Below are 72,089 nucleotides of genomic sequence, written 5' to 3'. Positions count from 1 at the left end.
AGTTACATGAAGAAGTTGCTCAAATGCCTATGGTTTCTACTCCTGTTACAATGCCATCTGCTGCCAAGCATGCACCTATAGCCTCATGGGGTGTTCCCTATGATCAACTGACCGAAGAGGAGAAGACTAGAGCCTGGTTTACTGATGGCTCTGCACGTTATGCAGGTACCACCCAGAAATGGACAGCTGCAGCATTACAACCCCTTTCTGGGACAACCTTGAAAGACACAGGTGAAGGGAAATCTTCACAGTGGGCAGAACTTCGGGCAGTACACATGGTATTACAGTTTGTTTGTAAGAAGAAGTGGCCAGATGTACGATTATTCACTGACTCATGGGCTGTAGCCAATGGATTGGCTGGATGGTCAGGGACTTGGAAAGATCACAATTGGAAAATTGGTGAGAAAGACATCTGGGGAAGAAGTATGTGGATAGATCTCTCCAAATGGGCAAAGGATGTGAAGATATTTGTGTCCCATGTAAATGCTCACCAAAAGGTGACTTCAGCCGAGGAGGAGTTCAATAATCAAGTGGATAAGATGACCCGTTCTGTGGACAGTCAGCCTCTCTCCCCAGCCATCCCTGTCATTGCTCAATGGGCACATGAACAAAGTGGTCATGGTGGTCGAGATGGAGGTTATGCTTGGGCTCAGCAACACGGGCTTCCACTCACCAAAGCTGACCTGGCTACTGCTGCTGCTGATTGCCAGATCTGCCAACAGCAGAAACCAACACTGAGCCCCAGATATGGCACCATTCCTCGAGGTGACCAGCCAGCAACCTGGTGGCAGGTTGACTACATTGGACCACTTCCTTCGTGGAAAGGACAGCGTTTTGTTCTTACTGGAGTAGATACTTATTCTGGTTATGGATTTGCCTTTCCTGCACGTAATGCCTCTGCTAAAACCACCATTCACGGACTGACAGAATGCCTCATCTATCGTCATGGTATTCCACACAGTATTGCTTCTGACCAAGGAACTCATTTCACAGCCAGAGAAGTACGACAGTGGGCTCACGATCATGGAATTCACTGGTCTTACCACATTCCCCATCATCCTGAAGCAGCTGGGCTGATAGAAAGATGGAATGGCCTTTTGAAGACGCAGTTACAGCACCAATTAGGTGGTAACAGCTTGGAAGGCTGGGGCAGAGTTCTTCAGAAGGCAGTATATGCTTTGAATCAGCGCTCGATATATGGTACAGTTTCACCCATAGCCAGGATTCATGGGTCCAGGAATCAAGGGGTGGAAAACGGAATAGTTCCACTTACTATCACTCCTAGTGACCCTCTAGGAAAATTTTTGCTTCCCGTCCCCATAACTCTAGGTTCTGCTGGCTTAGAAGTTTTGGCTCCAGAGAGGGGAGTGCTCCTACCAGGAGCTACAACAAACATTTCATTGAACTGGAAGCTCAGACTTCCCCCTGGTCATTTTGGGCTTCTAATGCCCTTAAACCAACAGGCTAAAAAAGGAATAACAGTGTTAGGAGGGGTGATAGATCCAGATTACCATGGGGAAATTGGATTACCTCTTCACAATGGTGGTAAGCAAGATTATGTCTGGAGTGTAGGAGATCCCTTAGGGCGCCTCTTAGTACTACCATGTCCTGTGATTAAAGTCAATGGGAAACTACAACAGCCTAATCCAAGCAGGATGACAAAGAACGCAGATCCATCAGGAATGAAGGTATGGGTCAATCCTCCAGGAAAAGAGCCAAGACCTGGTGAGGTGCTGGCTGAAGGAGAAGGAAATACAGAATGGGTAGTAGAGGAAGGTAGTTATAAATACCAATTAAGGCCACGTAACCAGTTGCAGAAACGAGGATTATAAAGTAATATGAATGCCCATTGTAAATTTACTAATGCGTTTGCGATTGTACGAGGGATAGTTATATCATGTTAGGCGTATTTACAACCTTGTTATTGTTTCATGTGAACATGAGATATTATTTGTGTCAAGTTGACAAGGGGTGGATTGTAGTGGCTATTCCTGGTTGTCAACTTGACAATATTTGGAATGAACTACAATTCGGAATTGGAAGGCTCACCAGTGACCCTTATCTGGAGGCTTGGAGATCCTTATCTGGATCTTGGTTTGAAGATCTTGAGCCATAGTGGCTATGGATTCCAGAAGATTGAATCTCCGAGTTAAGGAACACACCTTTAATCTGGGCTATGCCTTTCATCTGGGTTTAAAGGTGTGGTGGAACACACCTTTAATCTGGGCTACACCTTTTGCTGGAGACAATATAAGGACATTGGAAGAAGGGAGTCTAGCTCTTGCTCTTGCTCCTGCTCCTTCGCCTGCTTGCTGCGTGAGACTGAGTAACTGCTAGATCCTTGGACTTCCATTCACAGCTGTGACTGAACGATTGTTGGGAATTGAGCTGCCGACTGTAAGTCATCAATAAATTCCTTTATTATCTAGAGACTATCCATAAGTTCTGTGACTCTAGAGAACCCTGACTAATACAGTTAGTATTATTGTATTGAAATCCATATTGTAGAAAAAGTAGTTAAGGGGTGTCTGTAAGACAAAAGGAGTGGAGTCATGCCTTTGAGACCTGGTAAAAGTTATATAGGTTTGGGTTAAAAGGCACGGAACATTCTTTTCTTACTCCAGAGAGATAGATATACAGACTGGACAGAGATTTTTTTCATATGATGTGATGCACCTTTAAGTTTCTATTCAGAAGACAACCAGAAGGAGTTTAAAGTTTTGAGCTCATGACTGAATTGCAAGCAGCTTGTGCTCTGTTAACTTGTCAAACCTCCACTGATTAACTTTAAAATAACAATAACAAGGGGGGAGAAATAGAAAACATTTTTCATTTTTTATGTATCTTAAATTATGTTTTTACACCTCGACAAGTTGCATTTATATGCCTTAAGCCATTTCTTTGACTTTCCAATCTTAAACATCTACTTAGACACTCCAACATTTATAACTTGCATTTGTCAACTTTAAACATGTTTAATCTAAATCAGTTTTTATTTTTAAATCATTTTCTTTCACCATCCAAGGTTTTATATCCTCTAACCTTTATCACTTGCATCTATCAATCTTAAAATTTCTCTAGGCTCACAAACATTTTTTAGATCCTCAGACCTTAAATAAACTTTAAATTTTTACATTTTTTCCATCTAGTTATTTACCATGAGACACAGACAGTTGACTATTGAAAGCAATCATTTAATATGAAGCCTGTGAGAAAGGCAAACCAGTTTGTCCTTTTAAATAAGAGAACAAGTAGTTTTAACTAACGAACTGAATAATGAACACAGTGGTGGATTACCTTGAGGTCAGGAGCTTCAAGGCCTGTTGTCTTTCAGCTATTAAGCTGCCATTAGCTTAGCTTAGCCGTCAGCATGATCAGAGACTTGAGAAGGATAAATTGTAATTGAAATGGACATGCATCAATTAAAATGGCAACGACTAGTGTAAGTACTAGACAGTTGTACCAGGTTCCTGCAGTCTCTGTGGGCAGAGACAGTCTTTAGCTGTCAGGCCCAGAAGATAAAGAGGCTTTTTCTATGGAGGAGGATCATGGGAATGATTGTACTCACCTTGTCTTAAGTAATGTATAGCAATCAATTCTCCAGTTGTCCTCTATTTATCCACAGATCAGGCCAAGCCCTGGCACCAGGTAAGGCATTGGGGCAGTTATGCTCAGTGGTTATCATGCCACAATCCTGGTGGAGTCCTTTGTCATTGTGCCCATATCATCATCATCATCTTCTTCTTCTCCTTCTCCTTCTCCTTCTCCTTCTCCTTCTCCTTCTCCTTCTCCTTCTCCTTCTCCTTCTCCTTCTCCTTCTCCTTCTCCTTCTCCTTCTCCTTCTCCTTCTCCTTCTCCTTCTCCTTCTCCTTCTCCTTCTCCTTCTCCTTCTCCTTCTCCTTCTCCTTCTTCTTCTTCTTCTTCTTCTTCTTCTTCTTCTTCTTCTTCTTCTTTCCCACCAGAAGTTCTTTTATTGTTGAGAATAGTTTTCACTATTCTGGGCCTTTTTTAAAAAATTAGGTATTTATTTCATTTACATTTCCAATGCTATCCCAAAAGTCTCCCACCCGCTCCCCCACCCACTCACCCTTACCTTCTTGGAGACCTTGGAGGATCATTGTTAGGATTTGGGAGTCTCTGTCTGTCACTGTAAGTTAAAACATATTAAATGCCATACTCAGCAGATCTCTAACTGGTTCCAGGGCTAGTACCAGCCTAACATAGCTGAGCTAAACAACCTTTGTTTTTAGCCATTTCCTCTAAGCTGTACCTTACAAACATAAAACAGGAGACTAAATAAATCTTAATCCTATAATTAACTACATCACTACTTAGAGTGACTTCAAATATATTTCTGAACACATTAAAGGATTTGATTATTTTTAAAGTTACTATCACTTCCTGTTAGGTTTGAGCCTTAAAAATCAGTTTTAAATTGAAGCTCTTCTAATCTCAAAATAAAACATTTAAAACCCATAAACATAAAGAGACCAGGAACTTTTCTGACCTTTATATGGTATATCATCATAGAACATAACAGCTTCCCATATGATTAGGTTTAAAGTGAAGCCAGTATCAGGACAGCAAAAGGTTAACAAGTTGGGAAAATGGCAGGGAACTCTTATCTGCTTAGCAATTTCGGCTGACAGGAGGGGCACTGCTGGAGCTTTACTGGAGCTCAGGCAAACTGAAAGTGTTGGGGAGGAGATTTCAAGAGCCAATGATTCTTATCCTTTTTACTATTGAAAGCCTCTAAAAATTATTTAATTAAAAATTTCTCAAATTTTACTCCTAGTACCATTACCATAATTTACAGGTTTACCTGTAATTTACATAAATTACCTGGTGTAATGAAAAGAAAAAGGAAAGGACAAAGCTACAACAGATTAAAAAAACCTCAGTAATATATATCTAATTGACATATTAATCAATAGCTACATTTTAAAATGAAAACTTTGTTACCATACTTATTCATCATCAGGCCCATAACTTTCCTAATGGAATTTCCTGAACTCTTTTTTATCATAACTGTCCCCTTTCATAGGCTCAGAATGTGATTGCTGTTGTCCATTATGGTTTCTAAAGTCATTATAGTTTCCATCCTCATTATTATAGTTATTTTAATTAGAAATTTACCCCGCATTGTAACCATCATATATTAAAAGAAACATAATAAAACATTTAATACATTTTAAAATGTCCCATAGCTTTATATATGTAAATACTTTTTAATGCTGTTTTTGCAACATCAAAATAAAGCATCTTTTTTAAAAGAATGAGGTCATATTTTCACCTGTAACTGAGCTAATAGCAGGGCAATGTTTAACATCCGTACTTGTCTGGGGATTCTTGGTAATGGTGATTGTGTTATAAATAAAATGTCTATTAAAAAAAAGAATGAGGTCATAGAGCATAACCATAATACTTGGAAGAAAAAAATCCAAGTTCTAACAGTGTAACCATAATTTTTAGAAGACAAAGTTTAAACAAGTTGATGTTTCTAAAATCAATATCAAGTGCATTGCTTTGTTGTTATAAAGTTTGGCTGCCAGAAAGAAAAGTTCTTATATATGAGCACATGAAGGTGCAGCTTTAAAACCTCAGTAAAGAAACATTGCTTTAAATCTTATCTTTTAATAAGTCTGATTTTTGGACAGTAGTTGCATAAAATATTATCCCAATTTAAAAGTACCTTTAGAGACTTGTTTCTTTGGGTTGGCTGATGCTGTAATGTGCCCAAAATGACTCTGACCCTGAGTTACTAGGTTTTTAAAAATTGGATATTTTAATTATTTACATTTCAAATGTTATCCCCTTTCCAGGTTTTCCCTCCAACAACCTCCATCCCCTCTCCCTCCCCTCCCCCTGCTTCTGTGAGGGTGTTCCTCTACCCACCCACACCTCACCACCCTAGCATTCCCCTACTCTGAGGAATCGAGCCTTCACAGGACTAAGGGCCATTGATGTCCGACAAGGCCATCCTCTGCTACATATGCCGCTGGAGCCATGGGTCCCTCCATGTGTACACTTTGGTTGGTGGTTTAGTCCCTGAGAGCTGGGGGGGGGGTAGTTCTGGTTGGTTGATATTGTTGTTCTTCATAGGAAATCCCTTCAGCTCCTTCAGTCCTTCCCCTAACTCACTGGGGTCCCTGTGCTCAGTCTAATGGCAGGCTGGAAGCAAACATCTGCATCTGTATTGAGCAGGGTCTGACAGAACTTCTCAGGAGATAGCTGTATCAGGCTCCTGTCAGTAAACACTTCTTGGCATCCACAATAGTATCTGGATTTGGTGTCTACATGTGGGATGGATCCCCAGGTGGGGCAGTCTCTGGATGACCTTTCCTTCAGCCTCTGTTCCACTCTTTGTCCCTGTATTTCCTTTAGACAGGGGCAATTCCGGGTTAAAATTTTTGAATCCCACCCCACCCAGTCCTGGGTACCCCAACACACCCGAAAAGATAGACCCGGATTTAAAAGCATATCTCATGATGATGGTAGAGGACATCAAGAAGGACTTTAATAACTCACTTAAAGAAATACAGGAGAAAACTGATAAACAGGTAGAAGACCTTAAAGAGGAAGCACAAAAATCCCTTAAAGAATTGCAGGAAAACACGACCAAACAGGTGATGGAATTGAATAAAACCATTCAAGATCTAAAAAGGGAAGTAGACTCAATAAAGAAAACCCAAAGTGAGGCAACGCTGGAGATAGAAACCCTAGGAAAGAAATCTGGAACCATAGATGTGAGCATCAGCAACAGAATACAAGAGATGAAAGAGAGAATCTCAGGTGCAGAAGATTCCATAGAGAACATCGGCACAACAATCAAAGAAAATATAAAATGCAAAAAGATCCTAACTCAAACCATCCAGGAAATCCAGAATACAATGAGAAGACCAAACCTACAGATAATAGGAGTAGATGAGAATGAAGATTTTCAACTTAAAGGGCCAGCAAATATCTTCAACAAAATTATAGAAGAAAACTTCCCAAACCTAAAGAAAGAGATGCCCATGAACATACAAGAAGCCTACAGAACTCCAAATAGACTGGACCAGAATAGAAATTCCTCCCGACACATAATAATCAGAACAACAAATGCACTAAATAAAGATAGAATATTAAAAGCAGTAAGGGAAAAATGTCAAGTAACATATAAAGGCAGGCCTATCAGAATTACACCAGACTTTTCACCAGAGACTATGAAAGCCAGAAGAGCCTGGACAGATGTTATACAGACACTAAGAGAACACAAATGCCAGTCCAGGCAAACTCTCAATTACCATAGATGGAGAAACCAAAGTATTCCACGACAAAACCAAATTCACACATTATCTTTCCAAGAATCCAGCCCTTCAAAGGATAATAACAGAAAAAAAAAATACAAGGATGGAAACCACGCCCTAGAAAAAGCAACAAAGTAATCCTTCAACAAACCAAAAAGAAGACAGCCATAAGAACAGAATGCCAAATCTAACAACAAAAAAATAATAGGAAGCAACGATTACTTTTCCTTCATATCTCTTAATATCAATGGACTCAATTCCCCAATATAAAGACATAGACAAACAGACTGGCTACACAAACAAGACCCAACATTCTGCTGCTTACAGGAAACCCATCTTAGGGAAAAAGACAGACACTACCTCAAAGTGAAAGGCTGGAAAACAATTTTCCAAGCAAATGGTCTGAAGAAACAAGCTGAAGTAGCCATTCTAATATTGAATAAAGTCGACTTCCAACTCAAAGTTATCAAAAAAGACAAGGAGGGACACTTCATACTCATCAAAGTTAAAATCCTCCAAGAGGAACTCTCAATTCTGAATATCTATGCTCCAAATGCAAGGGCAGCCACATTCATTAAAGAAACTTTAGTAAAGCTCAAAGCACACATTGCACCTCACACAATAATAGTGTGAGACTTCAACACACCACTTTCATCAATGGACAGATCGTGGAAACAGAAACTAAACAGGGACACAGTGAAACTAACAGAAGTTATGAAACAAATGGACTTATCTATAGATATCTATAGAACATTTTATCCTAAAACAAAAGGATATACCTTCTTCTCAGCACCTCATGGTACCTTCTCAAAATTGACCATATAGTTTGTCACAAAACAGGCCTCAACAGATACAAAAATACTGAAATTGTCCCATGCATCCTATCAGACCACCATGGACTAAGGCTGATCTTCAATAACAACATAAATAATAGAAAGCCAACATTCATGTGGAAACTGAACAACACTCTTCTCAATGATACCTTGGTCAAGGAAGGAATAAAGAAAGAAATTAAAGACTTTTTAGAGTTTAATGACAATGAAGCCACAACATACCCAAACTTATGGGACACAATGAAAGCATTTCTAAGCAGGAAACTCATAGCTCTGAGTGCCTCCAAATAGAAACTAGAGAGAGCACATACTAGCAGCTTGACAACACACCTAAAAGCTCTAGAAAAAAGGAAGCAAGTCCACCCAAGAGGAGTAGAAGGCAGGAAATAATCAAACTCAGGGGCGAAATCAACCAAGTGGAAACAAGAAAAACTATTCAAAGAATCAACCAAACGAGGAGTTGGTTCTTTGAGAAAATCAACAAGATAGATAAACCCTTAGCCAGACTCACTAGAGGGCACAGGGACAGCATCCTAAATAACAAAATCAGAAATGAAAAGAGAGACATAACAACAGATCCTGAAGAAATCCAAAACACCATCAGATCCTTCTACAAAAGGATATAATCAACAAAACTGGAAAACCTGGACGAAATGGACAAATTTCTAGACAGATACCAGGTACCAAAGTTAAATCAGGATCAAGTTAACGATCTAAACAGTCCCATATCCCCTAAAGAAATAGAAGCAGTCATTAATAGTTTCCCAACCAAAAAAAGCCCAGGACCAGGTGGGTTTAGTGCAGAGTTCTATCAGACCTTCAAAGAAGATCTAATTCCAGTTCTGCACAAACTATTACACAAAATAGAAGTAGAAGGTACTCTACCCAACTCATTCTGTGAAACCACAATTACTCTGATACCTAAACCACAGAAAGATCCAACAAAGATAGAGAACTTCAGACCAATTTCCCTTATGAATATCGATGCAAAAATACTCAATAAAATTCTCGCTAACCGAATCCAAGAACACATCAAAACAATCATCCATCCTGACCAAGTAGGTTTTATTCCAGGGATGCAGGGATGGTTTAATATACGGAAATCCATCAACGTAATCCAGTATGTAAACAAATTCAAAGACAAAGACCACATGATCATCTCCTTAGACGAGGAGAAAGCATTTGACAAAATCCAACACCCATTCAGGATAAAAGTCTTGGAAAGATCAGGAATTCAAGGCCCATATCTAAACATGATAAAAGCAATCTACAGCAAACCAGTAGCCAACATCAAAGTAAATGGTGAGAAGCTTGAAGCAATTCCACTAAAATCAGGGACTAGACAAGGCTGCCCACTTTCTCCCTACCTATTCAACATAGTACTTGAAGTCCTAGCCAGAGCAATTCGACAACAAAAGGAGATCAAGGGGATCCAAATTGGAAAGGAAGAAGTCAAAATATCACTTTTTGTAGATGATATGATAGTATATATAAGTGACCCTAAAAATTCCACCAGAGAACTCCTAAACCTGATAAGCAGCTTCGGTAAAGTAGCTGGATATAAAATTAATTCAAACAAGTCACTGGCCTTTCTCTACACAAAGGATAAACAGGCTGAGAAAGAAATTAAGGAAACAACACCCTTCTCAATAGTCACAAATAATATAAAATACCTTGGCGTGACTCTAACTAAGGAAGTGAAAGGTCTGTATGATAAGAACTTCAAGTCTCTGAAGAAAGAAATTAAAGAAGATCTCAGAAGATGGAAAGATATCCCATGCTCACGGATTGGCAGGATAAACATTGTAAAAATGGCTATCTTGCCAAAAGCAATTTACAGATTCAATGCAATCCCCATCAAAATTCCAACTCAATTCTTCAACGAATTAGAAAGAGTAATCTGCAAATTCATCTGGAATAACAAAAAACCTAAGATAGCAAAAACTCTTCTCAAGGATAAAAGAACCTCTGGTGGAATCACCATGCCTGACCTAAAGCTGTACTACAGAGCAATTGTGATAAAAAACTGCAAGGTACTGGTATAGCGACAGACAAGCAGACCGATGGAATAGAATTGAAGACCCAGAAATGAACCCACACACCTATGGTCACTTGATCTTTGACAAGGGAGCTAAAACAATCCATTGGAAAAAAGACAGCATTTTCAACAAATGGTTCTGGCACAACTGGTGGTTATCATGTAGATGAATGCGAATTGATCCATTCCTATCTCCTTGTACTAAGGTCAAATCTAAGTGGATCAAGGAACTCCACATAAAACCAGAGACACTGAAACTTATAGAGGAGAAAGTGGGGGAAAGACTCGAAGATATGGGTACAGGGGAAAAATTCCTGAATAGAACAGCAATGGCTTGAGCTGTAAGATCGAGAATTGACAAATGGGACCTCATAAAACTGCAAAGCTTCTGTAAGGCGAAAGACACCATCAATAAGACAAAAAGGCCACCAACAGATTGGGAAAGGATCTTTACCTATCCTACATCAGATAGGGGACTAATATCCAATATATATAAAGAACTCAAGAAGGTGGACTCCAGAAAATCAAATAACCCCATTAAAAATGGGGCTCAGAGCTAAACAAAGAACTCTCACCCAAGGAATACCGAATGGCTGAGAAGCACCTGAAAAAATGTTCAGCATCCTTAATCATCAGGGAAATGCATATCAAAACAACCCTGAGATTCCATCTCACACCAGTCAGCATGGCTAAGATCAAAAATTCAGGTGACAGCAGATGCTGGTGAAGATGTGGAGAAAGAGGAATACTCCTCCATTGTTGGTGGGATTGCAAGCTTGTACAACCACTCTGGAAATCAGTCTGGCGGTTCCTCAGAAAATTGGGCATAGTACTACCGGAGGATCCCGCAATACCTCTCCTGGGCATATATCCAGAAGATGCTCCAACCGGTAAGAAGGACACATGCTCCGCTATGTTCATAGCAGCCTTATTTATAATAGCCAGAAGCTGGAAAGAACCCAGATGCCCTCAACAGAGGAATGGATACAAAGAAATGTGGTACATTTACACAATGGAGTACTACTCAGTTATTAAAAAGAATGAATTTATGAAATTCCTAGGCAAATGGTTGGACCTGGAGGGCATCATCCTGAGTGAGGTAACACAATCACAAAAGAACTCAAATGGTATGTACTCACTGATAAGTGGATATTAGCCCAGCAACTTAGAATACCCAAGATATAATAAGTTATATGCGAAACACATGAAACTCAAGAAGAATGAAGACCAAAGTGTGGACACTTTGCCCCTTCTTCGAATTGGGAAAAAACACCCATGGAAGGAGTTACAGAGACAAAGTTTGGAGCTGAGACAAAAGGATGGACCATCTAGAGACTGCCATATCCATGGATCCATCCCATAATCAGCCTCCAAACGCTGACACCATTGCATATACTAGCAAGATTTTGCTGAAAGGACCCTGATATAGCTGACTCTTGTGAGATGATGCCGGGGCCTAGCAAACACAGTAGTGGATGCTCACAATCAGCTATTGGATAGATCACAGGGCCCCCAATGGAGGAGCTAGAGAAAGTACCCAAGGAGCCAAAGGGATCTTTAACCCTATAGGTGGAACAAAAATATGAACTAACCAGTATCCCAGAGCTCTTGTCTCTAGCTGCATATGTATCAAAAGATGGCCTAGTAGGCCATCACTGGAAAGAGAGGCCCATTGATCATGCAAACTTTATATGCCCCAGTAAAGGGGAACGCCAGGGCCAAAAAGAGGGAGTGGGTGGGTAGGGGTGTGGGGGGGGAGGGTATGGGGGACTTTTGGGATAGCATTGGAAATGTAAATGAGGAAAATACCTAATAAAAAATATTTTAAAAAATTTGAAATGGTGGTTGGCACCATCCCTCAACCAGGGGCTGTGCCTATCCTCTGGATATGGTCTCTACAGGTTCTCTTTCCCTTTTGTTGGGTATTTCAACTAATGTCATCCCTGTGGGGTCCTGGGAGCATCTTGCTTTCCTAGGACTTGCTTCTGGGACTTTCTGTTGATTATCCCCAGTCTCCCCTTCCCAATTGCTACATACCTCTGTTCAATTTCCTGACCCTTTGTACTTCTTCTCCCCTGTCTCCTCCCATACCTGATCCTGCCTCCCTTTTTATCCCCTCCCCCCTCTCTTCATGCCAATTCCCTCTCACCCTCTACCTCTCATTTTGTTCCTCCTTCTAAGTAGGACTGAAGCATCCACACGATGGTCTTACTTCTTCTCGAGCTTCATGTGGTCCGTGAGTTGTATTGTGGTTATTCTGAGCTTTTTGCCTAATATCCACTTATCAGAGAGCACATACCATGTGTGTTCTTCTGTGATTGGGTTACCTCACTCAGGACGATATTTTCTATTTGCCTGCGAATTTCATGAAGCCATTGTTTTCAGTAGCTGACTAGTACTTCATTGTGTAAATGTATCACATTTTCTGTATCCATTCCTCTGTTGAGGGGCATCTGGCTTGTTTCCACCTTCTGGCTATTATAAATAAGGCTGCTATGAACATAGTGTAGCTTGTGTCCTTGTTATATGTTGGAGCATCTTCTGGGTATATATCCAGGAGTGATGTAACTGGGTCCTCAGATAGTACTATGTCCAGTTTTCTGAGGAACCGCCAGAGTGATTTCCAGAGTGGTTGTACTAGCTTGCAATCTCACCAGCAATGGTGGAGTGTTCCTCTTTCTCCACATCCTGGCCAGCATCTGCTGTCACCTGAATTTTTTATCTTAACCATTCTGACCAGTGTGAGGTGGAATCTCAGGGTCGTTTTGATTTGCATTTCCCTGATGACTAAGGTTGTTGAACATTTCTTTAGCTAGTTCTCTGCCACTCGAGATTCCTCAGTTGAGAATTCTCTGTTTAGCTCTGTATCCCATTTTTAAATAGGGTTATTTGAGATGGCTCAGAGGTTAAGAGCACTGACCGCTCTTCCAGAGGTCCTGAGTTCAATTCCCAGCAACCACAGCGTTTGAGTTAACATTTTTTTTACTGATGTTACAGATTTTTAACCATACCCAATAACTTATAAATCAATAATCTATAAGCAAGACATGCAGAACATAGTAAACTTATATATTTAAGACCAGTCTGAAACAAAGATGTAGTGTCCACATACACTTATACACTTAGAACAGACAGACAGAATTTTTCTTATTCTTTTTATGTGCAATTTCAAGGGAAGCACACCTTGCCACCTGCTGAGTTTAATTCTCACGGGTACAGAGGTTTTGTAGCAGGACTATCCACCTGCTTTTTTACCAGAGAACTCAAGAAGCTGCTGGTCCCGTCTAAGCATGGCTTGTGCAGCTCAAGCTGCCCTTGGCAGGGCTTCTCCAGCAGTGCTAGACTCTAGCTGCAGACACAGGACTCAAAGGACCGTTAGTTTATCAGTTTTTGTGGTTCCCATTCAGCTGCCCCCCCCCGGCCCCAATCCTTGAAGTGAGTTAAAGCTAAGTCAAGGGACAAGCAGCCAGCAGATGAAGTTTTAACCATTTTTCCTCTGAATATGAAACACAGAGCAACAATCAATCAACTAAATGAAACTACAGACATAAACTGGCAGATATGGACAGACTGATGTGCCAAGGACTCACTAAAGTTGAGGAGGAAAGGGAAGGGACCCAAATGTCCCACCAAAGGGACCCAGATAGTCCATAATGCAGGAGTTAGAGATAGAGGAGAGAGATGCCAAAACAAAACAAAACAAAAATGAAAGAAACAAAACCAGGTTTTAAAGCTAGCACTTCATGTCGAAGCTCAGTGCCAAGAGTTGGATTGTACCCCAACTCCCTAGCCATGAGGAAAATCAGAGCATCCTCTGTTCCCTGACTCAAGAGCATTACTAGGTCCAGCTGCCTTCCCTTGAGTCACCAAAAGGTACCAGAAACAAGACCAAACCAAGAAAAACCAAAGCCGGGTGTGGTGGCTCATGTCTTTAATCCTAGCACTGGGGAGGCAGAGGCAGGCGGATTTCTGAGTTCGAGGCCAGCCTGGTCTACAGAGTGAGTTCCAGGACAGCCAGGGCTATACAGAGAAACCCTGTCTCAAAAAACCAGAAAACAAAACAAAACAAAACAAAACAAAACAAAAAAACAAGACTAAACCAAGAAAATAAACTCGCAGGCATAAAAAAACCTTGCCTCCTCATGGAGGATCCAGCTGCTTGGTGGCATTCTCTGTCAGTAACTGAGGGGTGTTTGAGAATAGGGGGCTTCCTGGCCAATGCACCAAATTTTGGGGTTTCAGAGTCACTCCACAAATCACACGAATACTGAACTCAGACAGGAATGGTTTATTAAACTCACCCAAAGACTGATTGATGGGTGCTGTAGCTCAGAATCTGGGGGATGAGTCTATGGACCCAGGCAGTTCTATGTCAGGTTCTAAAGGATAAAACAGCAAAATCCACAATGAGCTCATATGCAAGTGCTGGAAGTGCTGCCCAGTGGTTGGCCCTGACTTGAGCCATTTAAACATAATGGCTCTTACTGACCTTTAATTTGATGGATCCTACTTGAAGGTTATAGTTGTGGAATTTCCTAAGATTAACAAACCTCATAGCAAAACAGGGTATGTGGTCAGCATGACCCTGCTCTGAGTCAAGTTATTTTTCTGTGTCAACGACTGGCAGGCATATTACAGCAGCAATATGAGATAGCTGGTGGGCATGGAAGAAAATGGCTATAGCTACTGCTGGGGAGGGGGTAGACTGCAACAAGAATTAACACAGCTGCTGGCATTAAAGAGTGAATATATGTATATATTCAGGAAATACAGGTGGTGATAGATGCAAAAAGATGGGATAGTGGCTTGGGTTAAATGAAAGAATAAAACTAAGAATGTCTTGGGCCAGGCTGCAGAGTGCTTACCTAGCATGTCTAAAAGTTTGGTTCCCATCACTGCATAAACAGGGGGTGGGTGGCTCCCATCTGTAATCCCCAAAAGTCAGGTAGAAGTTGAGTGGGAAGGATCTGGTGTTCAATCATCATCCCTCTTGGCAAGTTCAAAGCCAGTCTGGCATCAAAAGACCCCATGTAAAAAAACAGAACAGAAATCCATAACTCCTTAGTCATTTGCCTGAGGAGCTGACAGTAGTTATTGAGATAGGTCAGAAGGACAAATTTTACAAAAGAAAAAAAAAAGCTTTCTTCAACTTTCAGGGCAATTTTAAATGATTTGATTTGACAGCAGGCAAATGGACTTGCTAGAAACTTAAATGAGAAAGTTTTTACTGTTAGATTAGATGTCTTAGTATAAGTTTTGATTTTTTTTGTCGAACAAAATAATTATTTAAGATATTTTTCATTGTTTTGCCTTCCTTTTCATTTCTGATTTTATTATTTTGGATATTGTGTCTGTGCCCTCTGATTAGTCTGGCTAAGGGTTTATCTATCTTGTTGATTACCTCAAAGAACCAGCTTCTGGTTTTCTTGATTCTTTGTATAGTTCTTTTTGTTTCCATTTGGTTGATTTCAGCCCTGAGTTTGACTATTTCCTGCTGTCTACTCCTCTTGGGGGTGGGTATTTGCTCCTTTTTGTTCTAGGGCTTTCAGGTTTGCTGTCAAGCTGCTAGTGTAAGCTCTCTCCAGTTTCTTTTTTGGAGGCACTTAGAGCTATGAGATTTCCTCTTAGTACTTCTTTCATTGTGTCCCACAAGTTTTGGTATGATGTGTCTTCATTTTCATTAAACCTTAAAAAGCCTTTTCTTTCTTTCTTTCTTTCTTTCTTTATTTCTTCCTTGACCGAGTTATCATTGAATAGAACATTGTTCAGCTTCCTTGTATATGTGTGTTTTCTTTTTTGTTTGTTTGTTTGTTTTTTCGAGACAGGGTTTCTCTGTGTAGCCCTGGCTGTCCTAGAACTCACTCTGTAGACTAAGCTGGCCTCGAACTCAGAAATCCGCCTGCCTCTGCCTCCCAAGTGCTGGGATTAAAGGTGTGCGCCACCACGCCCGGCATATGTGTGCTTTCTGTTGTTTTTGTTAGTATTTAAAACCAGCCTTAGTCGTGGTGATCTGATAGGGTGCATGGGATTTTTTTTCAATCTTGTATCTGTTGAGGCTTGTTTTGTGACCAGTTATATGATCAATTTTGGAGAAGGCACAGTGAGGTGCTGAAAAGACGTTATATTCTTTTGCTTTAGGATGAAATGTTCTATAAATATCTGTTAGATCCATTCCATTTGGTTCATAACTTGTGTTAATTTCATTGTATCTCTATTTAGTTTATGTTTCCATGATCTGTCCATTGCTGAGAGCGGGTTGTTGAAGTCTCCCACTATTATTATGTGGGGTGCAATGTGTGCTTTGAGCTTTAGTAAAGTGTCTTTTATGAATGTGGGTGCCCTTGCATTTGGAGCATAGATGTTCAGAATTGAGAGTTCATCTTGGTAGATTTTTTCTTCAAATAGTATGAAGTGTCCTTCCTTATCTTTTAAAATAACTTTTGGTTGAAAGTTGAATTTATTTGATATTAGAATATCAAATATCTCCAGCTTGTTTCTTGGGACCATTTTCTTGGAAAATTGTTTTCCAACCTTTTACTCTGAGGTAAATTTCATTGAGGTGTATTTCCTGTATGCAGCAAGATGCTGGGTCTTGTTTATGTATCCAGTCTGCTAGTCTATGTCTTTTTATTGGGGAATTGAATCCATTGATATTAAGAGATATTAGGAAAAGTGATTGTGTCTTTCTGTTATTTTTGTTGTTAGAGGTGGAACTATGTTTGTGTGGCTATCTTCTTTTGGGTTTGTTGAAAGATTACTTCCTTGCTTTTTCTAGGGTGTAGTTTCCCTCCTTGTGTTGGTGTTTTCCATCTATTATCCTTTGTACGGCTGGCTCTATGGAAATGTATTGTGTAAATTTGGTTTTGTTATGGAATATTTTGGTTTTTCCATCTATGATAATTGAAAGTTTTGTTTTCATAGCCTGAGCTGGCATTTGTGTTCTCTTAGTGTCTGTATGACATCTGCCTAGGATCTTCTGGCTTTCATAGTCTCTGGTGAGAAGTCTGGTGTAATTCTGATAGGTCTACCTTTATGTTACTTGGCCTTTTTCCCTTACTGCTCTTAATATTCTTTCTTTGTTTTGTGCATCTGGTGTTTTGATTATTATGTGATCAGAGGAATGTCTTTTCTGGTCCAGTCTATTTGGAGTTCTGCAGGCTTCTTGTATGTTATGGGCATCTCTTTCTTTAGATTAGGGAAATTTTCATCTATAATTTTGTTGAAGATAGTTACTGGCCCTTTAATTTGGGAATCTTCTCTCTCTTCTATACCTATTATCCTTAGGTTTGGTCTTCTCACTGTGTCCTGGATTTCCTGGATGTTTTGAGTTAGGAGCTTTTTGCATTTTCTTTGACTGTTGTGTCGATGTTTTCTATGGTATCTTCTGCACATGAGATTCTCTTTTCCATCTCTTGTATTCTGTTGGTGATGCTTGTGTCTATGACTCCTGATCTCTTTCCTAGGTTTTCTAACTCCAGGGTTGTCTCCCTTTGTGATTTCTTTATTGTTTCAATTTCCATTTTTAGTCTTGGATGGTTTTGTTCATTTCCTTCACCAGTTTGATTGTGTTTTCCTGTAATTCTTTAAGGGAGTTATTTATGTCCTTCTTAAAATCCTCTATCACCTTCATGAGAAGTGATTTTATATGCAAATCTTGCTTTTCCGGTGTGATGGTGTATCCATCACACTGGAGCCTGTCCTTCTTGTGATCCTGGTTGTGTCAGAACTCCTCAGAGTTCAGCTGTCTCTGTGGTCCTGAGATCCTGGGTGTGTCAGAGCTCCTGGGAGTCAAGCAGCTTTTGGGACACTGAGATCCTAGTGTGACCAAGCTCCTGGGATCCTGGGATACTGAGATCCTGTGGTCTTGTGTGTGTTAGAGCACCTGGGAGTGGAGCTTCTTCTGGGTGTTGTGGGACTGACTGCAGAGTTAGCACCCAAGGTCTGCTTAGGGCACCTCTGAGCCTATAATCCTGGATGTGTTAAAGTACCTGGGAGTAGATTTTATTCTGGATGTTGTGAGACTGGCTGCAGAGTTCACATCCAAGGTCTGCTCAGGGCACCAGCCTAGACAGGAAGGAGTCCTTGCCACTAGTTGGATGAAGTTCCTGGGTGCCTGGGTCTCACTTGTCCCAGTTACTCCAGGTGTTGGGGCAGATGTTGTATCCTCCTCACCTGATAAGGTTTGATTTTTAAGTATAATTAATATTTTATTCTTTGAAATGTATATATGTATATATACATATATATATGTATATATATAATATCTATCCACCACTACTCCCCCAAAGTCTTCCCAGTGCCGCTGTTTCCCTCTCAGCTCCAAGTCCTCCTTTTAAAATTGTTACTAACAGCTTCCCTGGGTTAATAATCCCCAAAGGAGAGTGGCTCTTCCTGCCTAAGCAGCCATCACCTGCCAATAGCTCCCGTAATGGAGGCAGGGCAGGGTTGAGATCACAGTGGCCCCTCCTGAACTTGTGATGGAGTTTTGATTGGCCTGACTTTGTGCAGGTTTTGTGTAGATAAACCCAGCTGCTGTGATCTGAAATCTCCTTCAAAGTCTAGATTTTATAATTTTGTTTCCAAATCAAGAATGCCTATTTAGGGGCTAGAGAAATGGATCAGCAGTTAGAAGTTGCTGCCTTTGCAGAGGACATGAGCTGATTCATAGCACCCATATTAGCCTGCTATAACTGCCTTTAACTCAAGTTCCAGGAGATTAAACACCTTCTTCTGGCCTTTATGGGTACCCCACACATATGTGTATACACGAAGACACAAACATACACATACATATACATTTTTTTAAAAAGAATGTCCATTTAATTTTTCCACTGCTTCTTTATTATATTCTCATAAATTTGTGTTGTTCTGAGGATCCTATGGCTTGATTCATTAATTTTGAATTCATATATATATAAAACATATGCATATATTTATTCACAGAAAGATTGTACAGTTATTAAATAAAAGTGATACCTTGATTAAGCAAAGACATTCTAGGGTTACCAGGTGTGGTGACACATACCTATAATCCCAGAACTTGGGAGGCAGAGACAGGAGTTCAAGACGAGGCCTTAGCTATATTGTTAAAGCCTAGGTAAAATGTTAAGTCCTAGATAACTGTTACCTGGCTAGCCTGCCATTATAAGGAAACTTTCCCATATGTTGTTTCTACTGTTAATAGGAACTTTCTCATGCCCAAGTTGATTACATATTCTGTTATGTTCTGTGCCCTTGGAAACCAGTCATGATAGAAGTCAGTAGAACTGCTTTGTATAGTTAACCACAATAAACTTGGACCAAAACCAACCACCCAATATCACTTCCTGTACCTGTGTATAAGCTTTTATGGTATTCACTTTTATAAGCTGCCTCTGGGATAGATTCCCAACATAAGAGACACCTGCACCAATATAAAAAGCTATTTGGAATAAGACTTCCTTTTTTGAGTAGGGGTCAAATAAAGTTTAAGTTCCAAAGAACCTTCCTGGGAACTGACATCTGCTTGGCAGAGAGAGACATGTGCGTGGGTAACAGACATTCTGGTTGGCAAGTTAAGACATGAATGTTAGACAAGTCCTATAGCCATTATGCCTGGTTCTTCCTCCTAGCCGCATGCTTCCAGAAATAAGACTCAGATTCAAAATATATTTACAAACACCTTGGTCGTATAGCTAGGTTCTACTCTGACTAGATCATAACTAAAATAACACAATAACTTTAACCTACATTCTGACAATGTGGCTAGTTACCTGTGCTCAGGTACCATTCGTCCATCTCCTCACACCTTCCTGGGGCCAATCTTTGTATCTGGCTCTATCCCAGAATTCTTTCTCTTCTAGGATGTCACACCTTCTATTTCTTGCTTAAGTCATAGGCCATAGGGTTTTTTTTAACTGACAAGTGAGGCATTCATGAAACACATAAGATATTCTCTCTACAATGTCTCATTTTGGTTAACAAGTTAAGATATGAATGTTAGACAAGCAAGTCCCCTGCCACAGTTGAATACCCCAGCCAATGGGAGCAGGATAAGTGTACAACAAAGACATATTTCCAAGGAAATCCCTATCCCTAAATACTGATTGGTGAAATAACTTGGCACAGATATTTGTAGATCTCAGGCTTAAATACTCCTTAGGATCTTAATTCAATGTCATGGTTTAGCTTCTGAGCCTGAATAGTGTCAGTGATCGATCAGTCTTGGGGTGTGGCATTCAATAAACCATCCCTATTTGACTGAGATTATGTTTGAGTGGTTTGTGTGGTGATTCTCAGACCCCATCATTATAGCAAGTTCTAGGCCAGTCTAGACAGTAAGTGGAAATGCTCTCTCTCTCTCTCTCTCTCTCTCTCTCTCTCTCTCTCTCTCTCTCTGCTCAATGTGCTGCTCCAGTGCCCATTTGCTTCCAAGAGAGGAAGTTTACTCCCAATTCACTATTTACCACCATTGACGTGTTTTCATATCTAGTGTTGTCTTAGTTAGGATTTTACTGCTGATAACAGACACCATGACCAAGACAACTCTTATAAAGGATAACATTTAACTGGGGCTGGCTTACAGGTTCAGAGGTTCAGCTCATTATCATCAAGGCAGGAGCATTGTAGCATCCAGGCAGGCATGGCGCAGGTAGAGCTGAGAGTTCTACATCTTAATATGAAGGCTGCTAATGGAAGACTGACTTCCAGGCAGCTAGGATGAGGGTTTTTTTTTTTTTTTTTTTGAGACAGGGTTTCTCTATATAGCTCTGGCTGTCCTGGAACTCACTTTGTAGACCAGGCTGGCCTCGAACTCAGAAATCTGCCTGCCTCTGCCTCCCTAGTGCTGGGATTAAAGGTGTGCGCCACCACACCCGGCTAGGATGAGGATCTTAAAGCTCACACCCACAGAGACACACCTACTCCAACAAGGCCACACTTCCAAATAGTGCCCCTCCCTGGGCCAAGCATATACAAACTATCACAGGTGACCTAACCCCTTCAGCTTTGTAATCTCTCTTGGCCTCCAGGAGCCTTGCTCCCCTTTCATCAAGAAGGCCTTACTGTTTTCTCCTGGAGGTCAATGATAAGAACATGGGAAGCTCTAATATTTTAGCTGGTTGTCAAAGCTGTCTGCTGTTGTGATTGCTCTTCTTCTCCCTCTGGGGCGGGCTCACCACAGGATTCTCGAGAAGGCTCTACGTGAGGAGTTAGAGGAAGTTGGATTGAATGTGAGATTTACTTGTGCTTTAAACACTTTTCATGTCCTGATCATTTTTTAAAAAATCACATTGGTAGATTTGAAATATTATACTGAACCATCTCTTTGACCTATGCCCTGGTCATTTTCATCTGGTTTCTGCTTGATGACTAAAAGGCAATGATATGGTTTGATGGTTCGGTTATCAGTTTATTATGGGAGGTTCAGTCTGTGTGTTTGCCTACTATGCTAGGATCTGCTTTGTCAGTGCCCAGTAGCAAGGCAAGCACTTACAGTGGAGAATTGGCATCTCTAAAGGGGAAGGGTTCTATATCAAACACAGCAGTGATTTGCTTCATATGCCCAGATCAGGGCTTCTCAGACTTGAAGTGAATCAGGTGTGTTAAAATACAACTCAGTTTCATGAGCTTGGACTGGAGTTGAGATTATGCAAACTCAGTGATACAGATGTCATTACTGGTGTTGGTCACAATATTTTTTTTGAGTAGCTGAGAAGACCACCAGGTTCTTTTCTAAGGGCTCAATGGGGTCAACATCAGTGACTCTCAAGGGTGTGGTTTCCTCTCCCTGTGATTAGTATTATCAGGGGATTTGCTCAATGAGTTACTCATGCAAATTCTAATGTCATAAACCTACTGAATTTAAAACTCTAGAGTAGGCCTTAGAAGTCTGTTTTTCTTTTTTTTTTAAAAGATTTATTTATTATATGTAAGTACACTGTAGTTGTCTTCAGACACACTAGAAGAGGGTGTCAGATCTCATTATGGATGGTTGTGAGCCACCATGTGGTTGCTGGGATTCGAACTCAGGACCTTTGGAAGAGCAGTCAGTGCTCTTAACCGCTGAGCCATCTCACCAGCCCCCAGAAGTCTGTTTTTCTTAATTTCATTTTTTTTCTTTTTTTCTTTTATTTTTCGAGACAGGGTTTTAAAATTTCATTTACTACTACTACTACTACTACTACTACTACTACTACTACTACTATTTGTGTGTGTGTGTGTGTGTGTGTGTGTGTGTGTGTGTGCTTGTGCCACAACATTGGTGTGGAGGTCAGAAGATAACTTTGTAGAGTTCCCTCTTTTTACCTTTAAGTAGGTTCCAGGGAATGAACTTGTATTGCCAGGCTTTTGTAACAAGCACCTTTACCCACTGAGCCATCTTGCTGGTCCCAGAAATCTAGTTTAAGAAGCCCTCCAGGTGATGCAAATGGACATTCAACTTGGGCAATTGCTGGTCTCTAGAGGGCTCTCAGCCAATTAAAGCAGAGCCTCTGGAACTGGACCTAAGCACTAGCATTGCCTTGTGAAGATCCCAGATGCAATGGCCTTAAATACTCCCAGTGTGCCATCGAGATTGAGAGTCCTTGCCACAAGGCACTTAACCTATCACATAGACTTTGACACAATTGGATCACCTGGTTTTAAGGAACATGGTCCAATCTGGTTTTGCTACTCTCTTGACCTAGTGGTAAACCCTTCTTGCTCTTTGAGTCACATGGTAAATGGAATGTGTTATCTCCAAATTCAAAAGAGGCCCATGAAGATGAATACCTCTTTGTTGGTATCTACAGCCCCAGAATTCATCCATTTATCCTTGACTTTAAAGTTTCTGCTTTGGGTATCTACCCAGTGGAAGCCAGCCCCACTGCATTAAAAGAGCTTTATGGAGCGAGAGCCTGTCTGAAGGCTTCTCTTTCCTCTTCTGTTGCACACACGTGCTATCAAGTTCCTAAGGAAGTTCCATACTTTCTATTCTTCTAGTCTTAGAGTGATATTATCCACAAGACAGAACAGTGTCCTGTGTAAAAACCCAGCTAAGGTGATAGCTCGGATGCATGAAGAATGACCCATAATGAGTGAGGTGCTTGTCACCTTGAGAGGTTGTGTGTGTGAGATACCAGCACTGGGTGTAGCCATAGATCTATTCACGCATTCATGGTCTGGTGGTCCTGAAGCATCCAGCTGTCTGTGCTGAGTTGAACTTTTTCACAGTTTGCTTCTCCCTCTGCATCCTGAGCTTTCTTGTTGCCTCTGCCTCCCAAGAGTGAACAGAGTGATGGCTGCAGAGAGCTCTTGGCCAATTCCTGGGAGTGTAAGCTGCACCCTGCATTGTTGCCAGTTGTGAAGCAACTTTTCCTGGCATGGCTTCAGAGCTACAGGGTTTTCCACCTCTTCATCTAGGAGGGTGACTCCCAGGAACGTCTGCCTCTGCTTGGGCACTGCAAACACCCAACAGCCTGGGATGGGAAGTTCCCAGGAGCCAGTTACTCTGAAGCAATAATGGTTCTGTGGTTCTTCATGGCCACCTCCCACAACCCATTGTTTTCTTTTAATAGTGAAGTAGGTACATACTGGTACTGCTAATGTGGTGTGTGCTTTCCCTCTGCCTACACTGAGGGCTTCCTCGTGCCTGCTAGGAACCCTACGTGGCACACACCTGAAGTGCACTGTGTTCGGGAAATCAAACCTTTCCTTAGTTGCCATTCCACCTTCCCAGCAATTGGAGAGGACACAGGGTTAGAGTCAGCACAGAGTCCTTCGTCCTGGGCTTTGCCGCTTTCTAGACATGTCTTTCAGTAAAGAAAAATCCATTCATTTTCCCTGAGTCAAAATTACAGTGCAAGACTTTGCGTGAGGGACCGTGGTTAAGATCCCTTGTTGCACTTGCAGATGACTTGGGTTTGGTTTCTAGAGCCCACCTGGTACCTCCCAACCGTCCATAAGTGTAGTTCCAAGTGTTCCGATGCCTTTATCTGAACACTTTATCTAATAGGCACCAGGCATGCACACGGCCCATGTACATACATAGAGACAAACACTCCTACTCATAAAATAGATTCTATATGGTGTGAATGGGACGGACAGGGGGAGGCAGTCAGTAGTTTGAAAAGGAATGGCTTTGGTATATCTGTGTACTCTAGGTCAAGCTCAAGGCCAAGGACACACTGCTGTGTTTTCCCTTCTGTGGTTTCAGGGTACCACCTTGCACAGGTTTATGTAGTTCTTCCTTTACACAAACAACTAATGAGCTTTATACTTTTGTGGAATTCCTAACAGTTTAGAGAAAGTAAGTTATAGTTATCAACAGCTATCATCTGTCAGTTACCCCCGACAGATGTTCCTATTATCAGCAACCCCTACCAGTGCATGCCGTTTTACACTTACAGTGATACTCCCTCTACTGTTGGCCAAGGCTTTAGTTCGTATTAGGTTTCACTCTTGGTGCTGTGTAGTCTATGGGCTTGGATATTTTATCATGCACAACAGTTCTGTTGCCTGCAACTACCCTTTACTCCACCTATCCATCCCTTCCTGACCATGGGCTTTGACCTTTTGGCTTCACATAGTTTTGCTTTTTCTAGAATATCCTATAGCTGGAGCCATGCAGTATGCAGATTTTCTTGCTTTTATCCTCTCTCTCTCTCTCTCTCTCTCTCTCTCTCTCTCTCTCTCTCTCTCTCTCTCTCTCTCTCTCTCTCTCTCTCTTGTTTTTTTGAGATAGGGCTCTCCTGGAAATTGCTCTGTAAACCAGGCTGGCCTTGAACTCATAGAAATCCTTCTGCCCCTGCCCCTGCCCCTGCCCCTGCCCCTGCCCCTGTTCCCCTCTGCCTCTGAGTCCTGGGATTAAAGATGTGTGCCACCACCTCCCAGCAGTGTGCAGATTTTCTAGGCTAGCTTCTTGCACATGGTAATATCCAACAGCGTTTACTCCATATCTTGCAAATTGTTAGTTCATTGTTTTTTATTACTGAATACTATTCCACTGTATGGATATGACATTGTCTGTTCACATTACTGAAGAATGACCTGGTGGCTTCTGAGTTCAGGTAATTATTAATATAAATGCTACAAACATCCATATGTAGTATTTTGTGTAGAGGAAAGCTTTCAGTTTATTTGTCAAACTATCAAGGAATTCAGTTACTAAAAGAAGATATAATTATCTTTGTTAAAACAAAAAGAAAACCAAAAGCTGCCCAACAATTTTCCCTCCATTACTTTTACTGTTATTTTTCCACATGATCTAATCGGATATTTATTTATACAAAGGGTCATATGAGCTTATTTGCAAATTCCATTCCTTGTCATACTTGGCCTGGTTGCGATGTTACCAGGGCAAGGTCAGGATTTCATAAGCATGTAGGAGCCAAAAGACCTAACCTTTCTTTATAACACCTTATATGGACTTATTATTGAGTAATCTTTCAATAATCTGGCTCTGCCCTCTGGCTCTCTGCTTCCTTCTTTGGACTCAGTGAGCTCCTGGTTGCAGTACACCTGAGCTGGAATTGGCAGACAGGTTTAGACCAGGACATACAATTTAGTTCAATAAATGTCAGCTGCTGTTATTATTACTTCTAAGCAAACTTGTTACGTTAGCAATTACACCTGTTTGTGGAGGTTGGTGTTCATGTTTTGAGACTTCTTTAAGATTTATTAAAACTTTCCAGCTGTAGGTTTCACCTCCCTGGCATTCTGAATTATGTATCATGATTGACTATGATGCTGTCTAACTTTGTTTTGTATATATGTAAGCAGCTATTTCCAGATATTTAGAGATAATTATGCTACATTGGATTGCAGCCATATATGGATTCAGAAGTGTTTTTCCTCCCCAGTGTTTTTGTTACCTGCTTTAAATAGAAACCCACAAACAATTGCCAGGAACTTGCCGCAGAGACTGGTGGTAAGGAAAACATCTGAGTTGAAGGCACCCCATGAGAAGCTGTACCTGCTGTAGTGGTCGTGGGCCTCTCACTCTGCTCACCAGCCTCACACTAAAACACCTGCCTCTCTTGCTAGCCCTCATTGCTGCAGAGACTCCAGGGTGATGCTCTGAGCCCTCACTAACCCTCAGCAAATGATCTGTGCTGCAGAGACATGGCTGGGGTGGCTGACTTTCTGCATTTTAAAAATCTTCTCTCTAGTAACCTGGAAACCAATACTTGTTTAAACTGATGACATGACAGCTCCACAGTATGGTCAAGGAGAAGGTTGTTATTATAGATAAGAGAGAGAGAACAGAGAGACACACAGAGAGAGAAACAGAGAGAAAGAGAGGTGGAGACATCTAGCAGAGTACAGAGCAAGAATAAAAGAAGCAGACTAAACATTGCCTGGGTTATCTGTCACAGAGAGAAGAACAGCAGGGGATAAAGAGTAAAGAATAGAGAAAATGTGGTGAGAGAAGTGGGAGCATCAAGAGTATACAGATGAAACAGCAGATCTCTATGGAGAGTGAGCAGCTGGGAGAGGGAAGCCGTGAACTGGAGCCAAGGGTAGAAGACTATAGCAGAGACTTTGGAATGTGTAACATGTACTTGTGACGCTGGCACCATGGGAAAGTGTGCCTTCTGTAGAGGCAAGGGGAATGAATAGCTCCTTTTGCTAGAGGGGAACCAAATTTAGAAGTTCCTGAGGAAAGCTGGCTTTTATCTGATTTCTAGAAATCCTCCAGGTTGAACACATTTTTGGATATTTGGACTGCCTTTTGAAGTCTGGGAAATGGTGTTTTCTTTGGACCTAACAGTGTCTTTGCATCATAATTATTCAGGGTCCTCTGCTCAACATCTGGTTCTGTAAACCCCAGAGGGCATCTTTACTTGTAGATATCAATATTTCATGCATGAAATATTAATCCATCCATCCAACAAATGTCTATTGATAACCTGCTGTGTACCAGGTGATGTTCTTAGATTCAAGGACACAATGACAATGTGGACAATCTTAACTGTCTTGGGGCTGAAGTCTGTATGAAGTGATATAAGAAGACACTCTGAGCCATCCTGAGGGCTATGTGAAAACAACACAGGGTCAGGTTTGAGGCCGAGAGGCTCTGCTGTATTTGCAGGATGTCTTTTTGGATGTAATCTTCAAATGAGCCACACATGTTAAAGAGACTTTTATTCACTTGGTATAATTGCAGTCTTGGAGGTTCACTGCCTCTGTCTGCTAACCTAGTCCTACTTCGGGAAGCTTCTAGCCTCCATACAATCTGATCCAGGCCTATAGTGTTTTTTTTTTTTTGCCTCTGAGACTTACTGTGGAATAAACTCAACATTTTTGTTTCTGATCTCTAGCTGGCTGGTTAACTCAACTGTTCTGGCTCAAAACTCCTCTCCATGCTGACTGACTCAATCCATCTTCTTTTAGTTTTCCTGAATTGCTTGGCTTGGCTTCATCCTAAACTTTGGCAATCTGTTCTAATCTTTTGGTTCCTTGTTAATTTCTGGTTAATTATGTCTTCACCTGTGTCTAGCTTGCTTTCTCTCTGCAACCTGTCTCTGTACCACTATTCCAGTAAAACTGCCTTCTCTCCTCTCTGCACTGGCCCTCAAGTAGCTTCCATTTCCTCTCTCTTGCTGTGAAGATACTCAGGATATTTAGGAAAGCTCTAGAATGAAGACTTTGCAAAGATCTCAAGATCCAATCGTGTAGACAGGAGGGGTCTACTGCATTCAATTCTCCACTTGAGAAATCTCTTAAATGCAAGTGCCCTCACCTGGCCTTCTGGGATGACATCATCCTGACTATTCTTACAAATGGCCATCTAGTTATCCTATTGTAGTGGTTCTCAAATTGTGGGTTGTGACACCTTTAAGGCAGTTGACCTACCCTTTAATAGGGGTCACCTAAGAAAACACAGGTTATGATTCATAACAGTAGCAAACTTACAGTTATGAAGAACAAAAAAATGGATTTACAGTTGGGGTCACCACAACATGAGGAACTGTATTAAAGGGTTGCAGCATTAGGAAAGCTGAGAACCACTGCCCTATTGTCTTCAAAGTTTACCTCACTTCTCAAATATGATTAACATAGCAGGTTATTATCTTTTTCACTTTTTATTCTGCATATCGAAGACTCAATGAATATAGTGGATGGAACCAACCACTGGAAACTATTAAAACAAATGAGAACAAGGCCAGCATCATCATAAGACACAGCCAAGCTAAATGTGTCACATGAACTATCTTTTAAAATCAAACACCTGGGGTGGGGGCTGAGGTGGTGGCTCAGGAAGCTAAGAGTGAACAGACGTGCAAGCACAGTATCCAGAAACATGAAAAGAAAAGACATGATGGTCTTAACCAGAAGACTGAGATAGCTTGAAGAGTTATAACAACCATTTCTCTTGTTTCAGTACTGTACCTGCCAAGTTATTAATTACTCCTTACATGCCGGTCACTCTGCCTGTGGCTTAGGTAAAAACAGACAAGGATGTAGGTAGTTTCACTATGACTACAGCCACTCCTAAAAGGTCACTGTAATTCCTGGGGTCTCCCCAAGGTGCTGGGTTTAAGACCTTAAAGAAATGGGTCTTCAGGCCAGGCATGGTGGTACACACCTTTAATCTCAATGCTCTAGAGGTGGAGACAAATAACTCTCAGTGAGTTCAAGTCTGCTCTACACAGAATTCCAGGCCAACTAAGACTTCATAGTGAGACATTGTCTCAAAAATAAACAAATAAACCCCGGTAGTAACACACATAGATTACTTGTATTGTTATTGCAATTCTTTGTAAACTTAGATTATTTCAGAATAAAATAAAAATCAAGACAAACATTTGGAAAGAAGGGAGGGGGAGGAAGGGAGGGGTGGAGAGAGGGAGGGAGGGAGGGAGGGAGGGAGGGAGGGAGAGGAGGAGGGAGGGAGGGAACTGTACTGTTAATTGCTTTCACCAAGACATGGGTCACGCTGGTACCTCAGTGGAGGCTTCCCAGCCTCCAGAGCCAAGACGCCAGTGGTTATGGCTTATGCTATCAGGACAACAATACTTTATTATTGATGTTGCAGTTGAGATACTTAGCAAACTACTCATCTAAAGTTAATACTGGGTACTCGAGGGGAAGAGAAGATGAGAGAAAAGGGGCAGGGCACAGTGCTGTTTTGTATCTGTGGTGGTTTAAAAGAAAATGGCCCCCATTGGTTCATAGTGTACTGGTCCAGCCAGTTCGAAGTTGAACAGTCCTCTGAGGAGGAGCAAGGCTGATTATAGGAAAGATAGAAAAAAGATGCAAGAGACAGGTCATTACCACACCAGCAGTGAGTGTATTTCTCATAGCCTTTTTATATTACAGTATCATGGGAAGCAAAGCCACAAGCTAACAGAAACAATATTGCCTAAACATGCACAAGACATTTGTTCTCACCCCAAAACCTTTCTATTCCTTCCACCAAGGTCAACAGAATCTTCAGCTCCTTGCCTTGAGCCTCAAGTGCACCTCCTCTTATCGTTCTATGTCTCAGCAGGCTGGGAAATCTGCCAACAGACCCTGACCTGCCCTGCCTCTGCCTCTGCCTGACAGGCAGACTTTTCTCTACCTCTCTCTTTTCTGCTTCAGAGAAGTGGGCAAATGGCTCCTGACACCATAGAGAGTGGCACTAGTAGGAGGTGTGGCCTTACTGGAGTAGATGAGGCCTTGTCAGAGGAAGTATGTTTCGGTCACTTCCTGCTGCCTGCTGATTGGTATGTAGGACTCTCAGCTCCCTCTCTTGTACTCTGTCGGCCTCCAGGTCACCATGCTTTCTGCCTTGCTGATACTGGATTACACCTCTGAACTGTAAGCCAGCCATGATTAAATGTTGTCGTTTATAAGCGCTGCCCTGGTTGTTGTCTCTTCACAGCAATGGAACTCTGATGAAGACAACATCTGTCATTCTTTCCCTCTCCCAGGAGCTCGGTCCATATAGCAAGGCCGGTGGAGACTATAACTCCAGGGAAGATGGAGCACTGTGCTCCGGGTGTGCACAGGGCATTTAAACAGCTTGTCTGTGCTTATGGACGAAGCACCTTGGTGTCTTCTTCCCTAAACTGAAATGAGCTGCGTCGTTCACAGCAACGAGGGCCCTGTGGAGATTAGGGAGCTAACACAAGTGCCATGTACGGGCTCAGGCGTTGATTCTTGGCAGCGGTGTTCAGCAGTATTGAGAGGCTACACAGCTAGCAACAGATGACCTAATCCATTGATGAGGTCACAGCTTAGTGGGCCATTCAGAGATGAGGCCTACATGGCTTTGACGAGTACATCTTGGCTCCAGGCCCTCTTGGCCCTCTCTGTTCAGGTCTCTACAAGGTGGATTTTGCTACCTTATGCCTGTCTGCTCACTCCATTGAGGCCACCGATACCAGAACAAGTAAGGGTTGTTCTACTCAGGCTCAGCTTAAACCAATGAGTTTATTGAGCTTACTTACAGGCATATAGAAGACCCTCAAAGACTTCTGTCACCTAAGAGTTCTACCTTGTGATAGTCAATAAACACATAGACACTCCATCATGGAATCCCCTTTCCAGACATTAACTCTTATTATTAATTATCGTTGTTGTTGTTGCTGTCATTATCATTACTATGTAGCTTTAGCAGACCTGGAACTCACAGAGGCAATTGCTTCTGCCTCCAAGTGATGGGATTAAAGGTGTGCTTCAGCATGCCCCATCCCTCTATTATCTCTGGTTTCATCTTGTTGATAATTGCTGCTTTCATTATTTACTATTTGTGTGTGTGAGTGTGTGTGTGTGTGTGTGTGTGTGTGTGTGTACAGGCATGTGGACACCAGACAAGTATGGGGAGTCTCTTCTTCCACTATGGGTTCTAGTGACTGAATTCAGATGGGCTTTCATGGCTAGTGTGTTTACCCTCTGGGCCATCTTGCCATTCCTGTTAGTGCTCTTTTATTATTTCAAGACATGGGGTTGCAGCAGACTTGATTCACCATTCTGTACTGACACACTTGGCAAAAGGGAGACTGAAACTTTTGATACTTAAAGGTGTGAGCTCTGCTTTCCCTGTTTATTTCTTGTTTTGCTAAGGATCAAGCCTTGAGCACACAAAGGCTCCGGCAGTACATCCTCTCTCCAGTTCCCTTCCAAACCCTGTGGAAATACAGCCTTTCATAATCTGTCTACCTATATTCCCATGTGAGTCAGGGTGAGCTCAAATGTGAGAGTTGCTGCCCTTGTGAGTGCTAGGTCTTCACTAGGGTGGAGTCCCCTAGTGGTCCCCATTGGAATTGAATTTGGACTCCACCTTGGATCTCTGGTTCCTTGTCCCAACTCCAAGTGTTTTAATTAGCTGGAGTACAAAAGTTTAAAACCTTCATGGGTGCCACTATCTTGTAAATTCTTGGTCACAGCTAAGATCCTCCATTTAGCTTGTGATCTATGAGGAGTTCAGCCTCAGGGCAACATGGGAGTTTCTTTTTTTTCAACTGCGCTTGAGATTCTAGTTTGGTTTGCTGCTTGTTAAAGCCCCAAAGAGAAAAGTACAGCAGGACACTGGAGGGCACATTCTTCTCCTCACCCACACATTCCAGCCAGGTAGACACTGGTTCTTGTTCTCTCTCTCTCTCTCTCTCTCTCTCTCTCTCTCTCTTTCTCTCTCTCTCTCACACACACACACACTCAAATCTGCCTGTTGTGTTGACCTTCATTGTTCATCAATGGAAGTAAATGTTTTCTCAACTAAGGGTCTTCTGTTGCTTCTGTCCCTGCCCACTTGTCCAAGGGCCCAGAGAGGAGGCCTCTGACGGTTATGTAGTTGAATTTTAGAAGAAGTTAGAAACTTGGAAGTTTATGAAAAATATTTGGGGTTTTCAATGTCAGCAGCTAATTAAAACATTTAAAAGACCCACACATTTTCAGAGGTCAAAGTTGGTCCATTGACCCCAAGATACTGGGTGTTCTACACGTAGTCTATTCAGGTTGGAAAAATCCTCCCAGAGCCCAGCAACTAAGCCAAGTGATCTTGCTCTGCTTGGGCTGGTAGAACAGACAAGAATCCTGGAGTGTTCTGAGCTGTGTGGCCAAAAGCTTTGTGGTCACGTAACTTGCTCTGTGATTGCTGGTTGGTAGATTCTTGACAAAAGTGCACCTTTCATGAGTCAAGCCCCAAGCTTGTGCATCTGCCTCTGTACCCCAGCCAAGTTCCCTGAGTGTTCTTCAAGAGTCCATTTGGTCCTCTCTCCCTGACAAGCAGCCAGACTTTGTAGGTGTACAGAATGTATCCATTTCCCAGGCCTGGCAAAGCAGAAGGAAATATGGGAAGTTACATTGTTCTCTCTTCTGCATAGTTCTTCCCCCAACTCCCAGACCTCCCTGCCCCTGTGTCATCTAGAGTCCCAGCATTGGACAAAGCTCCTTGTTTTAGGCTACCATGTGTCTGCGAGTGACCAAATGTTTCTCTCTCAATATTCTCTTTGTACACGATGATGTGACTGGCATTTGTTGCTAATAATAGATTTGTAACAGATGCCCTCATTGTTGGGTGCTGGGTACATGCAGTGCAAATTAAAAACCCAAAGACAAAGGGTTCAGATGCCCGGCAATGTTAACAACAGCTCTTCCTGCTAGGACCAGGGCTCATGCTGTACTGGGCAAGGGGAGGGGGCAGAATCCAGTAAAACTGGGGAATTGAGTTTGTAGTGTGGATGTTATTAGAAGTGGGTGGAATGCTTGGGAGAAGGGACCAGGAATAACCAATAGTTGAGAAGTTTATGTGAACACATTCAGTAGTACATAGGTCTGTGGTGGAAATGACAGTATCTTGTCACCACTGGATCCAGAGGAATTAGGAAACAAGGCTAGATACTTCACTGGGCTTGGCTCCTGTGCTGACTCTCTCTGTCATCCTTTTCATTTCCGACGACAAGGCCTTCCTCAATATGTCAGAGGAGGTTGCCAGCTATGAACCTTTGGGGTCTAAGTATGAACACCTCCTGTCGGGTCCTCACAATGCTTTTATCTCCCTCTTTGAGGCAATCTAAAAGTGTACTTTAACATCCCCAAATGTCTTTTCTCCATTGAAACTGTACTTGCCTGGCAAGTGTGGGAATTAACACTGATCACTCTGGAGGAGAACCTCTCCCTGCAGCTGTGACTGGAGATACATTGTATCTGGGGCCTCCCACAGAGGGCCACTTGCTGATGGTGTTAAAACTGTGGCTATTTTTTGTCCACATGATCCAAGTGCCAGTGCAGTGCTGCCCAATAAGTGGTCAAAACAAGTGGACTGCAGTGCTGCTCTGTGTGTGGCGGCAGAGTTGGAAGGGGGTCAGCCCTTGACTTTCCTGAGGCAGTGTTGTCCTCCAGCTCTTATTCCTGACTTTTCTGAGTACTGGAATCATAAATGCACATCCTCACATCTTTAAAAAGTATTTGTTTATTTTTATGGGTATGGGTGTTTTAACTGCATGTCTGTCTGTACACCATGAGTGTGCAGTGCAGTATCCTTGGAAACCAGAAGAGGGCATCAGAGACTCCAGGACTGAAGTTACAGATGTTTGTAATTGGCCTTGTGGGTAGTAGGACTTGAACCCAGGTCCTCTGAAAGAACAGCTAGTGTTTCTCCAGCACCATCAATGGTTTTGTATTGATTTGGAATTAAGTAATCAGTGTAAATCCTCCAGTCAGACATCTTTTAAACTGAGTTTAGACTTTCTGAAATTAAATGAAACCCCTAGACAATTTCCTTATCACCATGTCCACGGTGATGAGCACTGAGCCTGGCATTGAATGAATAGATTTTTCCCATGTTCCCAGTGGTATTCAGAGGGAAAAGCCTTGGCTTCATTTAAAGGGGGTGGAAGGATGCTCAGGTAGGACACCAGCCTCTTATTCCTCTGAGCAGATGGCTTCCAGGGACTGCATGATATTAACAGCCTTCAGGTAGAGGAAAGCAAGCCATTTATCCTAATCTGGAGACACAGCTTCTGGTCTTAATGCTGCATCCAAGCTTTGTTCTTTACAGGAGAAGCGAGCAAGGGCATTGGAGCCACCATGACAGCGGGAAGAAAATGATATTGAGGGTTTTCCTATAATATTTACTGTGAGTTACAAACTTCAGGAGTGTTAAATATTATTTGATTTTCATCCCTATGAGTGCGTGTGCATATGTTGACGGTGCATGTGAAGGCTGCAGGAGAACCTGAACTGCACTCAGGCATTGTAGCCTTTGACATGGGATCTCTGCTCGCCTGGGTTTCCTAACGAGTCCAGATTGCCTGACCAGCAAACCCTCGGGACCCTTCGTCTTACCTTATGTCACCGGGATTACAAGCATGTCACCGCAAATCACGCTTGTATGAATTCTAGAAATTGAATTTAGGTTTTCCTACTTGGGAGGCAAGCAATTTTTTGATCTCCCAGTCCCTTACTTTTAAAAGTAAAAGCCAGCTGAACACCCCTGAAGTGCTCAGCCATTTCCTGATGATTTTTCTTGCTGTAGGCTTATGGGAAGGGTGGTGAGAAGAGAAAGGTGTAGGGGTGAATTCCTTAAACCACTATGGCTCCTGGTGGGTTGGTTGCTGTTCACGCCAACCCAAAAGCTGGGTACACACAGAGCTGAAGACACATAGGACAGCTAATCTTGATATGCCTTGACTAGTTCAATGGCTGGGTACTTCAAAACCTCTCCGCGGCTAGCACACACTTCCCTCCCATATTTCTGGCTTAACACCTTGTAAATCTATATTTTATCTTTGCTGCCCTTACCTTCTGAACAGCCCCCGCCCCGCCCCGCCCCGCCCCGCCCCGCCCCCATAGGGCCAATTCCCTTTCCACCTACATTGCTGGATGCTTTCTCTCCTGCAGCTCTTGAATCCTTCTTCCTCTGAGTCATGGCGATTCTCCTTTTTCTCCCCTCCCTCGGTCTGAGCATTCTAAAAGTCCCTCCCTGAAGGCAGGGACACTGAGGTCTAGAAGCACAGCTTTTGGGAGCCGAAATAAGACAAAGCATTAGAACCAATTCCCAACAGAAGGGGCTGTGTGAACATGCATGCTCTTCTTCTATGAGATCTGAAGTTCCCTAATACTACTATATTTTAACTTTTTTAGTGTGACAAAAATATAGAATTTGCCATCTTAGCTATTTCCAAGTATGAAGAGTACATTGTTGTGAAACAGATATCAATAACGTTTTCATCTTACAAGCCTGAGTCTCTGTACCCAACCGAATACTACCCAGTATTACTTTTGAACATTATTCAAAGGTCAACTTTATAGAAAATAGACCTCTACCCCACAGGTCACCAAGTCCCTATGTCCTCTTCTATGTTTAAGCTAACAGTCTTGTTCAGTCTTGCCTTTCACCCTCAGGGTGATCCTACCAATGACTTCCATTCTCCCATGACCTCATCTGTCTGTCATTATCAGGTAGAAAAAGAGTGAAGTCTAACTCCAAAGCGAGCTGCTTCGCAGCTTCCTAGCATCTCCCAACTCAAATCAGGTTAACCTCCTCATGGTGTGTTGATGCTCTTTAATGCTAGAGACTATAAAGAGGAAAGCTGAAGACACAGCCTCAGTGGCTCAGAAATGGCCGCCTATTCTAGTTACAGCTGGGTTCTAACACATCTAGACTACACTGGTTTCCACCACTCCTATTATCTACCTAAACAGTCCGCTGCGCCACTACATATAAATAGTTCCTCAAGCAGAGTACTTTGTGCCTAGCTTTGCTTGTCTGTTGTTTCTTGACACATCTCAGCTCCTATGATAGGAGGTTGGCGTTGCCTGACCTTGCATGCATTCAGTGGTTCAGAACCTGATGGCTTTGTGAGGCCCCATGACTCACCCTTCCGGGTCTCTCAGAAGCTTCTGGAGCATCCCCGACTTCTGCTTTCTCTTTCAGGTGTCTGTTTGGCCTTAAAGGTGCTGGAAAGAGCGTGGGAACCAAGTAAAGTTCTTCCTGTGAATACCCAGCAGCTAGTGCCGCCACTGGCTCACAGTGAGGATGTAAGAAACGTTCTGGCCTCTTCTTTGGGAAAACAACCAAACAACCAAATGGTGGATGGCATCATACAGCAGGGGGTAGGGCCCTGAGGATGAAGTGGCCCAGGATCAGGAGGCTACAGTGGCTTCTATGGAGGATTTGGCAGCAGTCTTAGGAGCCTGTGGTCATGGTTGAGGTTGTGGCTATGGTCAAGGCCCTGGGATCATGGAAGAAAAGCCAAAGACAAGGAATGTAACCCTGTCGCCAAGCTGGGTCACCAGATCAAGGACATGAAAATCAAGTTCCTAGAGGAGATCTAACTGTTTTCTTGGAACATTAAGGAGTCAATAATCTGAAATTGACTTTTTGGGGGGTGCATCCCTAAAGGATGAGGTTCTGAAAATTCTGCCAGTACAGAAGCAGACTCTGACTGGCCAGTGGACCCCGTTTGAGGCTTTTGTCGCTGTTGGAAACTACAGTGGTCATGCTGGCCTTGGCATCAAGTGTCGCGTCCGCTCTCGACCAGCAAGAACAACACGACCACCAGTCCTTCAAACAGCAGTTTACTCAGCAAACTTCCGTCTTCATCTCTCTCGCTTCAACTTTATCTCTCTTCATCTTTCTCTCCCGAACCCCGGGCCTCTCACTCTTATATACTCTCAGTCCTCATCCACTCACAGCAGGCCACGTCACCTCACCAGGCACGCAGCTTCAGCCGATCAGGGCGGCAGGGGCATGTCTCCACCAAATATGGACTTGTTTAAACCACCAGCATCATGGTGCACCTGTGCAGCTCTCACGATGGTCGTGGCTTATTTTCAGGTGTATGAGGAAGTCAGGTGCAAGTCATAAGACTTAGCTGCAGTCCCAGGCGCCAACTTGGGACTGCTGCCACACCCGCTCCTCACAATCAAGTGCTCCAGAAAGGTAGCCATTGCCATCCGAGGGGCCACCATCTTGGTCAAGCTCTCTATCATTCCTATGTAGAGAGGCTACTGGGGGGAACAAGACTGGCAATCCCCACGTTGTTCCATGCAAGGTGACAGGCCACTATGGCTCTGTGCTGGTGCGTCTCATCCCTGCCCCTGGGAGCACTGGCATTGTCTCTGCTCCTGTGCCCAAGAAGCTACTGATGATGGCCAGTATAGATGACTGCTACACATCAGCCAGGGGCTGCACTGCCACTCTGAGCAACTTTGCCATGGCCAACTTTGATGTCATCTGCAAGACCTACAGCTACCTGACCCCTGACCTCTGGAAAGAGACTGTGTTCATCAAGTTTCCTTACGAGGAATCACTGTTCTTGTGGAAATCCATACCAGAGTCTCTACTTAGAGGACCCAAGCACCCGCTGTGGCTACCACACACAGATTTTAAAAAATACAATAAAATTAAAGTGAATCATGTCTTTTTTAAAGAAGAAAGAAATTTTTCTAAAAATGAGGCCCAGCTGTACCCCCATGAAGTCTCCCACTTGTCTACAACTCCAGTTCTAGGGGATTCAATAGCCCCTGATGATCTCTACTGGCACCAGCTTTACAAATGGTTCACATACCATATGCAGGCAAACACTCGTACACATAAATAGGAAAAGAGGCATTCTGAGAACAAATGGACTGGAGCAATCAAGCCTAAATGAAGCGCTGTAAGAAAAAGTCTTTCTTCTTCCCTCCCTTTCCTTATCCCCTTCCTTTCTTCTTCCCTTTTTCCTCCCTCTCCTCTTTCTCACTACATGGGATTTGACTTTAAAACTAGCACACAGAATATGTCTGTCTTAGTTAGGGGTTCATTGCTGTAAAGAGACACCATAACCACAGAAACTCTTATAAAGGAAAACAGTTTGAGAAGTCTAGTTCATTATCATCATAGCAAGAAGCATGACAGCATGCAGACAGAAGTGATGTTGGAGGAGCTGAGTGCTACATCTTGATCAGCAGGCAGCAGAAGACTGTGTTCCAGACAGTGGGAGTTGCTTGAGCATATATAATCTCAAAGTCCGCCTCCACAGTGACACACTTCCTCCAACAAGGCCACACCCACTAATAGTGCCACTCTCTATGGGCCAAGCATTCAAACACATGAGTCTATGGGGCCATACCTATTTAAATCACCACAGTACCTAAGGGTGAAGGTAATTATGGCTTAGGTGGAGGAGGAAATGCTGTGCTTAATAGGTACAAGTGGAAGGGAATTTTAACCTCAAGTTGGGCGTAAAGTATGAGCTTATTAGGAAGGTGAAGGGCTTGAGGGTGTGAGGGTAGCTGGGGCAGACTGCAGAGAAAAGCTAGCCAAGGGAAGAGAACTTCCTGATGTAGAGGCTCAAGGTCCAGTGCAATGTGTCGTGTTTGTAGGGTTGCAAGAAACTCAATAGCTCTTAGGGCATGGGGCAAGGTGGGAGTGGTCAGAGAGGAGAGCTGAGCGGGGTGGCTTCAGTGGTCCTATGATCAGCATGGGGCTGGCTTTATTCAAAGGCACAGGAAGAGTGATTGGAGAGTGAGGTAGAGGGACAGTCTTCCCATCTGCAACATAGAGTAGGAGGGAAGATGGAATAAAATCCACATTTGACAGATAAGGGCAAGCCCTAAGAGCTCATTCAGTGTGGTGGTAGGGTGCAATATCTGGGTATGGGGACAAGGGAAGCTCATCTTTGCAAATAACTTGGGCTAGAAACTGAAGCCACAGAAGTGTATGCTAATGTCATTGTCTTTGACATCAGCCACTGCCTCTTTCTCAGGCCTGAGTCAGAAGCTCTGGACTATGAGGGCTGCCTGCCTGTGAGCAGAGTCTGTGGAAAGGGAGAGCCTCAGGGTGACCAGGCAGACAGCAGGGACAGACTGGGAAGCATTCTTGAACATTCTTGATGCTTCTAAGACAGCCTTCCCCTGGAATGAGCGATCAGCAAATATCTGAATTAGCTCTAAGCCTTCCCACCCTGTAATTGTTTTTCCTCTGGAATCTTGAGATAAGGAAATTTTTAATTTTTTAAAATAAAATTCAAAATATTTATAATTTTATCCTTGGAAAGTAAACATGTGAGCAATCAAAAGCAAAATCAAAAACAGTGTCTTTTGCTATGAGCACAAGGAAGTCAAGTCGACAGTATTATCAACATTAGATGTTTATATCTGGCAGCAGCCCACAGGAGGCTTGGATAAAACTGAAGCCTACTGTGGGTCTGAGGCAGTGGGGCAGAGATATGTACACAGCTAGAGTCCTGGGTGTTAGAGCTGTCCACATTGACTCTCACTGACCTGACGCTCACCAAGGAAGCCAAGCTGATCTTCAAGCCCCAAGAACTTAGCTGTTTCTGTGCCCCCAACATGAGATCACAAGTCTGTGCCACCTTGCCCTGCTTTTCTTTTTAAACTCAGGTTCTGTGCATCAAACGCAAACAGATCCTCTTGCTTATATCTGGACCCCCGCTGCCAAGTTTGCGTGGCAGTCACTGTGACCATGAAGCCATCTCCCCAACCTGGTTATGGTAGAAAGATCCAAGCTTTCAGTGATGTTTTATTTATTTATTTTGTTTGTTTGTTTGTTTGTTGAAACGGTCTTGATTTGTAGTCCAGGCTGGTCTTAACCTCTGTCCCGGAATTACGAGCCTAAGTCGCCCTTCTCAGTTCCCTAACCTAATGTATACTGTTGCTCCAGACCTCAGTTTTATTTTTAAACTAAATTAATTACTTCAGTTTGAGTCAGGGTCCAAGAAGCCCATTCTGCCTTTGAACTCCTGGTCCCTGTGCACACCACCACAGCTAGTTATTTACTGGGAGTGGGAACCGGGGCTGGGCTTCTTAATCCTAGTCAATCACTCTGCTCACATCCCAGCCAGATTCCTCTGCTCTTTATTCCACCAGCCTGTCTCAAGTCCCTCCCACATTCTTTTCCCCTCTGGGAAAGTCCAGCTTGGGGCTGCCTTCCTCAGGGTGTCAGTTCAGATATCATCTTTTCAGGCCAACTTCCTTCACTGTATCCTAAAACCCTGTAGGAGTCACGCAGTGGATTAACACTGGGTTTTCAGTGATTCCGTAAACAGCATGTTTTGTTTGTTTGTTTGTTTGTTTGCTTGTTTTTTAATTAATACTAGGCTCACCAAACAGAGATCCTGCTCTTGTCGGTTATCACTCTACTAATTCAAGGTGGGGGTGTGCAGAGGCATGTGAGCAGTGGGATGAATACAGGGTGTTGGCTGTCTTGTTCCCTTCTGAGTTTCGGTTTGATATCTAATGCTCATACCAAGTAAACCACGGCCGGGCTGTGCTGTCTGCCTAAGAACTTCCTTTATCAGTATTTATTTATTTATTTATTTATTTATTTATTTATTTATTTATTTATTTATTTATTTATTTAGCAGGGTCTTACGGATCCCCCTGCCTCTACCAAAAACCCGGCTTTAACAGGGTTTCTTAACTGGGGTCTGATGCGGAAGGGTAGGCACCGTCTCCTCTGTGGACATCTCCCCATCCCGGAGGAACCTGGTGCACGCAAGGTCCGACTTCTCAGCGCCAGCCCTGGGGACAGCCCCTTGGGCTAAGCCAGTCCAGCGCGGAGGGGGAGCTCTGGCACACAGCAGCGCCGCGGCAGGTGTCCGGTCTCCAGGGGTGGGTGCAGCCGCAGAAAGCCGCGGCTGAGCACTGCAGCCATCTTCGGGGTGGAGGCGGAGAAGGGGCGCGGCCTTGGCCCAGAGCCGCCCCGCCAGAGAGGCTCACCGCGGACTTCCCTGCTCTAGCGGCGCCCGGCCGCGCAGAGGCCGCCATGGGCTGTGCGCGCTGGCTGGCGCTGGGCGGCCTCCTGGCCCTGGCAGGGCTGTTGCAGGCCCGGCTGCTGCTCCCGCAGCAAGCGGGCTTCGGCGAATGCGACCGTTTCTTCTACAAGGGGACCCCACCCGCCGGGCTGGCGACCGAAGCGCACGTGAGGATCTGTCAACGCTTCGCGGGCTCCGAGCGCTTCGCCACTCTGTACAGTCCTGGCCACCGCATCCCCGTGTTCTCCGCGTTTCGCGCTGCGCGCCCGGCGTCCCGCAGTGCCGAGCAGCGCGGGCTGCTGGAGCCGCAGGTAAGCAGGACTCGGGAGAACCGGGATCTGAAGTTCAGATCTACCCCCCAGCGTCTCCCCATCCCCAAACTGCAGCCTGCCTTGCCTGGGTGGGAGTCTCCACTTAAGCCGCAGGGGCGGGAGGTTCCCCGAGGAGATGGCCCTCCCTCCTCTTGGGCTCAGACGTCTGCAGTGTCTGGTTGGTTTCCTGGGTAGTAGAGAACATGAACTGGGAGACAGCCCTTGGTGGCCAAGACCGGGCAGATCCGCGGGAAGCACAAGCTTCCCAGGCCCGCCCACATCCCCTCAGCAACATTTGGGCGGTGGGCAAGTTCACCCCACTTTACAGGAAGCAGCTCCAGACAAGGAGGGGTGAAGGAGCTTGCAGAAGACCACCCAGCTGGTGAGATGAGTGAGCTGGTCTTGAGGCTAGAAAATCACTGCCCTTTCTGCTAGGGGAAAGCTTCTGACAGTGCAAGGACTTTGGGAAGCTCAGTGGGGGTAGTACCCACGCAGAAAGGACAAACCAGTTTTTCCTGAATCTTCGTATCTGTAGATTATCAGACCATTGCAATCAAGTGACCTTTCACAGTGTTGGGTCTGTCTGGCGGCAGGGATCAAACACCGAGAAAGCCTTCCATGGGCCATACAGAAACTGCTGACTGGCTCTCCTCTGCCAGGTCTCCGCAGTAAGACACCCTGTCCTGCCTCTCTGACTTCTCCCCAGCCTTCCAGCCCTGTGTGTCCCAGAGCCCTTGGTTCCTGCCGGCCACCAATACAAAGCTTCTGGCTTTCAGGTGTCTCCACCTGAAAGTATGGATTGTACCTTGGTCATATTTCCAGCTACCATTGGCCAGGCAGGTTTCAGGCAGTCTGCACCAATATTACCTTCTCACATCCTCCTGTGTCCAGCGTCCTGCTGTAAGGATCTCTGAGCTCAGGCCAGTAGAAAGAGTTCTTAGCTTGTGCATATAGGGAAGATATGTGCCGATCTAAACTTACTTTCCCTCAGTATACCCCTAGAAGTTCTTTATGTACCCCTGGTCTGGGAAGAAAGCAGCAACCCAGTCCATTCTCATTAAGTTCATTAGTGGCTAGAGTGGACAAACATAACAGGGTGAAGTCCTGCGAATGCTGAATATACCCAGTGACCAACTGCTGCCTCCCTGTGTGCATTCAAATCCTGCTTCCTCGAGACTAGCAGTTGACCCTGTTGACTGGTGTGGACTCCAAGTTCTCCAGTGACCCATAATACTAGCTGCTGCTGTGATGCTCAGAAGACACATAATTTCACCAAGGTAAACAGAGTCCTGGTAGATTTAATCTGTTGGTAACGTGATAGGGGAAAGCTTAGGGTCTGGTTGGCATTTGTGCTGAGTGTGGAAGGATTAGCAGGGTTCAGGAGAGAGGAAGAAGGAATTTCAGAGTGGTATTGTATGAGATGGGTGTGGCAGATTCTTGGATCATTGCTTGGGAATGAGTGGAGCAGGTAAACTAATACTGGATTATGCGCCCCGGAACCGAGGGACTCAAAGAGCAATCATGGGAGGGAGGAGCAGGTGAAGGAGTCACCAAAGGAGACTTAGGCAGAGCCTTGGACCTGTTATTAAGAGAGTCACAAGGAACAGTGTTTGACAGGGAGGCTGTGGGCACCCTGGGTGGAGTAAGGGGATGGGGGAGGAGAGCTAAAGGGAATAGTTTCTAAGGGCAGCTGGAGCTGTGAGATGTCCTGACTTCCGAACAGTCCTGGAGGCCTGCGCTGTGGCTCAGAGGGAAGAGTGTTTGCCCAGCATGCACTTAGCCATATTTGTTTAACCCCCAATACTGCATAAAAGGTGGTCACCCATATAGTTCCAGCACTCAGCTCAGATTGTGAAGGTCATCCTCAGGCTGCATCGTGAGTTCTAGGCCAGCCTGGGCTACATGAGACTGTCTTAAAACAGACAAGTTGAGCAAGCCATGCCCTTCGAAAGTTGCCAAGGCTGAGAACTGAGGCTGCTTTTCTCTGCATCATGGTGGGCTCCACAGTAACCTACCTTGAAGTCAACAAGGGGATCCAAAGAACACTGAAGGGAAGGGGAGGGCAGTGGAGGGAGGGGAAAGGAGGGAGGAGACAGAAATGCAGGTGGTCTCTGGAGCTGTTTCTACTTCTGTTTCAACACCAGCCTCTGAGCCAGTGCCTAACTGTAAGTCCTGCTCAGGGATCTGTGTGCTTCTAGATGCTTCCAAGTAGTTTCTATTGCCAATCCATTTGTGCCCATATCACCTTATGAGGTCAGCATGATCAAGAGGTCCAGGAGGCAGACAGGGAGTTCAGCAATGGACAATGCGTCAGGCAGGATGGCACCCAGCCCAGCTGGGCAGGCCTTGGGCAGCCTGCAGTTTTCCCTGAAGAAGGCTTCTGAGTGGAAGATGCAGAAATGTGTTTAAAACCCCAACACCTTGGGGACAAAGTTCAAGCAGCAGGCCCAGCACTTTGATTTACAAGAGCCTTTGGGTGCTGGGAATTCTAGTTCCTGGCCAGACTCTATCCGTCTTGTCACCACACCTCACTCGAATGTTGCAAGGCTGGCATTACCTGTGGTCTGCTGGAATGCCATTCTTACACAGTTCCCATGAACCCTGACCTTTCACCTTCTCCCATTCCTTCCTTACATCTTTGCTGGAATAACTTCTCCTCAAAGTACTCTCCAACAGAATAGACCCTCCCCTAAGCTAGGACCACATTCCTCGGCTCTCCTCTGCTAATCTCCATCTCCTAGGGTCTTGCCATGTAGCCCAGGCTGTCCTCAAGTTCACCATCCTCCTGCCTCCACCTCTAGTATGGGGATGGTGAGCCACCATGGCTGATTTCTTCTTCTCTTCCCTCTCCTTCTGAGACAGGGATTTTCTGCATAGCCCCGACTGTCCTGCAACTCTGTGTAGACCAGACAGGCCTCAAACTAAAGGACCATCTTGTCTCAGTCTCTGGAATGCTGGGATGCCACCATGCCCGGCTTTGATTTCTTCATTTTTGTATTTACTGCAATGTTTTGTAATTGCTTGCTCTGTCTGTCTGTCTGTCTGTCTCCCCTGCTTGAGCCCTAGAATTCTGGCTGACGATGTTGGACATTAGGTTACTCATTTTTGCATACATAGAGCTTACTTAGCAAATAGAAAGAACTTAATCGGTAATGGATCTAATAACCCTGAGCTTGGTGGGTCACTCAGGCACAGTCGTCAGAGGCTCTGCTTGGATGGTTTTGGTGGTGTGCTTCTCTGGCTCAGGAACTTGTCCTGGTTGCTGGCAAGGAGCCCTGCTGTCAACACATGTATATGGGTAGAGCCTAGAACCTTTCTCTGTGGCCTCCCATCCAGCACCAGCCCTGGGCCTTGAATCTGAGCAATGATTTGGTTCCCATCTGTGCTCACAGGCCTCAGGGTCCCCAGCCCTACAGTCAAGTGATAGAAAGCTTTGAAGGACAATGGAGAGGGAAACAGAGAAAACCCCGAGGTCTGCTGGAGAACAGCAGATGGGAAAAACCTCCTCCTGTTTCCACCCAAGACCCCAGAATCTGAGAGCAGGGTTAGATTTTAGGAACAAGGTCAACACCTTGATGACAGATACTACTAGTGTTTTCAAAAGAATACTTGTGCCCAAATCCAATATGAAAGACCCTGTCTTTTGGCCATCACTGGAAAGAGAGGCCCATTGGACATGCAAACTTTATATGCCCCAGTACAGGGGAACGCCAGGGCCAAAAAGTGGGAATGGGTGGGTAGGGGAGTGGGTGGGATGGTATGGGAGACTTTTGGGATAGCATTGGAAATGTAATTGAGGAAAATACCTAATAATAAATATTAAAAAAAAGAAAGACCCTGTCTTATAAACAAACACTGAAGGGGACTGGCCTCACCATCAGTGATGGCAGTGTACACTATTGATCTTAAAAAGATACACAAATATAGATTTGTCACTGTCTCCTCATTATTGACATGAAAGAATTGGCTCATGTCTAATTGCAGTCTGGGGCCATACAGCTTGTATATGAACACAGGACCCATTCCTTGTAGTCGTCGGGTGCTCTTTTTTTTTTTTAATACCTGGAAATTCTCCTGTCTCTTTTCCATGAGAATCTTAATATCTACTCTCCCTCTTGTCCACTGTTACAAACAAGTGAGAACATGCATGCAGATGTGGAAATGCTATTCAACCTCCGCTGGCTCTGCAGTGATGGGACATTTCTGGAGGGCCTTGGAAGGTTGAGTTTCATATCTTTGCAAATGCAAATGAAGTAGTCTCACTTAGAACCTCAAGTACTCTGTCTTTAGTTTCTGACAGTTGCTTCCCGCCTACACACCTGGAAACAGTTGGCCACAACATTTAATGTAGTGCAGTTTCAGCCCCCTCTTCATTGCATCAGAGATCAAATTGTAGAATCCGACACACATTTAAGTCTCTGTGTAGAGGGTGCAAAAGACATGGGCCTTACTTCTTGATAAAAGGCTTAGTTCAGATTCCTGGCCTGCCGTGTGCAAGATGTGGGACCTGTGTTTGCCACCCCTGTTTTTCCTGTTTGTTTATTAGAGACAATAGAGGCGCCCTCTGTAGTGTAGGGTTCCCCGGAGGCAATACACAAGCCCGTGTAGTAAGCATGCAGTGTAGCATTGGAACTGTAGAAACTTATAATAAGTACTAATGTATGTACTTTGTCAAGGCCTAAAGGGTTCTGGGTAATCACAATTGTGCACATACTGGACTAGGTGGGTGCTTTTTGCATTCCCACAAAGGACTATGAGTAATCTCAAAGACTGTACATCCTACATCATGTCAGTGCTCAGTGTGTCTATGAGGAGAGCCTGAAGGAGTGAAAAATTGCATGGATGTGTGCATGGATAGATGGATGTGTGCATGGATTGTGCATAGATGGGTGTGCACATGGATGGATGTGTGCATGGATAGATGCAAGGGTGCATACATGGGTGGAATACAGTGATAGAAACCTACAACACAGACAGGCACCAGGGATTCCTCCACTCTCTCTGGTGCTGAGCAACCAAGAAGTGTCATGTCACAAACAAACAATGAGCAAGAGAATTTAAGAGCCTGGGTGAGGCTGGACATACAGGAATTGGGGAGGACTCCCAGAAAAATCACCTGTGCTTCCTCAGAGAGCAGAGCCCTTTCCTACATTGGGTCATTCATGGGAATTAATCTACAGGCCATTCTTAGATCAGACTAAGGGCTTGCTTGCCCTCTGTAACCTAGTGGTAACTCCATGCTTGATCTTTTACTTCTGAAAAGGTCTTTACCATCAAACTTTTCTTTTTAATGATGTAATAACTCTTGGCCCCAATGACCCAATTTTTATAGTTTAAGAAACTCATGTTCGGCGTGGCTAATTATGTTATCTGGGGTCACTCAGCCTAGGCTGCCCTGCTCTGGTGCTGAGTGACCGAACCTTTTAGCTCCATTTCTTCTCTGTCATGCCACTGCCATAAACTGCCAATTGGGCTGACAAGATGGCTCAGGAGCTAAGGGCACTTGCTGCCACGCCTGAGGACCTGAGTTCAATCCTTGGAACGCACAGAGTGGGAGGAGAGAACTGACCCCACTGCCTTGGCCGATGACATTTACCCATGCCACCCCCACCCCAAATATTTGTTTTTTTAAAAGAGCGAAAGAACGGGTGTGGAGTTGAGTGGGTGGGGAAAGATCAGGGAAAAGTGTAATTAGCATATATAGTATTAGGGTTTTTTTTCCACTTAAAATATTTTCAAATTTTCTTCAGAGTTCAAGCTGTCTGATTATATCTGCTGCTTTATTGAATTGAACCAGCTTGGTTTTGCTTGTTTGTTTGGGTGTTTGTTTATTTGTTTGTTTGTTAGCTTCTGGCTTTTCCACAAACAGGTGGCCCTCACAGTCACTGCTTCAGATTGCTGATGGCTTAGTTTTTGGCTCACAATGATTGGATGGAGCTTTTTATGAGACACGGACATTTTACTATCTGGGCTTCTCACTGAGGCAGTACAGCTCTTGCCTTCGGGGAGTTTTCCTCTCAGTAAGAGGCACCACCGTCAAGGGAAACTGGAATTTTCCCCACAGGAGATGCATTTCCCGTTCACTATGCTGGCTCCTTCCTTTTCATTCCACACCATTTGGCCTGGGTCACAGCAGCCATTCTCTTGCTGCTGTGTCTGTTTGCTCATGGAAAGAGGAGAGAAACGTGGGCTTGCTGTGCTTGCCTGTAATCCTAGCTGTCAGGAGGCCTAGGCAGGAGCATCAACTTCGTACAAGGTCATCCTGAGCTACATAGTAAACTTGTGACCATCTTGGGCTGCATGAGCTCCTGTCTGAAGAAAAAAAAAAAAAGCAAGCAAACAAACAAAAACAAAACAAAACAAAACAAAACAAAACAAAAAAAAACAAAAGGAAGGCATGATGGGAAAAGAAAATTGACCCTTACGCTGAGCCGTGTGTGGACGGGCCGCTCAGCCCTCCTGCTGAGCTTTGACTGGCTCTGTACCATGACGGAGTGTAGCTTACCCTAAAGGAATCATTCTGAAGGCATTATTTAAACATATAAACTAAACATTATGTTTGAGTTAACTTATACATTAATTTCAGACTGTTCTGAGCTGGGACTGCCCCACTGTTAGCAGAGTCACACATCATTTTCACCAAGCCCCCTTACTCAAGAGTCCATTGAGCGTCTGCTATGCATCATTGCTGAGATTAGATCAGTGACCCAAACAGACAGCATTACCTGCTGTCTGGGGCCATTATCTGATAAAGGATACAGAGGTAAGTAAAATGAGTAAGTTAAAAACAGTTAACATACCAGTAGTTTTAAATATTGAGGAGGAAAATAAATTAACATATCAGGAAAAGGTGAAGCATTGAAGGGGTTTTCTTGCAAAGATGTCATTGAGGATGTAACTTTGGTAAGGGAGAGAGGAAGCCATTTGAGTAGCTATCTAGGGCAAGACCATTCCAGGCAAAGGGCTTTGTAAGTGCAAAGGCTGTCTGGTATGTGTGATCCTTGCATGAGGAGGAACCCAGAGGCCAGCTTGGCTGTAGGAAGCTTAACAAGAGATGAGTTCTGGAGGTGGGAAGGGTGCTGCATCACTCAGGCCCTGTGGGCTGCTGCAAGGAGCAGGCTTTCCACCATGTGAAATGGAAAGTCCTTGTGCATGGCTCCGAGCAGAGGCTGACACTGGGATTCAACTCATATTTACTAGAATGGTTTCGGTGTTGCCGTGACAGTCTTAAAGGATTAAGAGTAGAAATGGAGACTAGTTAGGACTGTCCGTCTTTCAGCAAGAGACTTGCTAGGTCAGAGTCTGGAGGGCTGTGACACAACAATGTGGTTCGCAATGTGTTTTGAAGAAAGGACTAGGGATCTTGGGGTAGGAGGATGGGTGGAGCTGTGGATGATGCAGTGGGATTCCTGTGACTGAGGAAACAGTCCTGGAAGAGCTAGTTCAGGAGCATATCAAGAGCTGGTTTTGCCTGAAAGGGCAAGGACACTATCGTGGCTACTAGAGGTGGGGGACATGGGATGGGCTGCCATCTGATGAGTACAGTCTAATGATACTGGATGGATCTTTCCTAGAAGTCTGTACAGTGTGAGCCTACAGTTGGTGATGCTGTTCATCACACAGAAAGAGCGGTTAATAGTCTTTCTTAGTTTCATAGCTGCTCTGCTGAAAGCCATAAGGGATAAAGAGCTTATTTGGTTTACAATTCCAGGTTACAGTCTATCATTTCGGGGGAGTCAAGGTGTCACCCAGCTTGCTTTCTCTACTCTCATGCATTCTGAAATCCACTGCCTAGGGAATGGTACCATCCACAATGGGTGTATCTTCCTACCTTAACCTAATTAAAATAATCCCCCACAGACAATTCTCAGAGGCCATGTTTCAAGTAATTCTAATTTTTCAAGTTTATAATTAATACTAACTGTAGCTAGTCTTTTCTACTTTGTGCATCCTTCCTTCTTCCACCCTTCTCCATCCTTTTAAACCCCTAACAGTAGATAAGAGAGAAAAAGGAAAGAGAAGAGATCCTTAAATAAAGCCTGGGGTCAGAAAAGAGGTGGCATTATTGTTAGACTACTTCCTGCTGATTAGGAGCATTGAGTTCCTTGGGGCAAGTTTGATCTTTGCTGGCAGGATATCTAATTTCTTCTTGTTTCTTCTTTGCACACAACTACTTAATTGCAACCAACAGCAACCAGCAACCCACCACCTCTTGGGGCTCTAGCATTTATATACCCTCTGAAAAGTCCCCAGGATTCCAAACATCACACAATCTCAGAACTCTCTGCAGCTGGGAAAACTGTACTTCTGCTAGAACACCAGGCAAATCATAGTCAGCTACTGTGGAGTCTGAAGCAGCCCCAGACCCCACACCTGGGATTAAATTAAAACATATTCTTATAATGTGTTTGTGTTTATCAAAGAAACCAAACTCCAAAGTTGTCGCTATAACTAGTCATCTAAAGAAGATAGATCTCATGTCATTCACTGCAGCAAAAACCACATAGACACAAAGAAACCTTGAACAGTGTTACACGTGCTTGCCACCTTTGCACGTTGACACCAAGGTGTGTGTGTGCACCAAAACTCCTAAAATTGTACATATTACATACATTTGTTTCTTCTATATTAGTCATACCTCTCTCTCTCTCTCTCTCTCTCTCTCTCTCTCTCTCTCTGTGTGTGTGTGTGGTCGTTCAGACATTCCAAATATGAGACACCTTCAAGGTTTCAATGAAGATTGCTGTACTCTCTTCATCCCTGCAGGATGTCTCGCTTTTCAGGGAAGTAAACCCATGCCAGCCTAGCATATTCTGACACTAAGTCAGTAATGGAGTGAGCCTAGCTCAAGGACCAGAGAGGTGATACACAGGGCAGAACTGCCTTGCAATGTGGAAGAAAGAAAGGAGATGGAGCCACATACTACATGCAAGGCAGGCTAAGTACTAATGGGCAGTTCAGCTTGAGAGGTGAAGGGAATAGGTTGTGGCCAAAGTTATCACCAGGCTGCTCGACTCCAAGTGAGGAAGCCTGAAGCTTGGTGGCTGTTCCTCAGTCAAGGGCATGGCTTTCAGGGATGTTTCCATTTTGGCTTTGTATGTGGTGGGCTCATGGCTCATGACTTCATCTAGGAACTGACATTCCATTTTCTGTAGGACCCCAGCCCTGTGGTTTGGTCTGATAAGGTTAGTGCTTAAGCAGGCAAGAAAGCACAAGGAAGAGGAAAAGGTGGCATTCATGGTTAACAGGTCAAGTCAGACAAAAGTTTCAATTATCAACATGTGTTCATGACTCAGAGGCTAAGACAACAGAGGGGGCAGATACAATATGAAGCCAGAGATGCCAGGCCTTTAGTGGGGTTTCAGTTGTCCACCAAATACCTTTAGGAGCTAGAACGAGACAGCTTCTTTAGCAAAGCAGGCATCAGGTTCATGTGAAGTAAATGTCTACTCAATCCTTATTCTATGTCACTGTGAACACTGGACAGGAACAGCTTGTGGCAGGAGAGGTTTGCTTTGCCTCATGATTTCAGGAGATTTCAGTCCAGTGTCATGGGAAAGGCATAGAGGAGGAGTTCTATTATTTGTGTTTGGAGCATCAGGCTAAGAACATGCAGTCATGTAGTCAGAGACCAAGAAGCCCAGAGTGGCTAGGTGCAGAGATGGAACCTTCAGAACCTAGCCCCTAGTGAGCTACTTCTACCATAAAGGACCATCTCATTTTGAAGAAGCCTTCACTTGCAGTGCAAACCAACCCAAGGTTAGTGATTAGTCTTTTTGCTACCAGCTAACACCAAGCAAGGGAAGACTTGAGTTTTGGTTTTTGGTTTTTTTTTTGTTTTGTTTTTGTTTTTTGTTTTTAATTTCCCTTTTTCTTTCTTATTTTGGGGTGCCTGAATTTTAACTTAGTTGTCTTGGAAGGGGATTCTTTTGGTCAGTAAATACTCTACTTTGTGGCCTAGAGTTTTATAATAAAGATGTTGAATGTATGCTTTTAACAGGTGGCATGTTAAGGGTCAGGGGTCTGTTTGTCTCTTGTCCCCTTGTGGTGGTCTCTAACTATATCAGAGTTAAGTTGACTTCAACTCAGGCCATTCCCACCTCTGCCAAAGTGCTGACACCCCTGTATGACTGTAGGAAGCATACTGACAGCTTTCATCTTTCAGGAGCCCATCTTGATCCTTAATCCACACTTCAACGTGGCCGATATGCTGTCCTGTAGAATTCTGAGAGGGCAGTGGGGCCTTCAGGAACCCTGCAGGTCATTATCTTAACATTCTTAGCAGAGGAAACGAATAGAGCCAAATCCAATTGTTGATTGAATGGACCAGCATACATGACTGAACAGGACCTTCTAAGGAAATGGCCCCCATCTGATTCATTTCTGTTGCCCTGAAAAGAAGCCATTTAGGGAAGAAATAGGTTAATTTGAGTTCATAATTCCATATCACAGTCTATCATTGTGTGGAAATTAAGGCAGAAACTTCAGACAGCAAGTCATAGCACATCCATAGTCAAGACTGGAGAGACATGAATACATTCATGCTTGCTTGCTTGCTTGTGCTCAGCTCTATTTCTCCACTTTTTATATAGCTCAGAACCCTCTGCCTAGGGAATAGTGCCACCTATAATGGGCTTGGTCTTTCCACATTAATTAACTTAGAACAACCTTCCACAGATATCCACAGTTTAACCCAGTGTAGATAATTCCCCATTGAGACTCTCTTCCCAGGTGATTCTAGGTTGTGTTGTCAGCTAAAGCTAACCTTTACAGCATGTGTGTTCTCGTAAGACTGAACATCCACCGTTGTGTCAAAATAAATGGAAGCATGGGGAAAGGAAGCTGAGTTTCTTGTCCTCATTCTTGGGTATTTCTGTTGTGTCTGCTGTCATGGAAACAGCATCAAACATACCTATTAAAATGATGAGGGCAGTTCGAGACAGCCAGTGGCATTTCTTTTTGCATCTGAGTTGCACTAACTTCACTCCTATGACCTTTGCCATCTCAATTCTGAGATTCATACACCCAGCTTTTGAAAGCTACAGCTCAGCTTCCTGAAGGTTAAAGTCATCCCACCCCTCCTGGCCCCACTGGCCCTTCTCTGCCCTACCTTAAAGCTAGAGAAGTCCTCAGAACATTCTCCTCCTTTCTTCAGGGTGCCCCATTTCTGTTTGATAAAGACACAGCTCCTTATCACAGCCCACAGAGTTGTCCTGCCTGCCACTGCCCTCCTCCCACCTTATCTGGACTCACATGCTTTGCCATGCTCTCAGCTCTGGAGACCAGGGCTTCATTCTGGTTATTACTTCTATGTCTTTCATATGTCCCTTCACATGGCTTTGGTGTACACTTCAATCTCTGTGTATTGCTTTTGGCTTTCTGTAATATTCCTAGCAAAGTCAAGTGCCCATATGTCTTAGCTGGGATTTTTATTGCTGTGTTTAAACATCATGACCAAGGGAAGCAGCTTGTAAAAGAAGAGTTTAATTGGACTTATGATTCTGGAGAGTCAGAGTCCATGGTGGCAGAGTGAAGACACAATGACAGAGGGCTGGAGCAGCAGCTGAGAGCTCACATATTGATCCATGAGAGGAGACAGAGAGGGCACACCGGGAATGGCATAAGTATTTTGAAACTTCAAAACCCAACTGTCACACTTCCCCCAACAAGACCATACTTCCTAATCCTTCCCAAACAGTTCCACCAACTGAGGCCCAAGCATTCAAACATATGAGCCTATGGCCATTCTCACCCAAACCACCACATCAAAATACTCTATAATGGCACCCCTACACTTGTCTTTGCCAGCATATTACAACCACACAGCTATTTCTGTGAATGAGTACCAAATGACTTGACCCCAGGTCATACTGAGACAGGCCAGGGCTATGGAAGCTCCGCATTAGACATCACTGTCTAACTCTGGGGGTAGTGGCCGTAGGTGGTATAGGTCAGATGACTCTGATGCAATTATTCAACTATTTATTTTAACAAAGCAGCCACAGGCAATATAGAAATACCCTATTTATGAAAATATGTAGGTTGGATTGGCTCATGGGATGTAAATTTCTAGCCCCTGATCTAGTACAACACCAATACTCAGTATATTTGTGAATAACAAATGTCACTGATTGCTAAGCACTTAGCACCTGTGGCTTGAGCTGTGTCAGTGCTGTTTGAAAAAAAGCTAACTCCTAACTCCTGTAGGGCCCAGCAGCCAAAGGTGGATCTGAGAATTTTTCAGCCAAGCCTTTGGTCCTGTAGCCATTATTTATACTATTTAGATCTTTCAGTGTATACAAAAGTAACATATGCTCATGATCAAATTTTATTTTGAGATTTTCAAAGCACATAAAAAACAGATCTCATGTCTCAAAGATAACCATAGATTGTGTATGTGTAGATATGTGTGTGCGACTGTCCAGAAATTTCCATTGTATTTAGAAATGCATGCGCCATTTCATACCCGTTATCTTAGTAATCAAGGTTCTATGATGCCTCAACAAAGATGTCTCTCAAGCAATCATTGCGCCTCAGGAAGAGGCTGTATGGGCCCCATCAGTGAGCAAACTTGTAGATAAGCAGAAACAATTTACTACATATCTTAACTTAGACATAGAAGAGCTAAGGGCTTCAAATGCAGTCTACTCTAACCTGCCTTGCTTTCAGAAAAATAAATGACTCACAGATGACTAGAAACAGCCCCGCCCTCCTTCCCTTTCCTATGTCTCTGCAGCAAAGAGAACTATTGTCTTTTCATTGTCTAGAACAGGAGATAGGATCAGGAGTCACCATTGCTCAAAGCCCTGCAGTCTGTAAGGTAGATGTCCACATTTTCCCTATTTCTTCCTCATTCCATTTCCATCCCATCTCCTTTTCCTTTATCTCAGTGTTAGCATGGAAGCCAGTGCTTCATATGTGTACTGGCTAGTTTTGTGTCAACTTGACACAGCTGGAGTTATCACAGAGAAAGGAGCTTCAGTTGGGGAAGTGCCTCCATGAGATCCAACTGTAAGGCATTTTCTCAATTAGTCATCAAGGGGAAAGGCCCCTTGTGGGTGGGACCATCTCTGGGCTGGCAGTCTTGGTTCTATAAGAAAGCAGGCTGAGCAAGCCAGGGGAAGCAAGCCAGTAAAGAACATTCCTCCATGGCCTCTGCATCAGCTCCTGCTTCCTGACCTGCTTGAGTTCCAGTCCTGACGTCCTTGGTGATGAACAGCAGTATGGAAGTGTAAGACAAATAAACCCTTTCCTCCCCAACTTGCTTCTTGTTCATGATGTTTGTGCAGGAATAGAAACCCTGACTAAGACAATATGTGTCAGGCAAGGTCTCGTTGGCTTTGGCGCTCCATTATAGTGATAATCTGATATGGAGATGCTGTCCATAAACATGTTCTGAGTTTTCAGATGGCGCTGACATTGGTCCCTCAGGTGGAGTCCTGTGCCTATGCACCTTGTTGGCCAGGCCCTTTGCTGCTCTCTTCTGAAGTGCTCTTCTCATCTCCCAGCTGCAAGGACCAAGACAAGCTGCCGCTGCGCTTGCTTTCCCAGTTTTATCCTGGCATCTGCAAGTTTGCATTGTCTACAAGGCCCCTGCCCTTTATCCATTCCAGGCTTACTGGATTTTCTAATAACAGGGTCCCTGATATTTAGCCTCACTGATGCAAGAACTGTGGACTCAACTACTTTTAATCACATGCACAGGGACATGGGGTTGGGTGGGTCTGACATGAGAATACACTAGGAGATTCTCAGACACAGGAAACACAGGGACATGGGGTTGGGTGGGTCTGACATGAGAATACACTAGAAGATTCTCAGACACAGGAAACACAGGGACATGGGGTTGGGTGGGTCTGACATGAGAATACACTAGGAGATTCTCAGACACAGGAAACACAGGGACATGGGGTTGGGTGGGTCTGACATGAGAATACACTAGGAGATTCTCAGACACAGGAAACACAGGGACATGGGGTTGGGTGGGTCTGACATGAGAATACACTAGGAGATTCTCAGACACAGGAAACACAGGGACATGGGGTTGGGTGGGTCTGACATGAGAATACACTCGAAGATTCTCAGACACAGGAAACACAGGGACATGGGGTTGGGTGGGTCTGACATGAGAATACACTAGAAGATTCTCAGACACAGGAAAGGAGGCAAATTACTCAGGTCTCAAAGGAACCAGGCTGGGAAATTTCAGGAAACAAGATGACTGTGATCCTTAAAGTTTTGTTTTCTCTCCCAAATTAAATAATATATATGTGTTTGTGTTTCTACCTGGTGGGGGTAGGTGCAGGTGCACGTGCCACGGTCCGCAGGACACAGCATGCCTGTGGCACTCAGAGGAGCTTTGGGGGCAACAGTTCTCTTCTTCATGGGTTCCATGAATTGAACACAGAAATCTGCATTCTAACAGGGAATGATATGTTTGCAGATGAACTGAATTCGGAGACTTAGCGATTTAAGATGTTAGGAATGGGGACTCCTAATTTTACCTGACAACTCTGAATTCAGTACCACATGTGACTGTCAAAAGAGTTGCTCTGGAAAGGCAAACAATGTCCAGTGCAAAAGAGACTGTGCCATAGGGAAGGAACCCAAGGCAACTGGGCTTGTAACCTGAGAGAATTCTGCAAGCTGGAAAGGCCTGAGAGGAACCAGTCTCTTTCTTACGCTCCCAGGAGATTGAATGGGGACCTCAGCAAGAGCAGGGGCAGCCAGAGCAGTCCCCAGAGAGCTGGCTTGCCCTGGTGCAGCCCTCCCCTTGGGGCTTCCTTTCCAGCACTGACTGCCAGTTTGGAATTGGTGTGTTCTATTTTAATTTCTTTTCAAGAAAAAGTCTGAAGTGGAAAGGGTTTCTTTTTCCCCAGCGATTCTGAGTCAGTTGATGAGAAGGTGGTCTGAGTATCCTTGCAGGTCATACAGCACTTAACTCATGGGTGTGCCCAGCCAGGCTGGCTGCTGGAAGCCAAAGCAGGAAGGTGTGTGTGGTCAGGGAGCCCAGAGGAAGGTGATTCACCAGGAAGAAGGCCAGTAGGCCCGTTATGGTACCAGACACTCAGCACAGGAAATGGAAACCTCTTGATTTCTGGGTCTAAAAAAAGCAGAAGAAAGAACATTAGCATCCATCTAAATCCTCTGCAGCTGCCTCTCTTCTCAGGGGATTCGGAATTACAGATGCCTCCTAGTAGGGAGTTAGGCAGGCTCATTTCTTTATGGGTGGGTCAGTACTTCCTTTGTTCTGGGAGCTGGAAGGCTTCCTCTCTGTCCCTCCTCCATCCATTGCAGCAAGGCTGCTGTTTGAGGCTCCCTGGATCTTTGTTGTTGTTGTTGTTGTTGAAAGGCAGTTCCTTATTATCCATAGTGAGATGTTTGGGTGGAAGCCTTCTGGCCCCAAAGACAGTTAACTCCCGTGTTGGATCACAGGGAGCCTTTCTGCTCTAGACAGTTCTGGTAAGATCATCTATCCTATTGATTGATGATTCTAGCTCAAGGTTCTTGCCCTTCCTGGTAAGGAGGGACTTCTTCTACCCAGTGGTGACGGACAGGGCGTGTGTGCGCATGCGCATGCGCGTACTTGCTCATCATCTTCATTCAGCAGAACACACACCATTCAGCCTGCTCTATTATTCAAGACTTATTAAAAAATAAAAATAAAACAAGGCTGTAGGAAGACTCTGTCCCCAGTTAAACTGGTGTTCACTGGGTCGGCTCCCCTATGAGTGCTTATCTGGTTGTGGCTTAAAATTCTCCAAGGGGAAGGAAACGCCACCCTTGCCAAGGCAGCCCACCCAAGCTTAAAGTCCGCTTTGATGACTCTTCTTCAGCATACCTTTTCCTAGTGGAAGTTTGTGAGGCAGCAACAGAGAAAGGACAATCTGCTCTCTTCCCAGTCTCTTGTAAACTGTGATGAATCCTGCGTGCATCCTGTGGGTAGGCTGTCGTGCCAGGTGTGTAGCAGAGACCGTTGGACACTAGCCTTGACCCATCAGTTCAGCCGCTCAGACAGATGGGTGAATGCACTTGGCAGGGACTGACTGGAAATGTAAGATCCATGGCTCTCATCCTTTCTTTTTCATTTTTTTTTCTTTTTTTCTTTTCTTTTCTTTCTTTTTTTGTTTCTGTTTTTGTTTTTTTTGTTTGTTTGTTTTTGTCTTTTCAGGGCAAGGTGTTTCTGTGTAGCTCTGGTTGTCCTTGAACCTTCTCTGTAGAGCATGCTGGCTTTGAACTCAGAGCTCTATCTGCCTCTGCTTCCCTAGTGCTGGAAATAAAAGTCATGTGCCACTGTGCCTTAAACAGAGTAAGAGATAGCTTATTCTGGTGCCATTTTGAGTGACTGTGGCCCTGAAAGACACATTTAGGTTACTCAAAAGTTCATGTTCCAATATGGAAGTAGTCTCACAAGGTTTTTATAGTTTTACAGAACAAAAAGAGTCATGCATCAAGGCAAGTTTAAAATACATTGCTGGGTGTGGCAGAGAGGCAGGTTCATGGAAGTGAAGGGAACTTTTGTACAGATGTAAGATGCTGTCTGATAACACAGTTAGCTCTTTGACTGGTGGAATTAAGTTAGTAGCTTCTAAGAGGTTTTTGTTTAGATACAAAGTTGGGAAGGAATGTCTGTTTCAGAAGGCTGAAGTTAACCCAAGATGAAGCCTCTGAACCTGCAAAATTTCAGTTTTTCCACAGTACTGAAATTCCAGTTTGTCCATCAATCTCTGCAAACACAGAAACCTTCCAGGAGGTTTTGTTTGTAGCTGGACACAGCTTCTCTTCATTCATAGTAGTCATCTTGCTAAATCTCCTCAGCCTCCCCAGGCTCCGCCTCCATGTCTACCCGAGGCCCAGGCTCCGCCTCCATGTCTGCCCATGGCCCAGGCTCCGCCTCCATGTCTGCCCATGGCCCAGGCTCCGCCTCTATGTTGTTCAGCTGCTCATCAGCATGCTTAGCTTGACCCTTACACCTTTCTTTCCCCTTTGTTGGTTCTTCAGTGCATTGACCTTCTGAGTTCTCCCTGTGCTCTGTCCTGGATGTTGTGATGTCAGTGCTAACTGCGACATCCCCCAGGAACCATCCACATCAGCCCTCCTCCTCCCTCCTCTCAGGAGAGCCTTCCCACAGGAGCTGACACTTCCCATGTGCTCCCTCAGTCCCATATGACCTCCTGCTACCTTGAGCCTGCTATACGGGCTGACTCTTCATTATGATGCAGGCAGACAAAGGTTAAGAGAGTAGACTAAACCTTCAGTCTGTTGAACTGACTTTCTTCTGGCTTTCAAATTTACTGGTGTACACGTATGTTCATGACCCTGGTGTATGTGGCATAGGAATGAGCATATAGTATGTGTGCATGTGTGTGCACTATGTATGTATACATGTGTAGGTAGTGTCCATGCTCTCTGAAGCTGGTCTTTGTAACACTAAAAACTGTTGCCTTCCTTCTTCCGGCAGTCCCAACCCTCTCTGCCCAATGTCCTATTCCTGTGGGGACAAACACACAGTGCTGAGCTCAGTTGAGGAACTTACCGATTCCTGCTCTTATAATAGGCCTGGAATAATACTCTTATAGGTCAGTAAGTCGTGGCTGTCATCATTATCCCATTGCAGTATTCCTTCAGTAGGTCACACACAATACAGCCCTAATATGTGTTGTTTAATGGACAGATATTGCCCCTCTCATAATCTTTTAAAAGTATCAACCCTTCACTTTTTTAACATGAATACAATCACAAATTTGGCATACTATTTAATTCTGAACCAAACATGAAAGATATGCCACGGGTTTAAAAATCATGGGTTTAAATATCTGTTAAGGAAGAAACAAGCTTGTTGAGAAACACTCTTCTCTTGGTACTAAATTTGAAAAGGAATTTATTTAAGGTTATTTGTGAGGTTGCAGACTAGTAAAATAGACAGCTGCTTCTTCTAAAACCTATTTAACATGTTGATCTTAGAGAAAAACATTCCATTAAATACAGCTACTACATCAAATGACACCATCAGTGCAGAGGGATGGCGTCAGCTGGGAGGCAGACTAGGCCCTGTATATTCTCTCCCTACAGAGATGCCCCTGGGGAACCAGCAAATCTAGGGCTGCCAGCGGGCGGGTGTAACCTGGAGACTATACCTAATCTGAAGTTGCTACTTCTGTCATAGGTATCGTGTTGTCTTCAGGGATCTCTGTTGTCATTAATTTACTGCAGTTGCAGTAAGCAGATCATTAAGCTAGATCTCTAGGGTGCGGAAAATACATCTGCCCTCCAGGTGACAGCAGGCCAGAGAGTACAGTAAGAACGTTTGAATTGCCCACACTCAACTATTTTTCAGTTTGAGTAATAGAATCCTGTGTTTCAAAAGTTGCCCTATGTGACTTGGGGACAGTCTGGGAGTCCCCATACCCCTGTGATGATGATGGTTGTCACTTGACCCAGCCTACAGTCAGCTGAGTGAAGCCTCACTTGAGGAACTGCCTACACAGTTGGCTCAGGAATGTCTTGATTACTAGTTGCTATAGGAGGGCCGGGCCCTCTGTGGGCAGGCCTATTCCTCCGCTATATATGGAAGCCAGCTGAACAAATCTGAGTTTAAACTAGCAAACAACCATCCTTCCTGGCTTCTGTCTCAGGCTCCTGCCTTAAAATTCCTGCCCTGACTTTCATCCATGACAGTCTGTGACGTGGCAGCGTTAGGTGAAATAAGCCTTTTCTTCCCCTAAATTGCTTTAGGCCATGGTGTTTGTGACAGCAACAGAAAGCACATTAGAACCTGTGGGGTTCCTGTCAAACTCTTGGCACCTTCACTGAAGGTACTAAAACATGCTCATTCCAGCCCCTAAGCAGCCAGTCTGAGAAGAGAGATTTAAGCAAAGTAAGTTCTTTTCATCTTTTAATGACAGGGTCTCTCTATGTAACTCTTGCTGTCCTGGAATTCACTATGTAGACCAGACTAGTCTTGAAGTCAGAGATCTGTGGCAATCTGCCTCACATGCTAGGACTAAAAGTGTGTACCCTGACAGCCAGTTCAGATACATTTGGGGATGATGAATGTCCAGCAAAACGGATAAGGTCAAAGGTCAGTGGAAGAGATGCTGTTTAGACCCGAGCACTGGTAGAAGCCAGAGCATTTGGAGAAGTTCTCCGACTGCCACCGCATATGTATAATTTAAAAAATTAAATTCATATTTGAGCAAAAAGGAAATAAAATTCTTAGGTATAGAAACTATGTAATAAGCAGTGAATGGGATCTATAGGGAGCCAGTGGGGCTCTTGACATGCCCAGGGTCAGGAAATAAAGGCCACCTGCATGCTTGTGGCATGGAAACTCAACAAGAGCAGCTGGGAGCTGAGCTGAGAAAGGGTTGCAGTCCTGGTAAGTCCAGCAGGTTTGCAGGCCACACTGTGAGGAGTTGCCTAGGAGTGTGGACTGGACCCTGTGGGAGTGGCTTAGAGCTAGCCCCTGTCCTTCTCAGCATCAGCTCTGTCCTCCGTTCTCCATGAGAAACTGAACTGTGGAAATCACTCTGAAGCTAGTCCAGAGTCACTGAAGCCTCCTGTTTCCTCCTGAAATGATGGGCAGGTCCTTGGAAGGATAAAACACATGGAGCCACCCCCCCCCCCAAATTAAAATTATCAGGCTCCACAAAGATCCAGGAATTGTGGGGCCCAGTGAGACCCGTGTGGTCAGAACACAAACAGAGTGTCCCCATGCTCTGAACCCTGCTCAGTGTCCTCTGTGGATCCCTGTGACTGTGAGTCCTGTGACTGGCGGCAGCAAGGCTAGCTTGCAGTTTGCCGTGTGTCAGTCCAGTCCTAGTTTCTCCCCAATGCCAGGATGTTTATGACCTCTGACTCTCATTGTTCTCCATTCTCCTCTCCTCTCTCTTAGCCTTTATCTCCTTCATCATCTAAGAACCCCGGTTCTCTGGTCACATCCTAGGCATGCAGTCTATCCCTCGGTGGCCCTTGGCGTTGAAGACACTTCAGTAGGGTGTCTGTGCTCTGCTAACAGTGACCAGAAGCCACATGCAGACTTCTAGAAGAGCTAAGCAGCTTCCGTGCAGACGAACTACTCTAGTGAACGAATACAAAAGCAACATCTTAAAGCATGTGGATTTCTGCTCACCCAGAGATCCTGACTATGCTGTGTCTTGGTCTCCCCACTCAGCAGCAAAGCTACTGTTTCCTGGGGTATATCTTTCAGCTGTAAGAAAGTGGAGACAAAAGACTTGCAAAATGAATGAGCTTCTTATCTTTTTCCTATGAGGGATGGGATGGGTGCAGGGAACATCTAGACACATTGCTTCTTAGACTAGGGAGGATGGAGTAACAAAGTGAAATGAGCCTACTGAGAGGACTGGGAGGCTCCAGCAGACATACCTGCTTCATGCCAGCCTACAGGGTCCTCACACTCACTTGCTCCATATTTACACTAGGAAAGGCCGCAGCAGAGCCAAGCAAGCTCAGTCAGCCTGCCCTAGGCTGGTGACAAAACCCTATGGCCTTGGCTTTACTGGAGGTTTGACAGGGACCAAAAAATAGAAGGAAATATTAGCAATCCAGGAATCAACCAACCAGTGTTTGCACATGCATCCTTCTAAAAGTGTTGGGTTTTTTGTTTGTTTTTGTTTTTTTAAAGAGGGGATAATTTGGGGCTTTTAAGCAAAATTATGATCATTTAAAATTTTTGTTTATGGGCTGGTGAGATGGCTCAGCAGATGAGAGCACCGACTGCTCTTCCGAAGGTCCTGAGTTCAAATCCCAGCAACCATATGGTGGCTCACAACCACCCGTAACGAGATCTGATGCCCTTTTCTGGAGTGTCTGAAGTCAGCTACAGCGTACTTACATATAATAAATAGATAAATCTTTTAAAAAATTTTTGTTTATTTTGTGTGTATGAGTGTTTGCCTGCATGTGTCTGTTTCTACCACATGTGAACCCGGTACACTCAGACAGCAGAAGAAGGCATCAGATCCCCCTGAAAGTGGAGTTACAGATGGACATGAGCCAATATATGGGTGCTGGGAACTGAGTCTGTCAAGAGTAGCCAGAGCTAATCACTTAACAATCTTTCTAGCCCTGACCATTTATTTCTGTATCGTGCCTTTGCTTTTAATATTATAGCACATAGTTTCAAATCACACACTCCCTAGAATTGCAAGTGCTTTTTAAAGGGTTCAAGATGTTTAGGGAATATATTATCATTTACTTCACATTTTAGATTTTGTTCTAGCCCTTGTTGTTACAAATGCTGTCACTATGATCTTCTCTGGGCCTAAAAGTGAACAGAAAGTCCACAGAACTTAGACTGGATCCTCTAGCAAAACTGCAGTCACCAATACCAAGGAATTTACAGTCTAGTTTGGGAAAGAAAAACATAGTCTTTAACTCAGAGTTCTTATGCCCTTTAGTTAGCAAAGTGACTCTATCTATCTATCTATCTATCTATCTATCTATCTATCTATCTATCAATCTATCAATCTCTCTCTGTCTCTCTCTTGTCTCTCTCTTTCTCTTTCTCTGACTCTCTCTCTATGTATGCATCTATGTATCTATCTACCTACCTACCTACCTACTTACCTACCTACCTACCTACCTACCATCTATCTATAAGTGTGTGTACATCTATGTATATATTATACTGTTGAACTACAAAAGTACCTTTACAGAAAGAAGAAAAGATATATCTATATAGTATAGTTGACATGTAGCATATATATTTATTGGCTTGTTAATCATAGTAAGCATCATGGAGAGATTAAATCAAACATCAGTTAATGTAAAAGTAGAAAAAATTTTAAAAGATTATCACAGGATAGGAGTTGGGAGGGCCCATGCCCTTTTGGGTTCAGTCTTAGACATGTCAGGCCTGGAGGATGGCTCAGCCAGTGATGTGCTTTCAGAATAAGCCTGAGGACACAATCTTGGTCCCCAAAAGCCACATTAAAGAGGCCAGACATGATGGCGTGGGCTTGTAATCCCAGGGCAAGGGAGATAGAGACAGGCAAATTCCTGAGGCTTGATGGCCAGTCAGCCTGGTTAGTGAACCCCAGGTGAATGAGAAACTCCGTCTCAATAAACAAGGTTGGCACGATGGAAGGGTGGCTCTTCCAGAGGACCCACACTCTGTTTCCAGCACCATCACCAGCAGTGTCTGGCCTCCTGTAAACACAGTTGCAGGGGATATGATGGTGATCTCTTTTGGCTTTTGTGTGCATCTGTACACACTGCATATAACTCCTCAGAAATACATAGCATAACATGAAACTTTTTGTTTAAGTTTAAAACAAACAAACGAACAAACAAACAAATCCAAGGCCTAGAAGAGGAACAACAAAACCATTTTTTTTTAAAAAAAGAAACCTAATTTGTTGTAAGTTAATTTTTTTAAATTAAGGTGGATTTTTGCTCTTGAGGAATGGCACTCAAGGTTATCCTCTGATATCACATGCATGTGCTTGTATGCACATACACCCTACATGTACCTGCATGTATATACATACATTGAGAAGAGTCATCAGGACTGTAAAAGGTGGGGCAGGCATAGAACATGAAGCAGGATGCATCCTATTTGAGGACTTTAAATACCAGCATTGAGGGATACTAGAATGGTGTGTGTGCACGTGCACGCATAGGTCTAAGAAACATGTCTTGAGAACCCAAGGGTAAGATGTGATGGAAGGGTAGGATGCCCCTGGAGCTTTGGCGGTGGTTCAGGTGACTCTCCCACCTCTGTGAGCAGGGCCTAATCTCAGCGCTGCCTTCTTTCTTTCAGATTGATGACCCTGACAGCAACCTCGAGGAGGTCATTGACGAGGCCAACGCTCTCACCTCAGTGGACAATCTGGGAAGCAAGCAAGCCTTGAATGCAGACTACATTGACTCTGACTATGAAATCGGACAGCTGTACCCATTTCCTCTTAACAGTGACCTCCAGATGGCCACATTCCCGCTCACAAATTCAGTTCCAATGACCCAGTCTTTCCGGGAACGATGGCACATGAATCTCAACAGCCTCATGGACCGAGCCTTGATCCCACACTGCAGTGAAGGCAAAGACCTGTATATCCTCACGGGGGCTGTTCCCTCAGAGCACAGAGTTAAGGGCAAAGTGACTATCCCTGAATTCGTCTGGCTGGCAGCTTGCTGTGCAGTCCCTGGAGAAGGCTGGGCCATGGGCTTCATCAAGCACACCCAGGACATTGATGTCATAGAAGATGTGATGCTGAGAGACCTTGAGAAGCTGCTTCCTCATAAGCCTCAACTGTTCCAGGACAACTGTGGTGAGATGGAGCAAGATACAGAGAAGATGAAGAAGATTCTGGAAGTGGTCAACCAAGTCCAAGATGAGGAGCGGTCTCTGCAGTCTCAAGAGAGAATGAGTCCCCTCGCCAGCACCCAAAGCCAGAGGTCTGCCCTGCTGTCCCCAGAAGCACCACCAGAGGGAGGGAGCAGTTTTCTGGGACAAGTCCTGGGTTTCCTTGCTACCCCATTCATTAAGCTTTTCCAGTTAATTTATTACCTTGTTACAGCGGTCTTAAGGAATATAGTCCATCTCCTTTGGTTGGTTGCCAAGCAGGCAATAAACACTGTTGAGAGTTGCCTATACCATCTAGGCGAAGCCACTGTCTCATACCTCGTGGCCATTGGACAAGAGCTGGTGAGCATTCCCTGGAAAGTGCTCAAGGTTGTGGCCAAAGTCATCCGGGCCTTCCTCCGGATCCTCTGCTGTCTGCTGAAGGCTGTCTGCCGAGCTCTGAGCATCCCTCTCCGAGTCCTTGTGGATGTAGCCACTTTCCCTGTGTATACTGTGGGGGCCATTCCCATTGTGTGCAAGGACATTGCTGTGGGCCTGGGTGGCACCCTCTCACTCCTCTTTGACACTGCTTTTGGCACCGTAGGTGGCTTGTTTCAGATTGTTTTTAGTGTCTTCAAGCGGATTGGCTACAAGGTTACTTTAGACAATTCCGGGGAGTTCTAGAACTTAAAAACCTAGTAATGTCCATTGTGGTGAATTTTGATTTTCTCTTTTAAACAGCAGGTTTCTGTTCCTTGTCAGCTACTGTGTTATGTTTACCCAGCAGGTGTGTATTTTTCTGCAAAAGAGTATGGCACGCTTTAAATTTGATCTAAAAGAAATGTTCAGGGCAGGCTCAATGCCGTGCTCCATGTGCGTCTGCAACTATACAGGTGTGCTTCCCTGCGTCTGCTAACTTTAGGACTGCGCTCCGACTCAGAGGGAAACACCTGGCATGACCCAGGCTTCTTATGAAAATTATAAATAAGGAAGAAGAGGATGACATTAAATGCTGAAAGAAACGGTATCTCGTGTCTCCCAATACTCTTGGAGAGTTAAGGCAAACTAGGTCTGAGTATTGTTGTCCGGTCTCAGCGTCTCCTTTTCTTCCTCTCCTACTCTAGCAGTGAGCCGGTGACTGCTCTGCTGAAATTTCTCCCTCTCGGTGGTAGCATCTGCTGGGGCTCTGACCTTTGCCTAGGTCTCCAGAGCTTGGTTGAGTTTAATTTTCTCCCAAAGTCAATTTTGCTGAATCACAATAAGCATTTTATGCCAAATATAACACAATAAAAATTGAATGCAGCCCCAGTTGGAGTAGAGCTGGTCCCTCCAGGTGTAGAGGAAGCAGCATGAAGCAGTGCTGTGTGTCCACAGGCATGCCTAGGGAGGTTTGGGTCAACTTAGATTACATCACTGGTTGGTGACATTAAACACAAAGATCTGCATGTTAATCTAATGTGAAACTTCATATTTTGCAGCATCTAATCCATCAAGTGAGTATTCAGGACCATAAAACAGTCTGATTTCTCTCCTGAAACAATTATTTGTTATAACTATCTAGGTAATAGAAAAAAAATGAAAAACATTCTGGTCCACTTGGGTAGAAGTATATCTCTGTACATATTTAAGAATTATTATCTCTTAGATCATTATTTTTATAGTGTGTTTGAGGCTAAAAATCTACCAGTCCTTCATTAATGCAAGTTAAATTTGAGAGCTTATTTCCAGTTTTGATCAATCACTTGTTATTTTAAATCTTGCACTAGAAATTATAACAAAAGGAGCCAAACTTGCTTTGTGGGAACCAAATATTCCCATGGTGAGAATGGATTTTCTAGTATCTTCTTCTTAGCATTCCAAAGAGTTGCTATGAAGGAGAGAGGGGCCAAGTGTTCACTTAACTTGGGGACGTGGCCCATGGTTGTCTGGAAATTAGTTGTAAAGACTTGGAGTCTAGAAAGAAACCACAGAGGGGGCAGAACACCAGCTGTTCCCAGGGAACGAATGTGTGTGGAGCCGGAATTAAATGCTGCAGGAAAAGATTCGAATAGCACCAGAGAGGACTAGCAGCAGCGAGCAAGCTTCCTTGCGGCCATGACAGCCACTGGTCGGGACAGCAGACGAGCCCTTGCTCAGGTGATGCACACCCTTTATCAAGGCTCCTGGCAGCACCTTTATGACTTTCCTCTGTCAATGGGAGGGTGAGGCTTGCCCTGGCACTGATGAGTCCCACGCAGAGGCACAAGGAGGCTGTATTGACCTTGCTCGCAGGCTAATGGAAGCCAGTCATGGTGAGCTAGGACACCCCATCACACCAGGGTGTGCCTCCCTGGGTGTAACTAGCATTTTATCACCATCAAGACGACAGGCTCTGTATCAACTGGATGTGGCATGGTTAACGAAATGCCAGGTATTCACAGGAGACATTGTGCTGACTGCATCTCAGCGAAGCCCCCTTCCCCTTTCAGTGAATAATTTGCATTCTGAGAGGCCCTAGGAGGGCACTCATTGTGCACAAACCCCTTATAAGGAATCATTTGGAAACACTCCACCCAACCCCCTGCTGCCATATTCAGCTGTCTGGTTATTTATTTTTGTGTGACTTTTTTTTTTTAATATGGGAAAGGATAATAAGGCAAATGTTTCAAACAAAACAAAACAAAACAAACAGACAAAAATATATCCTTCAGGTTAGAGGGCCGAGACCCTTCATTCTGGAGTTTCTTGTTGGCAGGGCCTCTGGTTCACTGGAACTAGCTGTATTTGTTTTTAAAGTCCTTCCAGATCTCTGGGCTGATGGCCCATCCCCAAAAGGCTACTTAGGCTTCTGACATGGAGGTTTAGGAAGTTGAACCCTGTCTTCAGCTTGGAGTTTTTGCTGTGGCTTCATTCTCTTCTCAGGCCCTTGGGGACGTTGGCCAACTTTGTCATTTGTGGAGCTGCTTTTCTAGCCTGTGCCAGCCATGTTCTCAGACACGCCGCTCTCCCTTAGTGCCTTTTCCACCCAGCGCAAACTAGGGAATGGAAGGAAGCCCAAGGAAGCTCCCTCTGCTCTTCTTCATCCATTTACCTAGCAACATGCATTCGGTCATCAAGGTTGCAGAGGTGGAAAGTGCTCCATCTATAAGGAGTTTCCAGCATGGTAGGAAAAAACATGGCACGATCCGTGCTTTGATCATGCTTTGATCATAGCAAGCACCACACGGAGAGTATTTGACCCGTTTCCTGCAGCACAGGAAGAAAACCTGCAAGATCAGGAAGATGAACACTTTAATGAGCGTGAGACAAAACCATGTTGACCGTAACTATGTACAGTGCTGTGCACCTTGCAGATGCTCAATAAAGTCGCTGCTGACAGTCACTGGTTCTGTGGGCTATATGGGAGTCACTGCTGACAGTCACTGGTTCTGTGGGCTATATGGGAGTCACTGCTGACAGTCACTGGTTCTGTGGGCTATATGGGAGTCACTGCTGACAGTCATTGGTTCTGTGGGCTATATGGGAGTCACTGCTGACAGTCACTGGTTCTGTGGGCTATATGGGGGAGCTGGTAGGGGGCATGTGAATGCTTGAAATGAGGTTTGGGGATATCTGTGACTACCTCCCTCTTCCTTTCTTTCTTTTTCTTTGTGAAGCTGGAGAGTAAACATAGCGAATGCTAGGAGAGGCCCCTACTACTGAGTTACATACCATGTCCATTTCTTCTTCTCTCTCCCTGCTTGTGGGTATGTATACATACGTGTGTTTGCATGGAGGCCAGAGGTTGAGGCCAGCTGCCTTCCTCTGTTGAACTCCACCTTGTTTTTTTTTTTTTTTTTTTTTTTTTTGATACAGGGTATTTTATTGAACCAGGAGCCCACCAACTGATTAGCACTGCCACTGAGTTCTGGGGATCTGCTTGTCTCCACTTCCCTGGCTCTGACATTATAGGTGTGTGTGTGTGTGTGTGTGTGTGTGTGTGTGTGTGTGTGTGCAGGGACAGTGCTGGAGATCTGAACTCATGTCTTCAAGCTTGTGCAGCAAGCCCTTCCTTACCCACTATGCCATCTCCCCCAGCCCATTTATTTTCTTTTTGATTCAAATCAGCTCCTGAAATTTTCAATTTGCTATTGTTTATTAAAATTTCCTGAGCTATATGTGAGGAAATAGAAACTCTGATCAGTGAGTAGGATTTAGAACTACTATTCGTATTCTTCATAAATATGAACAAAGGTCTAGTTGCTTCACGGAATCTGAATCACATAGACAATTACAGAAATGTTCCTATTTGTTTATCATGAGGAAACTCACACAGTTCAGAAAAGGCAGCCTGTGGAGGACATGGTGATCCCCTGTGGCCTGTTGTGAGACGCACCTTAGAGTAAAGCCATGAACTGTGTGTGTGCCATGTGTTGAGTACCCTATTTAACACATCACACATGTTTTACACAGTGCTACACTATAAATGGAATTATTCATCCGCATTCTGAGTTCTCATTGGCTATCTATGTTCCTCTTTTCCTAAGACCATCATTTTACCTCTAAAGGACACACTGCAAACCAGCAACCTGCTCGTGACCACTAGTGTCAGTTCAGGGTTTCAACATGAGATGCTCCCTGGAGGGAAGGAGGTCATTCCTGGAGGACAATCTTGCTCTGTAGTCCAGGTGACAGTCAGGCCTGGCTCACTAACTTATGTGCAAAAGTTGCTTAGCTCTGCTTCCTTACCTGAAAGACAGACAGACATCTGACTTTGACTTGGAGTTTCTGTAAAGATCATAATGTTTCTAGATCAAAGCTGAAAGGGCCAAGTTAAAGTATAGTAAGGGAGTCAATGTGAAACAGAAAGCAGAGGCTAGAGTGCCTCGCTGGTGTCTGTGAAAGAGCAGGCTGGAGTCTGTACAGACAAATAAGAAAACAGAGACCTGCATTTGCAGCCATGTTTAGGAAGGGAGGCAAGAGACTTTCTGGTGTCTGGCTTTGACAGGCAGTTTCCCTTCAGGCTTCTTGTCTCATGGAATCTAGAATTTTATGACAGCTGTGGCTTCTCTGGACTTTTACTTAGGTAAGAGGAACCATGCAAGTGGACACATCTTAGCTACCAGAAAGTGGTGGTCCTCACTATAAGCAAACAAGCTGTGTTCATCAGCCTCTTAGATAAGAATGACCCACAGATGAATTCATTCACCTTGCTTGGTAGGTCGCAGCAAGGCCACACCTCCTAATAGTGCTATTCACTGGGCCAAGCATATTCAAACCACAACAGTGCCTCATGTCTGGCAAGCTGGCAAACCCTGGGGCAGCATGGCCAGTTCCCAGCACCAGACAGCAGCTCCTGGTGACTCTGCTGGAGGTCGCAAGCAAGGGCATGGTCTCCCTAACTTATTTGCAGGTTGTAGATTCTCCAGGTGTCTCCTGTTCACTTTGTCCAGCAATGAAGCAGGAATGGGAGCATCCTGGAACCCCAGAGATTGAGTTTCCTTCTTGTGAGTAAAAGAAAGCTACTGCTGCATTTGTAAGCAAGAAGAGACACTAAGCAGGAGGGCTCCTTAGAGCCCTACTATTATTCTTTCTTGGCATACTTGTGCAATATGGGTTACTGGTGTAGTTAGCCAGAAGGCATTTAAGAAACTGCTCATGTTCCTTGCTCCCAGATAGTACCCCACCCAGCAGCCTGAAGCATTGCAGGACATCTCACCTCTTGGCTCTTCCTGTAGATTGCGCAGTCTGAGGAGTGTTAAAACAGTGTGTCCAGACCATCAGTGGTCTCATGAAATCTTCCCCTGGGCTGGAAACTGTTTTCCCACACAGGAGATCCTCAGTAGGTAAGTGCTGTTCTGGGATTCTTTACTGAGTGTCGGGCGGTTCCTACCTTAGGTCACCATTTTTTAACCCAGAATGTTTCTGACTCAAGGGAAGCTCTGGGTTATGAGTGCTGGGACCAAAGTGAGGGGCCTTCTAAGAGCAGGAAATTGGTCTTTAAACGTGAGAAAACTCGATAAATAAGAACACTCTGTGTGGATGACCTGAGAGAGACAAGTGGACAGAGCCACTGTAGCCACACCCGGTGCTGTGTGGGTACACGTTACATAGCTGGACTTCTGAGGGGGGCAGGGTGTCCCGTGACTTGTGAGGTTTGCTCATTTCAGTGGCTTTTTGCTGCTAGTGTGATCCTTTGAAATCAGTCTTGGGCAAGGGTTTGTCCTTGTCCCTCTCACCCCCAGCTTCTACTGATGAGCTGGCTCCCCACACTGCTATGCTGTACTCCAAGTGTGAGCATACGATACACAGACCAAGCTATATAGACATGGTCCAGCAGAAAAAGAGTTAAAAAGCTATGGTGAGGCCAAGGCAAGACAGTCACTGAGATGTACAAGTGTGGATGCTGTAGGATGGAGAAAAAGGGGAAGTCTGCAGTTTGCTTTGAGTATTTACAACTCTGCAGCCTTAGCCCAGTGCCACTAAAACCCAATCATCTCACCCCTCTTTCCTTGTCCGTTTCAATCTCTCTGTCCATACCTGACTTTCTTTGCTAATACACTAAGCAGGTGCCAAATCTCCTTGCAGATGCTTTACAGTTGGCACAGTGGAAGGGAGTGGATGTTGGTGGTATCTCGGCTCGTTGTGAACAGTGAGAAGGCATAATGTATTTCCTAAGTGTGGAAATACTGATCTGCCTCTCTAGAGACTGCATTTTGCTCTCTTCAGCAATCATAGCATAGTTTCCACCAACATGGCATCTAGTCCTAGACATTATGCCCTTAGTGTCAGGAACGTGTGTGCCCACCATACTTGGCTTCTATAAAGACGCCGGGCTTGTGTCCTTAATGAGCTCACATACTTCATCCAAGGCCACACAGGAAGGAAGTGGACTTGGGTCTTGACGAACCTGTCCACACCAGAACTCACACTGAATGCCACTAAGCATTCTCTTACCAGGGAACATCTCTCCATTCAGTATTTTAATAAATTATTCAATGCCAACTGCAGACATTTTTACTCAATCCCAAAGTCAGGGTGCTGCTAAGAATCCAGAGACTTAGATCTCAGTTGTTTATTTTTATTTCTGTTTTACTTGAAGAGTAGATTGTGATGGGGTTTTCAAAACAAATGATGTTCTTGAGAGTCTCAAGATCAATGTGGGAATTGAGATCAGGAAGCATGGTAGACCAAAGTTCCCCTTGGTGAAGCAATGGCTTTCCTGGAGTTACTGGAAGGGATACAGATGGGGGCATGCTCAAGGAGCAGGAGTGACTCAAAAGCAACTATATCACTGAAAAGATTCCACATTCATTTGATAAATAACTGCTTGGGTTCATAGCACATGCAAGTTCATAAAAAGGAAGAAGAAAAGACAACCCAAACAAAACCATTCCAGAGTCAAGCTATTGGGTCCCGGACAGAGTCAAGTTGAAGATGAAGGGATAGGTGGATAATCTGATCCATGGGCTATAAAACAAGTAACTATAGAAATCTGGAGATGCACTGCAGAGCCCCGTCTCTCCCACTTCCATTAGAAGTGGATAAGGGTACCATGGGAAACTGTTTTCTGTGTGGAGGATGGGAGGGCTCAGCCCCTGGCCAGCTGTGTAAGTGTCATGGATGGCCAGGGAACCTACAAGCATTGCCTTCAAGGGGCTAAGCAGAGGCTGAGAAGACGAGCTTTAGACAAAGCACAGGGTTC

At 44.2% G+C, this 72,089-nt stretch overlaps 1 protein-coding gene and 1 long non-coding RNA gene across 3 annotated transcripts; one reads left to right on the top strand and one right to left on the bottom strand.

The window, feature by feature from the left end:
- The first annotated feature begins 40,549 nt into the window (after window positions 1–40,549).
- On the top strand, window positions 40,550–67,802 carry Endod1 (endonuclease domain containing 1). Of its 2 annotated transcripts, XM_017313601.1 has the most exons (3): window positions 41,035–41,121; window positions 42,302–42,398; window positions 63,905–67,787. In XM_017313601.1, the coding sequence occupies exon 3, from the start codon at window positions 64,067–64,069 to the stop codon at window positions 65,108–65,110; it is 1,044 nt and encodes a 347-aa protein (XP_017169090.1). In that variant the 5' UTR covers window positions 41,035–41,121; window positions 42,302–42,398; window positions 63,905–64,066; the 3' UTR covers window positions 65,111–67,787. The 2 variants fall into 2 exon arrangements, with proteins under 2 accessions (NP_082289.2, XP_017169090.1); NM_028013.3 differs by lacking the exon at window positions 42,302–42,398 and having other exon boundaries at window positions 40,550–41,121; window positions 63,905–67,802.
- Gm34156 lies at window positions 46,984–52,284 on the bottom strand. Its single transcript, XR_379150.3, has 2 exons — window positions 52,232–52,284; window positions 46,984–51,512 (listed from the first exon to the last, which is right to left on the bottom strand). It is a non-coding gene; the product is annotated as a predicted gene, 34156 (long non-coding RNA).
- Window positions 67,803–72,089: the final 4,287 nt, after the last annotated feature.

The sequence above is a fragment of the Mus musculus genome, chromosome 9, assembly GCF_000001635.26.
Source record: "Mus musculus strain C57BL/6J chromosome 9, GRCm38.p6 C57BL/6J".
Classification (NCBI taxonomy): Eukaryota; Metazoa; Chordata; class Mammalia; order Rodentia; family Muridae; genus Mus; species Mus musculus.
This window is presented reverse-complemented; position numbering and strand designations above follow the sequence as displayed.

Coding starts and splice junctions, on each gene's coding strand:
- Endod1 (NM_028013.3), top strand. CDS start 40,822: ATGGGCTGTGCGCGCTGGCTGGCGCTGGGCGGCCTCCTGGCCCTGGCA. Junction 41,122..63,904: donor GCGGGCTGCTGGAGCCGCAG/GTAAGCAGGACT, acceptor TCTTTCTTTCAG/ATTGATGACCCTGACAGCAA.